The 71,876-nt window shown below is 49.4% G+C and overlaps 1 protein-coding gene across 1 annotated transcript; it reads right to left on the reverse strand.

Annotated features, from left to right (window-relative positions):
* Positions 1–14,906: 14,906 nt before the first annotated feature.
* On the reverse strand, positions 14,907–54,442 carry LOC132817712 (desmin-like). The gene is made up of 9 exons (XM_060828242.1): positions 53,815–54,442; positions 38,478–38,538; positions 35,047–35,142; positions 33,381–33,542; positions 31,330–31,455; positions 24,715–24,935; positions 21,752–21,795; positions 21,542–21,627; positions 14,907–15,575 (listed from the first exon to the last, which is right to left on the reverse strand). The coding sequence occupies exons 1-9, from the start codon at positions 54,339–54,341 to the stop codon at positions 15,534–15,536; spliced, it is 1,365 nt and encodes a 454-aa protein (XP_060684225.1). The 5' UTR covers positions 54,342–54,442; the 3' UTR covers positions 14,907–15,533.
* Positions 54,443–71,876: the final 17,434 nt, after the last annotated feature.

Here is a 71,876-nt window from a genome sequence, read left to right on the forward strand (position 1 = left end):
CTACATATACTTGGGTATCAGCAAAGATTTTAAGAATAGGGATCAATCCAGATCACATGAAATCATTACTAAGCATGGTTTTGTATTGTGTAGGTACAAAACCCAGCTTAGCTCAAAATAATTTACCCCAATCTTGGACAAAGAATCTCAGGATGTGTGTTTTTAAAGAAAAATTCATCTGTGGGTATGGGCATCGCTGGCTGGGCCCAGTGATTTATTACCCCGTCCCTAGTTGCCCCTTGAGAAGGTGGTGCTGAGCTGCCTTCTTGAACCGCTGCTGCCCATGTGCTGTAGGTTGACCCACAATGTCCCTTAGGGAGGGAATTCCAGGATTCTGACCCAGTGACACTGAAGGAACAGTGATATATTTCCAAGTCAGGATGGTGAGTGGCTTGTAGGGGAACTTGCAGGGGGTGGTGTTCCCATGGATTTGCTGACCTGCTGAATGACAGCAACCAGCAGTAAGACCACCAGGGTCAGCAATCACAACACAGATCAAAGTAGACCCACTTCAGGTAGGAATATAATCAAGAGACCAGGCTGTGTCAACAAACCCTCCGGAGCATTGGGACGATCTGAAGGACTGTCATACATCGAACTTGAAACATTGACTCCATTTCTCTCATTCCCAGATGCTCCCAAACCTGCTGAATTTCTCCTGCATTGTCTGGATTTCAGATTTCCAGTATCCTCATGATATTTTATTTACAGTGGAAACTGACTTCCTTCGTACATTAACCTTGGACACAAGAATACAAGAAATTGCAAATGCAGGGAATTACTTCTAAGCATCACGTTGAATTTTGAAATATTAGTCTTGTCAATTATGTTTTTAACTTGTTCATATAATTATCAGGTTGATGGTATATACCTTACAGTGTCTGTTGTACATAAACTTTTATCATTAATTTAAAAAAGAGGGCTATCGTGTTGTGTTGCATCTGTAATCCTCACTTTCTCCTCTGCTGTTGTGATGTATCACGGGTTAGTTCAGTTGGCTGGTCAGCTGATTTCTCTTGGCAGGGTGATGCTAAAGCATGGATTCACTTCCTGTATTGGATGAGCTACAATGAAGGACTCTCCTTCTCAAACTCTGCCTTTCCCTGAGGAGCAGTAAACCCCAGCACCTCGTCATCTGTCTCTAAAGAGAGAGCAGTCGCTGTGGTCTGGTGGGACCATGCAGATATTACCTTGCAGGTTGGCATATCATTAAGAGACATGTTCATGATACTCTCCCTGATTCTGAGCAATGTGACCTGAGGGTATAAAGGCACAGACTCCATCTTACTCGAAGATCTCTTGAAGCTTGACATGCTCCAGGAAGCAGGTACTCTTTGTAATCAATGTTAGCCCAGGTCAAAAGTCACATGACACCAGGTTACAGTCTAAAAGGTTTATTAAAGTCACAAGCTTTCCAGTCAAACACCTTCACATCAACGTTAGCCCAGACACTGATGTGCCTGTGAATGTAATATTTGAATTCTAATAGCTGCAATAAATATCTGTTTGATTGTTCAGTTCCACAAAGACAATGTCTAGTTTACTTGGTTTCGAGTGATAACGTATAATTTGCCACATCAGGTAAAACACCCATCTTCAGGCAAAGCATAACAGGGCGGCACGGTGGCACAGTGGTTAGCACTGCTGCCTCACAGCACCAGGGACCCGGGTTCAATTCCAGTCTCAGGCAGCTGTCTGTGTGGAGTCTGCACATTCTCCCCGTGTCTGGGTGGGTTTCCTCCCACAGTCCAAAGATTTGCGGGTAAGGGGGTTTAGCTCTGGGAAATGTGGGGGTGGGTTACTCTTTGGAGGGTCAGTGTGGACGTGTTGGGCCAAATGGCCTGTTTCCACACTGTCAGGATTCTACGGTTCACACCCTGAGTTAGGAATTGGATCAGGGACTGAGAGTCAGAACCAAGCATGTGGCAGATGGAGTTTAATTTGGATAAAAGTGAAGGTATCGTGGTTTGGGAAAACCAGGGCTGGGCTTAGACAGAGCAGTTAAAAAGGTGTTTGGCAGCTTGCTTTCATTACTCAGCCCTTTGAGGACAGGAGTTGGGACGTCATGTTGAAGTTGGACATGATGTTGGTAAGGCCACTACTCGAGTACTATGTGCAATTCTGGTCACCCTGTTACAGGAAGGATATTATTAGTCTGGGGAGAGTTCAGAGAAGACTTAGCAGGATATTGCCAGGGCTGGAGAGTTTGAGATATAAAAATAGACTGGAGAGGCTGGGTCCTTTTCACTGTGACCTTATTGACCTTTATAAAAGCATGGAGGCCATATATAAGGTGACTGACAGTCGCCTTTTCTCAAGAGTGGGGGAGTTAATAACTAAGGAACATATTTTTAAGGTGAGAGGAGAAAGATTTAAAAATACTTTTACGCAGAGTGTGGTTTGTGTGTGGAATGAACTGCCAGAGGAAGTGATGGATGCAGGTACAGTTACAACGTTTCGAAGACCTTTGGATAAGTTCATCAGTAGGAAAGGTTTAGAGGGAGATAGGCCAGGAGCAGGCAGGTGGGACGAGTTTGGTTTGGGATTATGGTGGGCATAGACTGGGTGGGCTGAAGAGTCTGTTTCTGTATCTGTATGGCTCTATGATGTACCACTTGCCAACACATACCTGCGGCTCACTGTTCCCTGCTGTAAGGCTGAGCCACCATTGTTGAGTCTGTTCCAGCTCTCATAGAGGCAGAGAGTCATAGAGATGTACAGCACAGAAACAGACCCTTCCATCTAACTCGTCCATACCGACCAGATATCCCAACCCAATCTAGTCCCATTTGTCAGCACTTGGCCCATATCCCTCCAAACCCTTCCTATTCATATACCCATCCAAATGCCTTTTGAATGTTGTAATTGTACCAGCCTCCACCACTTCCTCTGGCAGCTCATTCCATACCCGTACCACCCTCTGTGTGAATAAGTTGCCAGTTAGGTACCCTTTATATTAGATTAGACTCCCTAAAGTGTGGAAACAGGCCCTTCGGCCAACAAGTCCACACCGACCCTCCGAAGAGTAACTCACCCAGTCCCATTTCCCTCTGACTAATACACCTAACACTACGGGCAATTTGGCACAGCCAATTCACCTTAACATGCACATCTTTGGACTGTGGGAGGAAACCCACACAGACATGGGGAGAATGTGCAAAGTCCACACAGACAGTCACCCAAGGCTGGAATCGAACCTGGGACCCTGGTGCTGTGAGGCAACAATGCTAACCATGGAGCCACCATGCCACCCCCATATCTTTCCCCGCTCACGCTAAACTCTCTAGTTCTGGACTCCTCCACCCCAGTGAAAAGACCTTGGCTATTTACCCTAACCATGCCCCTCATGATTGTATCATTGAATCCCTACAGTGTGGAAACAGGCCCTTCGGCCCAACATGTTCACACCAACCCTCCAAAGAGTAACCCACCCTGACCCATTCTCCCTCCCCTATTACTCCACATTTACCCCTGACTAGAGTACCGAGCCTACACTGTGAGCAATTTAGCATGGCCAATTCACCTGAACGGCACAACTTTGGATTGCGGGACGAAACCAGGGCAAACACCAGAGCACCATCGAGAGCATTCTGTCTGGATGGATCACTGCCTAGTATGGCTACTGTACCATCCAAGATCAGGGACAGTTACAGAGAATGTGCAAACTCCACTCAGACAGTCACCAGAGGCTGGAATCAAACCCGGGTCCCTGGTGTTGTGAGGCAGCGGTGCTAACCACTGAGCCACCATACCACCCTAAAAGTCTCTATAAGCTTCCATAAGGTGTCAGCCTCTGACGCTCGAGGGAAAACAGCCCCAGCCTGTTCAACCTCTCCCTGTAGGTCAAACCCTCCAACCCTGGCAACATCCTCGTAAATCTTTTCTGAACCCTTTCAAGTTGCGAGTTTAAACTCAAACTGGAGAGAAACATGAGCGAGCAGCAGTGAGCTGGGGTGGAGGCAGGAGGGGATTGACAAATTGGAGAGCACTTTCAGATAGCAGGCAAAAGGGGCTGAATGGCCTCTTATAGATTCATACAACACAGAAAAGGCCCTTCAGCCCATTGATATAACTACCACTAAAGGCATGCTGATCCCAATCTCCTACACTTGGCTGTTATAATGTTTGAAGTGCTCATCCACATTTCTTTCAAAGGTTTTAAGGTTTCCAGCCTTCTCTGCCTTCCCAGACAGGGCATCCCAGATTCACACCACCCGCTGAGTGAAAATATCTTTTCCCAAATCCTCTCTGAATCTCCTGCCCCTTCCCCTCTCTCGGGACAGACCAAGGGAAACAACTGCTCTCGATTCACCCTGTCCATACCCCTCACAGTCTGATACACCTCAATTATATCCCCCCCTCAGTCTACTCTGCTCTGGAGAAAATGATTCAACCTTATCTAGTCTCTCCTTGTAGCTCAATTTCTCCAGCTGAAAATGTGTTGCTGGTTAAAGCGCAGCAGGTCAGGCAGCATCCAAGGAACAGGAAATTCGACGTTTCGGGCATAAGCCCTTCATCAGGAATGAGGAGAGTGTGCCAAGCAGGCTAAGGTAAAAGGTAGGGAGGAGGGACTTGGGTTAGGGGCGATGGAGATGTGATAGGTGGAAGGAGGTCAAGGTGAGGGTGATAGGCCGGAGTGGGGTGGGGGCGGAGAGGTCAGGAAGAGGATTGCAGGTTAGGAGGGCGGTGCTGAGTTCGAGGGAACCGACTGAGACAAGGTGGGGGGAGGGGAAATGAGGAAACTGGAGAAATCTGAGTTCATTCCTTGTGGTTGGAGGGTTCCCAGGCGGAAGATGAGGCGCTCCTCCTCCAGCCGTCGTGTTGTTATGTTCTGCCGGTGGAGGAGTCCAAGGACCTGCATGTCCTCGGTGGAGTGGGAGGGAGAGTTAAAGTGTTGAGTCACGGGGTGGTTGGGTTGGTTGGTCTGGGCGTCCCTGAGGTGTTCTCTGAAGCGTTCTGCAAGTAAGCGGCCCGTCTCCCCAATATAGAGGAGGCCACATCGGGTGCAGCGGATGCAATAGATGATGTGTGTGGAGGTACAGGTGAACTTGTGTCGGATATGGAAGGATCCCTTGGGGTCTTGGAGGGAATTTCTCCATCCCAGTGGAGAGTGTCAAGCTCCTGGGAGTGGTCATCCACAACAAGCCTTCTTGGACTCTCCATGTGGACGCACAGGTTACAAAGGCCCAACAACAGCTCTTCCTCCTCAGGCAGCTGAGGAAATTTGCCATGACGGTGAATACCCTTACCAACTTTTATAGGTGCGCCATTGAGAGCATTCTGTCTGGATGTATCACTACCTGGTATGGCAATGGTACAATTCAAGATCAGAGATGGTTACAGAGAGTGGTGAACTCAGCCCAGACAATCACAAAGGCCAACCTCCCATCTATTGACAGGATGCAGAGCTGGGCTGAGAAATAGCAGATGGAGTTCAACCTGGATAAATGCGAAGTGATGTATTTTGGAAGGTCGAACTCGAATGCTGAATATCGGATTAAAGACAGGATTCTTGGCAGTGTGGAGGAACAGAGGGATCTGGGTGTGCAAGTACATAGGTCCCTCAAAGTTGCCACCCAAGTGGATAGGGTTGTTAAGAAAGCATGTGGTGTTTTGGCTTTCATTTACAGGGGGATCGAGTTTAAGAGCCGCGAGGTTTTGCTGCAGCTCTACAAGTTCCTGGTGAGACCACACTTGGAATATTGTGTCCAGTTCTGGTCGCCCTACTATAGGAAAGATACAGAGGCTTTGGAGAGGGTGTAAAGAAGGTTTACCAGGATGCTGCCTGGACTGGAGGGCTTGCCTTATGAAGAAAGGTTGAAAAAGCTCAGACGTTTCTCTCTGGAGGGAAGGAGGAAGAGAGGAGACCTCATCGAGGTTTACAAGATATTGAGAGGAATAGATAGAGTCAATAGCCAGAGACTTTTCCCCAGGGCAGAATTGATGGGTATGAGGGGGGTATAGTTTTAAGATATTAGGGGAAAGGTATAGAAGAGACGTCAGAGGTAGGTTCTTTACACAGAGAGTTGTGAATGTATGGAATGCGTTGCCAGCGGTGGTGGTGGAAGCAGAGTCATTGGGGACATTTAAGCAACTGCTGGACATGCACATGGATAGCAATGAGTTGAGGGGTGCGTAGGTTAAATTATTATATTTTACATTAGGATTAAATCTTGGCACAACATAGTGGGCCAAAGGGCCTGTTCTGTGCTGTACTTTTCTATGTTCCATGTTCTATGTTCCATAGAATCCATCGACCAGGCCCGCTGTCAAGGAAAGGCCGCCAGCATTCTCAAAGATCCATCCCACCCTGGCAATGTTTTTCTACTCCCTCTATCATCGGGGAGAAGCCTGAACACACACACCAGCCGGTTTCGTAACAGTTTCTACCCTACTGTTGTTAGAATACCGAATGGACTCACAAACTCTTCAAATCCACCTGTACCTGGGTTTTTGTTTTTGCTGCTGTTTACCTGTTATTTACTATCTATGCTGCTTAACTCTGGGATCTGTCTGTATTGCTCGCAAGACAAAGTTTTTCACTGTGCCTTGGTACACCTGACAATAAGTTCAATTCAATTCAGTTCTACATCCTGGTGAATTTCCTGTGTACCCCCTCCAGTGCTATCACATCCTTCCCATAACGAGGGGTCTAGAACTGCACACAGTATTGCAGCTGGGGTCTGACTAACTCTCTGTACAACTCCAACATTACCTCCTTGTTCTTCTACTCTATGTCACACTGATGGAAGCAAGTATCCCACACGCCTTCTGTTCACATGCTCTGCTGACTTCAGAGATCCATGAATAATTACCCCAAGATCCTCTCTGTTCCTCTAAACGATACAGTGTCCTGACATTCATTAAATATCTCTCATTTCCTCTCCCTTGTACTTATCAAGGTTAAAGACCATCTGCCATTGCTCTGCCCCTCTGACTAACCCATCTATATCTTCCTATAACCTACAGCCATCTTCTTTGCTATTAATCATTCTTGACATCACCTACAAATTTGCTTAACATTCCCACACCTTTTCATCGATATAATAAACAATAAAGGTCCCAGTCCTGACCCTTGTGGTGTACATCGGCCTCCAGTCACTCAAGCAGCCTCCTACTACCCCTTGTGTCCTATTCCTAAGTCAGTTTCTGATCTATCTCACCACGTTTCCCTCAATTCTATGAGCTTTAATCCTCTCGATCAATCTCCCATTTGGGACTCTTGTCGAAAGATTTGCTAAAATCCACATAAACTACACCAAGTGAACTCCCCTCACCCACATACTTTTCAAAAAATTTCCATAAAGTTTGTTGGACATGACCTCCCTCTGACAAAGCCATGCTGATTATCCTTAATTAACGCCATGCCTTTCCAAATTCACTCCTTCAGAATTTTCTCCAATGGGTTCCCTCCCGCTGATTTGTGACTCACCATCTGTAATTTCCTGGTTCATCGCTACCACCTTTCTTGAAAATTGGAGCCACGTTAGCCATCCTCCAGTCCTCTGGCACCTTCCCTCTGTGGCCAGAGAGGAATGACACATTTCTGTCAGAGCCCTTGTAATTTCCTGCCTCACCTCCCATCGCAGCCTCGGGTACAACTCATCTGGGCCAGGGGATTTGTCCCGACAGAGCCTCCAATAACTCCCCATTCCCTATGGAAAACTGTGTAAGCTCCTCACTGTCCCCTTTCCTGGATTTGGTCCCTACGTTCTCTTTTTCCAGAGTGAAGATCGAACAGAAATATTCATTCAACACCCTTCCAAATTCCTGCAGCCTCACACACAGAGTGCCCCCTTGGTCCCAAAGACCTCTACTCTTTCCCTGGTTAACCTTTTTCCCTTTAATGCATGTATAAAATATTTGAGGGTTCTCCCTTATCCTGCAAATCCTTGTGCTGTTAGATTCTATAAAATAGGTGTCAGAAATACTGGAGAGGTATGGCAGCATTCCTAAATGCCAATTAATGATAAAATATTCATTGCAAATAAGAAGCTCCAAGAAAAGTAGTGAACTGAAAAAGCTGCTACATCCTCTTTAAAGCTTGGAAGTAAAGTTTTTTGATGGAGTATGTTTTCCTGTCTGTTATTCCTGACACATAAATCAGGAGCAGTAGACAGTTTTAGGCCGATTGCCTGAACATATTTTATTGTCAGCCTCATACAGTCACAGCTCGTGGGATAGCATGGGATGGAGGGGCAGGATGGTCTCAGGCTACCCGTCTGATATTGACCAGCTGGTAAGTTCGGCAGAACAATGACAGATGGAATTTAATTCTGATAAGAGTGAGTTGATGCACTTTGGGAGTTCTATTGAGGGAAACAATGAATACTAGGTCCCAAGGGAGGGAGTAGTGAGGAGTAAAGGTACATTGATGGACAAGTCTATAGATCCCTAAAGGTGTCATGACAGGGAGACTGGGTGGTGAGCAAGGCATAAGGCGTCCTTGTCTTCATTAGACAGGGCATAGAATCCTGGAACAAGGAAATCCTGCTGCAATTTGATGGGATGATGTTGAGACCACCGATGGAATACTGTGTGCATTCCTGGACACCACGCTATCGGAAGGATGTGATTGCACTGGAGAAGATGTCGAAGAGGTTCACCAGGATGTTGCCTGGGGATGGGAAGTCTCAGTAATGAGGAGAGACTGGGTAGGCTGGGTTTGTTTTCCCTGGAGCAGAGGAGGCTGGAGGGGTGATCTTATTGAGGTGTACAAAATCGAGAGGCTTGGACAGAGGAGATCGTGAGAACCTTTGCCCCATGTCAGATGTGTCTGAGGCCAAGGGGCATAGGTGTAAGGTGAGGAGTAGGCAAGGGATTGGAGTAAAGAGAACTTTGATCAGCCAGAGGGTGGAACGTGCTGCCTGAGAGAGTGGGGACAACAGGTCCTCTTACAACTTTTGAGAAATACCTGGATAAATACTTAAAATGCCAGGACATGGTAGTCTATAGACCGAGTACAGGTAAATAGGATTAATGTAGTTTAGTGTTTACTGGTTGGCATAGACATGGCGGGCCGAAGGGCCTGTTTCAATGCTGGAGGACTCTATGACATGATAATAGAAGGACTGACAATTCAGCAGAGACTAGATCATTTCGGTTCAAACTCACTGGAGTTCAGACAAATGAGGGGTGTTTCATAGAAACCTACAACATTCTAACAGGATAAACCCAGGAAGGATGTTCCCGGTGATCAGAAAGTTCAGAACCAGGGGGTCACAGTCTAAAGGTACAGAGTAGGCCATTTGGGACAGAGCTGAGGAGAAATGTCTTCCCCCAGAGAGTGGGAATCCTGGAGAATTCTCTGTCACAGGAAGTATTTGAGGATAAACCATTTCTTACCTGTAGTCCAGACTGAATAGGGTAAAGAAATGTTTCAAAAGCTAAAAATTGTTGATGGATTCCTGTACTTTATAAAAACTAGAGACCTGACGCTCATTGTAAGTGTTATTTACACAGCTGCTGGTGTGAGCAGCATGAGGAGGTAACTACAAATGAACCAGGGGCTATGTACAATGGACAATTCGGCCAGTAACAAGTAGCTGATTGGTCTGTGGAATGGTGACCAGTTGTCGATGACAATGGCATTCTGCCCGCCAACGGTAATGTGATTGATTCTCAGCTAGCTGACTTGTTTGGAGGGGGTGGTGGTGGTGTTAGGGGTAGGGGAGTGAGTACCTGGTCAGATCTCTGTAAAGGGAAGGATTGTCTATTCCTCTGCAGTAAAATCACCCTGGAGGAAGGCAGGGTACCTTTCCCTCATCGGTTAATCAATAAGTCCGAGATTCTCAAGTTGGGGACCAATCACTCTGCGCCTCATGCGAGGTCTTGGAGGTGGGAGATCAGGACAAGCCAAAAGGAGCTGTCTCAGTAAACCCATGTGGACAGTGACCAATGAACACCCTTCCCAGTCTTTCCCTCCGTCAACATCACCCACCTGGAGTTTAATACAGGATTAGAGTTCAGTTATACACTGACGGGTTTTTTTAATGTGCAGATGTTGGACACAGTGAAGGACAACAAATCTGTAAATCTTTATTGATATTCCACCACCAGGAAGAAGGGGAACACCCGAGTGGTCAGTGACAAGCAGCGTCCTTCCCAGAGGGCAATGCTGTGTGATCAAACAGTGAAGGGGAGGGCAGAGGTTAAATCAAAAGAGTTGGAGGGGGAAATAATACACTCCCTGCGGTGCCCATCTCTCCCTGAAAATCTACACTGATGCTTCTTGATTGTTTATCCCCAGCTGCATTCTGTTTATTGGTAACACATGGTTATTCTTGCTCAGTACGAATCCATGTTCTCTCGGGGAACTCTGTGCACGTTTATAAAATCCTCAGTGTTTGTAACAGCTCCGAGAATTTCCCGAGCCCTACCCCAGTGAGGGGGGATTAGTGTTATGCTGTGGATTTGAGGATGTAATGACATTTAGCACAGACACCTCCCCTCCCCAGCCTCTCACTTGCCCAATCTGTCAGGTCCATGACCCGCTCAGATTGGTCAGTCCCTGCTGACCCACAAAGACGGGCTGGAGACGGGGTCGAGAAACGTGGTGCTGGAAAGGCACAGCAGGTTAGGCAGCAGCCGAGGAGCAGGAGAATCGGCGTTTCCGCCGAGGGAGACAGGATGGGGTCGAATGGCCTTCGTTCATATTGCAGCAATTTTGTGATTCAAGGAGCCTCAGTCTCACCAGTTTGAATCTGTGCTTCCTCGCTCTGCTTTCAAAATATTGTGAAATTATTAGGCCCAAATCTTCCAGTCAATGTCATAACCCTCTTTCCCAAGTTTCTTGAATTGTGGACAGACATAAAGCTATGTAAACTGTGAGCGAGCAGAGATAAACCTGTGCATAATCCTCCCCAAACATGTTCCCTATCGATTATGGGGTGGTACAGTCCTGGGGACACTGCCCGACCCAGCTCATCACCTTCTGGTGCCCACTTTAATCCATGAGGTCATTGGGTACATTTAAGATGGAGGTAGATAGGTTCATGATTGTAGAGGGGATCAAGGGTTACAGGGAGGAAGGGGTTGTGAAACGTATCAGCCATGATTGAATGGTGGAGCAGACTGGATGGGCCTAACTTCTGCTCCTTTGCCTTATGGTCTCATGAGTCTTGTCTCAACTGTGGTTATGGTACAAGGAGAGGCAATCACTGTTGAACAGCCTCCAACATTTACTCAGTGATGGAGCACTGCGTTGTGGACTAGATTGACTGAACGTGGTCTCTTCAGAAACACAGAGCTGTCTTCCATCGGAATCACAGTGTAGAACCATCCCGAGTAATGACCTCGTGGTCTTAGCGCTAGACTATTAGATTAGATCACTTACAGTGTGGAAACAGGCCCTTTGGCCCAACAAGTCCACACCGACCTTCCAAAGAGCAACCCACCCAGACCCATTCCCCTACATTTACCCCTTCACCTAACACGATGGACAATTTAGCATGGCCAATTCACCCTAACCTGTACCTCTTTGGATTGTGGGAGGAAACCCACGCATACACGGGGAGAACATGCAAACTCCACACAGACAGTCGCCTGAGGCGGGAATTGAACCTGGGTCTCTGGCGCTGTGAGGCAGCAGCGCTAACCACTGTGCCACCGTAGTCTTAAGGGGTTACATACTGCATGGCACAATTGGTTTCTGATGTTCCTGAAGCTCCCACCTTCTTGAACCTCCGGGACTTTTTCTGGATTGTCCCGATCGCCCGAATACGTTAATTCTGGGAGGTCCTTCCTTGCCCGAGTCGGGAATTGAACCCGGGTCCCTGGTGCTGTGAGACAGCAGTGCTAACCACTGTGCCACCGGACCACCCTATTAATCCAGTGACTCAGCTGATATTCAGGGGAGTCAAAAAGTGTGGCGCTGGAAAAGCACAGCCGGTCAGGCAGCATCCAAGGAGCATCTAAGGAATGAAACGTTGACTTTCCTGTTCCTCGGATACTGTCTGACCTGCTGCGCTGTTCCAAGATTGAGCTGAGGTAAACAGGTCAAAGGTAATGCCAGGAAGAGGAGTTAAGGTCAGTCATGACCTTATCGAATGGAACAGCAGGTTCCGGGGGCTGAATGGCCTGCTCTCACACCTCTTCCTTACACAATCATTTTAAAAATTGATTCACGGGACAACAGCATTTACTGCCCAACCTTTAATTAGGGGTCAATCACGTTGCTGTGTGTCTGGAGTCACATGTAGGCCGGACCTTACAGAATGGAATATAGAACGTTGAACCCAACAGCACTGGAACAGGCCATTCGGCCCACCATGTCTGTGCCGACCATGATTTCATTCTGATTCCCGTCTGCCTGCACATAGTCCCTATCCCTGTAACCTCTGCCTGTTCACATGCCTGTCTAAACCCCGCTTAAATGGATGTGTCTCTACCATCTTTCCCTGACAGTGCATTCCAGGCACCTACCACCCTCTGGGTAAAACACCCTGCCTCACATATCTCCCTTAAACTTTCCCCTCTGACTTTAAACCTTTGACCCCTCGTATTTGACATTTCTGCCCTGGGGAAAAGGCTCCAACTATCCACCCTGTCCACGCCTCTCATAATGTTATAGACTTCCATAGAACATAGAACATAGATAGGGTGGACAGGGAGAGCCTTTTTCCAAGTATGGGGATGGCAAACACGAGGGGACACCACTTTAAATTGAGGGGAGATAGGTATAAGACAGATGTCAGAGGTAGTTTCTTTACTCAGAGTAGTAAGGGTATGGAATGCTTTGTCTGCAACAGTAGTAGATTCGCCAAGTTTAAGTGCATTTAAGTCGTCATTGGACAGGCACATGGACATACATGGAATAGTGTAGGTGGGATGGGCTTCAGATTAGTATGACAGGGCGGCGCAACATCGAGGGCCGAAGGGCCTGTACTGCGCTGTAATGTTCCATGTTCTAAAACATATCAGATAGTTCAGGGGCTGGACAGGGTCAATGCTGAGAGGATGTTCCCCCTCATGGGAGAGTCTAGGACCAGAGGGTACAGTCTCAGAATAAAGAGGCATCAATTTAAGACTGAGATGACTAGGAATGCCTTCGCTCGGGGGGGGTTGAGAATCTTTGGAACCCCTTGCCTCGGGGGCAGAGTCCTTGTGTACATTTAAGACTGAGAGAGATTCTTGATCAGTCAGGGAATCGGGGGTTGCTGGGAAAGGACAGGAAAGTGGATGTGAGGAATGTTGGATCAGCCGTGATCCTATTGAAGGGGGGAGCAGGCTCAAGGGGCTGAATGGTCTACTCCTGTTCCAATTTCTTATGGGTCTCACCAAGTAAGGAGGTCAGTTTCCTTCCCTAACCAGCGTTACTGAACCAGAGGCAAAAGTCAGGCCCACCCATTTTTGCTGCTGTGCCCATCCTGTAGGATTGTGTTGTGGGAATGGTGTTGAGCTGGACAGCAGGAGATGTTCATCTTGTTCATGAACCTAGAGCCTTGGGACTTCCCTTCATTCTGTCTCCCAGACTCAAGTTGGTCCCATCATCAGTTTGCTGGGTATTGTCTCCCTCTCCTGGTAAAGATCTGAACTGCACTTCCATCAATCCCAGGAACTCCCAAAACTTTCTCAATAATTCAACCCAGTTCAAACTAGAAACATTGCCTCCTGTATTTGTTTTTGTTTGACAGCCGTTAGGAATTTTTTTAAAAATTCATTCGTAGAATGTGGGCACTGCTAAGCCAGGGCAATATTTATTACCCAACACTAACTGAGTCCATGTAAGAATAGATGGGTATATGAATAGGAAGGGTTTGGAGGGATAAGGGCCGGGTGCTGGCAGGTGGGACTAGATTGGGTTGGGATATCTGGTCGGCATGGACGGGTTGGACCGAAGGGTCTGTTTCCGTGCTGTACATCTCTATGACTCTATGATCCTATAATCCCATTGGGTCTGGAGTCACATGTAGGCCACACCAGGTAAGGATGGTGGATTTCTGAATAATTTATAATTCTCTGCCTCAGAGAAGCTGCGTCCACCACAACTGAGCTTCTTTTGAGATAAAGAGCAGGAGAGTTTTGGGGTCAGGGACGTGGGAAAGTGGCGATGAGGTGAAAGGTCAGCCATGGTTTTTGCTGATTTGCAGGATGCATTCAATGGGCTGAATAGTCTAATCCTAATGGTGTGTCCCAAGGGGCGTGTCAGCCCTGAATAAAACCATAGGTCAGCAGGTATTGGAAATCTGAAACAAACACAGAAAACACTGGAGAAACTCAGCAGGTCTGGCAGTGTCTGTGTTGAGAGAAACACACAGTTAGCATTTGGATTCCCATGTGACTGCTCTTCAGAACCGAAAACCGAAGGAGTTCTGAAGAAGGGCACCACATCCCGAAATGTTTCCCTCTTCATAGACACTGAGTTTCTCCAAGTATTTGGTTTACTTCAGCAGGTTCCACATTTCATCTGAGGCTTCTCTGTCTCCCACGTGATAAATTGTAGTTTGGAATGTCTCACCTGAAACAGCAGAGGAAGCAAACTCAAACATTTGAGGAGATGCGGCTTTCAAAGATTCCTGCTGGTGGTGTAGATGGTGTGGGGATGAACATATCGACACAGCAATGGCCCAGAGATCAGCATCTGGGTCCCAATTACTTTGTCGATATCAATGGTGTCACTGAAGCCATTGATGCCTGAAGTTTAATTTGCCAGTTACACCAAGATAAAGAGGAAGGTGAGTTGTCAGGGGGAGGTAGAGAGTCTGCACAGGGTTAGGAGGGTGGGTAAACAAGTGTAACTCTGCAGGAGGTCTGAGTCCCTCGACCCGAAACGTTAACCGATTTCTCTCCAAGGACGCTGCCAAGCCTGTTCCAGCAATTTCTGGTTTTGTTTCTGACTTACAGCATCCGCAGCTCTTTCGGTTTTTATTTGAACTCAGCAAATTAGCTTTCCAGAAAAGACATCAGTGAATTAAAATGCGTTTTTAATGCCATCAATGAGACCTTCATGGTACAACTACTGAGACAAGCTGTTCCCATTAATTCATTCACTCAATTTAATTCAAGGTTTCAAATGGAATTTGAACTCATGCCTTCCAGGGGATTAGAGTCAGCCTCTGGATTCCTACGCCAGTTGGAGAATGGCGTTGCCTCTATACCCTGGATGATTAATTTGTCATCTTGCACACAATCACTCCCACCATACAGATGAGAAACAGCAATAACTTGGACTTGAATATGGAGGTTACATTTGCTAATCTATCCACGTGCACATTCTGATTCTATGTGTAAAGTGAGAGAGTAACACATGCCAAAAACAATCCCAAATAACGAGACAGTACAATCTGTAATGGTGCAAAGGAGCAATCCCAAGAGGATGCAAGTTCTCTTTGGAGATCCGGCTGTCTTCCTCCTTCAGATTTTTTGCGTGGAATCTCCTGGTTGCTGGGTTCCGAAGGCACTTTGTTCCGGGTGCACATGTTGTCTCAGTTAATCCGGTCACTGGGCAGTTGTAGAGCAGAGGGAGAGCTGATCGAATCTCACTATCAGGTCAAGGGTGAAGGTGTTGCCCTCTACTTGTCTCCCCCGAAGTCCTAAGCGATCTCCTGTTGGTGCTGTGATGATTCACTGATGACCTGGCAGGAAAAGCAGAGAGATGTTTTTGACTTACCCACGAACACGGCCAATTCAGCCTCCAATATCACTCCTTCTGCATCGGTGGTCGCAAGGCACATTGGGTAGTGTTGTCCCTATCTCTGTCTCACAGGCTCTAGGTTCAAGCTACACTCCAGAAATGGATTGGAAAGGAAGGTGTGTTCATCACAAGCGAAATCCTTCCAAAACTCATTAATGACAGGTAGAGGTGAGGGATAGGGTTTGATAGTAAGACATGGGAATACCACAGTGTGTGTAGCTCTAGGCTACAACATGCAGGTAAAAGCCACATTCCCAGAGCAACACAGTGGCATTGCGGCACAGTGGTTAGCACTGCTGCCTCACGGCGCCAGAGACCCGGGTTCAATTCCCACCTCAGGCGACTGACTGTGTGGAGTTTGCACATTCTCCCCGTGTCTGCGTGGGTTTTCTCCGGGTGCAGGTCAAGTGAATTGACCATGCTAAATTGCCCGTAGTGTTAGGTGAAGGAGTAAATGTAGGGAAATGGGTCTGGGTGGGTTACGCTTCGGCGGGTCGGTGTGGACTTGCTGGGCCGAAGGGCCTGTTTCCATGCTGTAAGTAATCTGATCTAAACACAGCCTCCCTGAGTCAGCCCGGACACATTGCTATGACATGGAGATGCTGGTGTTGGACTGGGGTGATCAAAGTTAAAAATCACACAACACCAGGTTATAGTCCAACGGGTTTAATTGGAAGCACTAGCTTTCGGAGCGACGCCCCTTCATCAGGTGATTGAGGAGCAGGATCACAGGGCACAGAATTTATAGCTAAAGATTAGAGTCATGCAACTGAAATGATCTATGGAACAAACGTAGACTGTTGTTAAGGAGGAGAAAGTGAGGACTGCAGATGCTGGAGATCAGAGCTGAGAATGTGTTGCTGGAAAAGTGCAGCAGGTCAGGCAGCATCCAAGGAGCAGGAGAATCGACGTTTCGGGCATAAATCCTTCTTCAGGAATGAGGAGGGTGTGCCAAGCAGGCTAAGATAAAAGTTAGGGAGGAGGGACTTGGGGGAGGGGCGTTGGGAATGCAATAGGTGGAAGGAGGTCAAGGTGAGGGTGATAGGCCGGAGTGGGGTGGGGCCGGAGAGGTCAGGAAGAAGATTGCAGGTTAGGAGGGCGGTGCTGAGTCTGAGGGTTGGGACTGAGACAAGGTGGGGGGAGGGGAAATGAGGAAACTGGAGAAATCTGAGTTCATCCCTTGTGGTTGGAGGGTTCCCAGGCGGAAGATGAGGCGCTCTTCCTCCAGCCGTCGTGTTGTTATGGTCTGGCGATGGAGGAGTCCAAGGACCTGCATGTCCTTGGTGGAGTGGGAGGGGGAGTTAAAGTGTTGAGCCACGGGGTGGTTGCGTTGGTTGGTCCGGGCGTCCCAGAGGTGTTCCCTGAGACATTCCATAAGTAGGCGGCCTGTCTCCCCAATGTAGAGGAGGCCACATCGGGTGCAGCGGATGCAGTAAATGATGTGTGTGGAGGTGCAGGTGAATTTGTGGCGGATATGGAAGGATTCCTTGGAGCCTTGGAGAGAAGTGAGGGAGGAGGTGTGGGCGCAAGTCTTGCATTTCTTGCGGGTGCAGGGGAAGGTGCCGGGAGTGGAGGTTGGGTTGGTGGGGGGTGTGGACCTGACGAGGGAGTCACGAAGGGAGTGGTCTTTCCGGAACGCTGATAGAGGAGGGGAGGGAAATATATCCCTGGTGGTGGGGTCCGTTTGGAGGTGGCGGAAATGACGGCGGATGATACGCTGTATACGGAGGTTGGTGGGGTGGTAGGTGAGAACCAGTGGGGTTCTGTCTTGGTGGCGGTTGGAGGGGCGGGGCTCAAGGGCGGAGGAGCGGGAAGTGGAGGAGATGCGGTGGAGGGCATCGTCGATCACGTCTGGGGGGAATCTGCGGTCCTTGAAGAAGGAGGCCATCTGGGCTGTATGGTGTTGGAAATGATCCTCCTGGGAGCAAATGCGGCGGAGGCGAAGGAATTGGGAATAGGCAGCTGTGGGAGACGGTCGGTTTATAGTAAATGTCCATGTTGAGTCGACCGATGTAGCGGAGGAAAAGGTGGGGGGTGGTGCCAGTGTAGTTGCGGAAGATGGACTGTTCCACATATCCTACGAAGAGACGGGCATAGCTGGGGCCCATGCGGGTGCCCATGGCAACTCCTTTGGTTTTGAGGGAGTGGGAGGATTGGAAAAAGAAGTTATTCAGGGTGAGGACCAGTTCAGTCAGTCGAAGGAGGGTGTCAGTGGAAGGGTACTGGTTGGTGCGGCGGGAAAGGAAGAAGCGGAGGGCTTTGTGTCCTTCGTGATGGGGGATGGAGGTGTACAGGGACTGGATGTCCATAGTGAAAATAAGGCGTTGGGGACCGGGGAAGCGAAAATTATGGAGGAGGTGGAGGGCGTGGGTGGTGTCCCGAACGTAGGTGGGGAGTTCTTGGACTAAGGGGGACAGGACCTTTTCAAGGTACGCGGAGATGAGTTCGGTGGGGCAGGAGCAGGCTGAGACAATGGGTCGGCCGGGGCAGGCAGGTTTGTGGATTTTGGGCAGGAGGTAGAAATGGGCGGTGCGGGGTTGTGGGACTATGAGGTTGGAGGCGGTGGATGGGAGATCCCCTGAGGTGATGAGGTTATGGATGGTCTGGGAGATGATGGTTTGGTGGTGGGAGGTGGGGCCATGGTCAAGGGGGCAGTAGGAGGAGTTGTCCGCGAGCTGGCGTTTACCCTCAGCGGTGTAAAGGTCGGTGCGCCAAACTACTACCGCGCCTCCCTTGTCTGCCGGTTTGATGGTGAGGTTGGGGTTGGAGTGGAGGGCTGCACGTTCTGAGGGTGAGAGGTTGGAGTGGGTGAGAGGGGTGGACAGGTTGAGGTGGTTAATGTCGCGGCGGCAGTTGGCTATGAAGAGATCGAGGGCGGGTAAGAGGCCAGCACGGGGTGTCCAGGTGGATGGGGTGTGTTGGAGGCGGGAGAAGGGGTCGTCAGAGGGTGGGCAGGAGTCTTAGTTGAAGAAGTAGGCACGGAGGTGAAGGCGGCGGAAGAATTGTTCAATATCTCGCCGCGTGTTGAACTCGTTAATCCGGGAGATTGCTGTTAAATCTTACATCTTTTAGAATGGGTTACAGGTTTTGGTTCATTAATACGTTAACTCGAGAATATGACTTTAAAGAAGTTCTGGGATTTACATATTAATGAACTGAAACCTGTAACCCATTCTAAAAGATGAAAGACTGAACAACAATCCAGATTTGTTCAATATATCATTTTAGTTGCATGCAACTGTGATCTTTCGCTGTATGTTCTGTGTCCTATGATCTTAACCTCCACAACCACCTGATGAAGGAGCGTCGCTCCGAAAGCTAGTGCTTCCAATTAAACCTGTTGGACTATAACCTGGTGTTGTGTGATTTTTAACTTTGATCACCCCAGTCCAACACCAGCATCTCCAGGTCATAGCAATGTGTCCTGGGTGACTCAGGGGGGCCGTGTTTAGATTAGATTAGATTTTTAATTTAGGACATATTCCAATAGTGACCACACCTCCACATTTTACTGACTCAGCATCGGATCTCAGGCTGTGACAGGCGCTATCTAAAGGCACGCCTCTCACTCCAAATAGCAGCCAGCGCTCAGTGGGACCCTGCTCCTCACTCGGACCCCAGCCTGCCACCTCTCCCCCTAACAAACACTGACCGTGTGATGCCCTCCCTCTCCCTGGTGCGCTGACCCTCACTCGCAGTCTCCCTCCACTCAGGGTGATCTTCCAGTGAGGAAGACCCTCACCCCTCATTCACGGCAAAGACGTTAATCTCAACACCACACCGCAATCTCCCCCCCCCCCACCTCATCCTATCTGAGCTTCTGGGTGGGGGGAGGGCTATAGCCCATTATCCCAAAGTGCTCTCCCCTCTAACTCTTCTACATTTGTGTATCCCTCTATCAACCACCTCATCCATGGGATCTTCTGTGTACAAATTGGCTCCAGGATTTCCTCTGTTCCTGACAGTGAGCCCCAGGTCCAGGGGAAACCTTACATTGGTTATAAAGCACTCAGAGACCATCTGAACCTGGCGCTAGAGAAATGCAGGGCCCTTTCTCTCATTCAGGTTCTTATTAAAGTGTTCTTTCACCAAATGTGGGCATTGCTGACTGGGTCAGCATTTATTGTCCATCTCTAACTGCCCCTGAACTGGGTCAGAGGGCAGTGAGAGTCACCCACAATGCTGTGGGTCTGGAGTCACATGTAGGCCAGACCAGGGAAGGATGGCACTTCCCTCCCAAGGGAAACAGGTGGGTTTATTTACAACAATGAAAGTCCTTTAGACTCATTTTTAATTCCAGATTTATGAATTAATATCAAATTTCACTCTCAATGGAGGGATTTGAACCATTGGCCTGTGGCTCAGGATTACTGACCCAGGACATTAACACTATCCCACCACCTGCCCACGTGCGACAGAATTGGCCCCACCCTACCTCACGTCTCCCCTCACACCCCCGCACACATTCCACTCTGTCCTCCCGCCCTCTCTCTTTCTTCCCTCACTTTCCCTCTCTCTCTCTCTATCCTCTGTCCCTCTCTCTCTATCTGTCTGGTCTTTCTCCTTCTCCCTCTCGCTTTCTCTGAATCCTCTGTTCACATTTCCTGCTTTCTGTGTCCGTCTCTGCCCCCCTCCCTCAATCCCTCGCTATCTATCTCTCCCATTTCTCTTTTCTTCTCTCTCTCTCCCCACTCTTGTGATTCCTTCTCTGTCCCACTCTCCCCTCCCTGACTTTCTTGTCCTTATCTTTCCTGCTCCTTATTCCTCTCTCTCTCTGACCCTCCATTGTTCCCTGTCCTTGCTCCTCTCCTTTTCCCCTGCTCTTTCTTTCTCTTCCCCACTCTCTCCTCCCCCTCCTTCTCTCCTTTTTTCTGGCTCTCCCTTTCCCCTCTTTCATCCCCCTCTCTCTTTTCCCTAACCTCTCTCTCCCCCCTTCCCTCCCTCCCTCTCTCTCTAGTATCCACTCTCTCTCTCCCCCCTTCCCTCCCTCCCTCTCTCTCTAGTATCCACTCTCTCTATCCCACTTCCCTCCCTCCCTCTCTCTCTAGTATCCACTCTCTCTCCCCCCTTCCCTCCCTCCCTCTCTCTCTATCCCACTTCTCTTCCTCTCTCTTCCTTCAACATCCCTTTCCGTCCCTCTCTCTTATATCCTCCCGTCTCTCTCTCTCCTTTCCTTCCCAGCTCACTCTGTCTTCCACACCCCTCCCCCTCCCCCTCCCTTTCTCTGTCTCTGTCTCCCCCCTCCCCCTCCCTTTCTCTCTCTGTCTCTCCCCTCCCCCTCCCTTTCTCTGTCTCCCCCCTCCCCCTCCCTTTCTCTCTCTGTCTCCTCCCTCCCCCTCCCTTTCTCTCTCTCTGTCTCCCCCTCCCCCTCCCTTTCTCTCTCTGTCTCTCCCCTCCCCCTCCCTTTCTCTGTCTCCCCCCTCCCCCTCCCTTTCTCTGTCTCTGTCTCCCCCCTCCCCCTCCCTTTCTCTCTCTGTCTCCCCCCTCCCCCTCCCTTTCTCTCTCTCTGTCTCTCTCCCCTCTCCCCCCTTTCTCTCTCTCTCTGTCTCCCCCCTCTCCCCCCCATTCTCTCTCTCTGTCTCCCCCCTCTCCCCCCTTCTCTCTCTCTGTCTCCCCCCTCTCCCCCCCATTCTCTCTCTCTGTCTCCCCCCTCCACCTCCCTTTCTCTCTCTCTCTGTCTCCCCCCTCCCCCTCCTTTTCTCTCTCTCTGTCTTCCCCCCCTCCCATTCTCTCTCTGTCTCCCCCCCTCCCTTTTTCTCTCTCTCCCCTTCCCCTCCCCCTCTCTCTCTCTCCCCCTCCCCCTCTCCCTCTCTCTCTCTCTCTCTCTCCCCTCCCCCTCCCCCTCTCTCCCTCCCCTCCCCCTCCCCTCCCCCTCTCCCCCTCTCTCTCTCTCCCTCTGTCTCTCACCTCTCCATCCCTGGTTTCGTACGTCTTGATGGTGACGGATTTTTTGGTGTGAACCTCTGCGTGCCGACCTTGATCCGGGCTGGTCTCTGGAAGGAAGACAGCGGATAGTTCAGTAACTCCCACCTTCCGATTGCGGGGGCTGGGGTGGAGGTGGGAGTATTGGGAACGGAATCTCCGCGGCTGGGGTGGGGGGGGAGACGAATCACCTACCTCTCAAACTCAGAGTCGAGAACGTCTGGACTGGCAAAACAATCCTGGGCAAAAAAATAAATCAGAAACCATCATTACTTCTTGTCAACACTGAGACAGTCCTGTCAACTTCAGCAAGTTTAAAAACTCTTTTCATCTCACTTTAGCCTGAGCCCCTTCAATTTACAAGGATGTTGCCAGGGTTGGAGGATCTGAGCTACAGGGAGAGGCTGAACAGACTGGGGCTATTTTCCCTGGAGCGTTGGAGGCTGAGGGGTGACATTATAGAGGTTTACAAAATTATGAGGGGCATGGATAGGGTAAATAGACAAAGTCTTTTCCCTGGGGTGTGGGAGTCCAGAACTAGAGGGCACAGGTTTAGTGTGAGAGGGGAAAGATATAAAAGAGACCTAAGGGGCAACATTTTCACGCAGAGGGTGGTACGTGTATGGAATGAGCTGCCAGAGGAATTGGAGGCTGGTACAATTGCAACATTTAAGAGGCATTTGGATGGGTATATGAATAGCTAAAAATGTGTCGCTGGAAAAGCGCAGCAGGTCAGGCAGCATCCAAGGAACAGGAGATTCGACATTTCGGGCATAAGCCCTTCTTCAGGATTCCTTCTTATGCCCGAAACGTCGAATCTCCTGTTCCTTGGATGCTGCCTGACCTGCTGCGCTTTTCCAGCAACACATTTTCAGCTCTGATCTCCAGCATCTGCAGTCCTCACTTTCTCCTGGGTATATGTATAGGAAGGGTTTGGAGGGTTATGGGCCCGGTGCTGGCAGGTGGGACAAGATTGGGTTGGGATATCTGTTTGGCGTGGACGGGTTGGACCGAAGGGTCTGTCTCTATGCTGTACATCTCTATGACTCTGACTCCTGTTGAGACGAAACCGTTACAGCAGGGACCAGGTCACTTTGTACAATGTGATCACTGTTGATCAACGATCTCTCCACAGCCACGTGGAATCCATTACAGCCCAGCCCAGACCCTGCCGGACCTGCCAGGAGGAATATAGAGATCCCATGGCCAATATGGTGAAATTCCATTTAGTATTTACTCCCCAGTGTCTCAGAGATGATATTCAATTAACAGCACTGATAATATTTTTACACTCAGTCCCAGCTTGTGGGATCATGCTGTGCCGCAGCATTTCCAATTTTAGAAACATGAGATCGATTGGCTGTCAGTGCTTCAGGACGTCCCAATATCATGAAATGGTGCTATATAAATGTAACTGTTTTGTCTCACATGAATATTGGGAACCGTGTGGAATGCAGTGGGCTCAAGTCAAACCAGAGAACCTCAACAAAAAAATAAATACTAACTCAGTGCTGAGGGAGTGCTGCACTGTCAGACGGTCAGTGCTGAGGGAGTGCCACACTGTCAGACGGTCAGTGCTGACAGAGTGCCACACTGTCAGAGGGTCAGTACTGAGGGAGTGCCAAACTGTCAGAGGGTCAGTGCAGAGGGAGTGCCACACTGTCAGAGGGTCAGTGCTGAGGGAGTGTCACCCTGTCTGAGGGTCAGTGCCGAGAGGGTGCCACACTGTGAGACGGTCAGTGCTGAGGGAGTGCTGCACTGTCAGAGGGTCAGTGCTGAGAGGATGCCACACTGTCAGAGGGTCAGTGCTGAGAGGATGCCGCACTGTCAGAGGGTCAGTACTGAGGGAGTGCCGCACTGTCAGAGGGTCAGTGCCGAGTGAGTGCCGCACTGTCAGTGGATCAGTGCTGAGGGGGTGCTGTACTGTGAGAGGGTCAGTACTGAATGAGTGCTGCACTGTCAGAGGGTCAGTACTGTGGCAGTGCCGCACTGTCGGAGGGTCAGTACTGAATGAGTGCTGCACTGTCAGAGGGACAGTACTGAGGGAGTGCCACACTGTCAGAGGGTCAGTGCCGAGCGAGTGCCGCACTGTCAGTGGATCAGTGCTGAGGGGGTGCTGTACTGTGAGAGGGTCAGTACTGAATGAGTGCTGCACTGTCAGAGGGTCAGTACTGTGGCAGTGCCGCACTGTCGGAGGGTCAGTACTGAATGAGTGCTGCACTGTCAGAGGGACAGTACTGAGGGAGTGCCACACTGTCGGAGGGTCAGTGCTGAGGGAGTGCTGCACTGTCAGAGGGTCAGTACTGAGGGAGTGCCGCATTATTGGAGGTTCTGTGCTGAGGGAGTGCCGCATTCTCTGAAGACAGAGTAATGAAACTGTTCCAATTGGCGCGAGCATTTGAGGTTATTGGCCATCTTTGTGAGGGACTGAGAGGGTCATATATAAACTGACAGCTCTCTCCATCTGTGCTGATGGTAATGGGGTCAGCCAGGTGGACCTCATAGAATGTGAGTTCCCTGATTGGGGCCGTTAACCTGGTCCAATCAGGGAGCCCTGGCTGAGAGATAGAAACAGGAGGGTCAGAGGTTCTGCTCACTCTGAGAGCTGGCCCTGAGGAAAAAGGAACAGTGTCAGGGACTCTCCCCATGTAAATTAAGGGTGACTTGGTGACGGGATACTGGCCACTGGGGAGTTATTTCATACCTCCCACCCTCCAGGCCAGGGCAACAGTGAGGACAGACAGAGATGGGGAGCAGCACAGTGGCTCAGTAGCTAGCATTGTTGCCTCACAGCACCAGGGTCCCAGGTTCGATGCTGAAAATGTGTTGCTGGTTAAAGCACAGCAGGTTAGGCAGCATCTCAGGAATAGGGAATTCGACGTTTCGAGCATAAGCCCTTCATCAGGCAGGTCCGATTCCAACTTCAGGCGACTGTCTGTGTGGAGTTTGGACATTTTTTCCGTATCTGTGCAGGTTAGGGTGGATAGGCCATGTTATATTGCCCTTAGTGTTAGGTGCATTAGTCAGGGGTAAACATAGGGCAATGGGTCTGGGTGGATTACTCTTCGGAGGGTCGGTATGGACCTGCTGGGCCAAATGGCCTGTTTCCACACTGTGGGGATTCGATTCTATGGGGTGAAGACGGGAGGGGGACATACCTGCTCTCTTCACCTTCCAGCAGCTTCCTGTAGGTGGCGATCTCCACGTCCAAGGCCATCTTGACGTTGAGCAGCTCCTGATATTCCCGCAGGTGCCGCGCCATCTCGTCCTTCAGATGGCGGATCTCGTCCTCCAAGCGGGCGATGCTGTCGGTGTAACCGGCTGCCTCACTAGCAAACCTCTCCTCCATCTCCCGCATCTGCCGCATCAGGGACTCGTTCTGCCGAGAGAGCTCCGGGTGAGAGCTCGGCGATACCCGAGGCGAGGTCTGCCCTCCCTCCTCCCAGGTCACCCTGCAGTGAATCGGGCTTGAGCCACAGCCCAACCAATGGGCTCTAACACCAAACCCCACCCCCTGCCTACCCCACCGGCATTACTAAAGTCAACCACCTCAACAATGGGAGCAGGAGTAGGCCATTCGGCCCTTCGAGACCGTTTAGTTCAGTACAATCATCCATGGGTTATAGAGAGTGAATGGGTAATGATCTGGCAAATGACGTGCAATCTGGGAAATTGTCCATCTTGGCAAAAAGACCAAAAAGAAAGCACTATGTCTTTTAGTGGGTGGTACGGTGGCACAGTGGTTAGCACTGCTGCCTCACAGCGCCTGAGACCCGAGTTCAATTCCCGACTCAAGCGACTGCCTGTGTGGAGTTTGCACGTTCTCCCTGTGTCTGCGTGGGTTTCCTCCCACAGTCCAAAGATGTGCGGGTCAGGTGAATTGGCCATGCTAAATTGCCCATAGTGTTAGGTAAGGGGTAAATGTAGGGGTATGGGTGGGTTGCGCTTCGGCGGGTCGGTGTGGACTTGTTGGGCCGAAGGGCCTGTTTCCACACTGTAAGTAATCTAATCTAATCTAAATGGTGCACAAATGCAGAGGGATCTGGGCTTCCTGGTGGGACAAAAGGGGAGTCTGCAGGTACAGCAAGGAATCAGGAAAGCTCATCCAAAGTTGTGTTTTATTGTGAGGGGAACTGAATTCATGAGTAGGGAGGTTATGCTTCAGCTGTACGGGGTATGGGTGAGAGTGAACCCAGAATACAGTCATTCCTTCTGTAGTGGCCTTTAGCCTGTTCCTGTGCCGTCCCACGCTATACACATAACACTGGAAATGTGGCGATCTAATCACGTTGTAGCGAACGCACATTTTACAAGTTCATGTTTTGGAAACGATGTTCCCTGTTCACTGATCGCGTTACGGCCAATTTGTGTTCACAAAGGACATGAGGTGAGATTTCCCACACGTGAGAGCAGAGCTGACTGTGCTATGTGACTTCGCTGCTCCTTGGATGCTGCCTGAACTGCTGTGCTCTTCCAGCCCCACTGACCCGGAACTATGTATAGAGCTGTTTGGTGTACTGACAAAGGGATTATAATACATTGAAAACAATCCAGGGAAGTTTTAGTGGACTAATCCCTGGAATGAGGGGATTGTCTTTTGAGGAAAGGCTACACAGGCTGGGCCTGTATCCACTGGAGCTTAGATTAGGGTGGTGCTAGAAAAGCACAGCAGGTCATTCCTGATGAAGGGCTTTTGCTCGAACGTTGATTTTTCTGCTCCTCGGATACTGCCTGACCTGCTGTGCTTTTCCAGCACCACTCTGACCTTGACTCTAATCTCCAGCATCTGCAGTACCCACTCCCTCCTCTGAAGTTTAGCAGAGTCCGTGGTGACTTAGTTGAAACGGATCAGCTCCTGAGGGGATGTGGAAAGGAGGTTTCCTTTTGTGGGAGAGTCTAGAACTAGGATCACGGTTTAAAAATAAGGAGTCGCTCATTTAAGACAGAGATGAGGAAACACTTTTCCCTCTCAGTGGGATTTGGGTCTTTGGAGTTCCCACCCTCAAAAGTAGATGCAGAGTCTTTATATATTATTAAGGCAGGTGAAGATAGATAATGGATGACTGAGGGGGATGGAAGATTATCGGGAGTGTGTAGGAATGTCGAGTCGAGGTTAAAATCTCATCAGCCATGGTCATATTGAATGGGGAGGAGGGAGACAGGCACGAAGGGCCGAATGGCCTACTATTGCTCCTTATTCATGTGATCAGATCAAAATCAGTTCCCTCATCCTCCCTGTAACCTTTGACCCCTTTAGCTCTAAGAACCACATCTAACTCCTTCTTGAAAACCTTCAATGTTTTGGCCTTGACCACTTTCTGTGACAGAGAATTCCCCAGGCTCCCCACGCTCTGGGGGGAAGACAACTCTCCCCAGCTCAGTCCGAAAGGGCCTACCCCGTTTCCTCACACTGTGACCCCCTGATTCGGGACTCCCTGGTCATCAGGAACATCCTTCCTGTGTTTATCCCCGTGGAGTCCTGTTAGAGTTTTATAGGTTCCTATGAGATCCCTCATTTTTTCTAAACTCCAGTGAATATAGTCCGAACTGATCCAGGCCCTCACACAATTCACCAGCCCAATGTCTCTGAAGTGACCACAGTCAGTGAGCTATGTCGTGTCCCAATTTATTCAGTAATTCGGAGAGTTTTATGAAGATGTAGCCCTGGGAATTTTATGAAGCTGCTGCATTCCTCGTTGATTTTGCTCATTACGTTGGACTCAGGAACTTGTTTAATAACTGACACTGCAAGTCGCCTTATAACCATCCTAAAATTGTTAACTGTTCATCAATCTCTCTAGCCCAGAAAGTGAACAATTAATAAAGTAGAATGTCATTCCTTCAGGTTGTCAATTGTTTGAGGAGATTTTAGAAAAAAAATCATAACCATGAATTCTTCATGTTACAATTTGTCTCTTTAATCTCACTCCTCTAATCCAGCCCATGTCTCTCTCTCTCTCCCTCTCTGTTTAACCTCCATCTGTACCTGATTAAATTCTAATCTACTTGTGTTCTTGGTTGCTATTTATTGTTCCATCCTTTATTCTCACAGACAAAGGGGCAGACTGCTCTCCCGATGGTCACTGATGTCCCGGCAGCCCTACTGCCCTCAAATTCCCAGTTTCCAACAAAGTCTGGCACAACAGTGTTACAATTGAAATGGGTCTGGTTAAAAAAACTTAGCAAATGTGTAAAGATTGGCTCCAGTACTATCCTTTAAGTCCAGAGTTCTACAATGTGTAAGGTGGTGAAAGGTGTATCATTTCATTAAGCCCTGGGATGTAACATTTATAGCGTGGAAAGAGGCCATTTGGTCCATCTAGTCTATGCTGTGTTTCGAGTAGCAATGATTCTACTCTTTCTACCTAATCTTTCCTTTCCCCTCATGAATGATGCAGCATGCATTTAACTTTCGTTTTGAAAGCTGCTTATTCCCAGCTGGCCCCATGGAGGTGAATTCCGCTTCCAACATCGAATGGTCCAGCACAGTACAGGCCCTTCGGCACGCAATGTTGTACTGAGCCTTTATCTTAATCTAAGATCAACCTAACCCACACCCCTCAATTTATCGCCATCCATGTGCTTGTACAGCAGTCGCTTAAATGTCCCTAATGTCTCTGACTCGCCTACCCCCGCTGGCAGTGCATTCCACACGCCCACCACTCTCTGCATAAAGAACTGACCTGAAAATGTGTTGCTGGTTAAAGCACAGCAGGTCAGGCAGCATCCAAGGAACAGGAAATTCGACGTTTCGGGCCAGAGCCCTTCATCAGGAATGAGGAGAGTGTGCCAGGCAGGCTAAGATAAAAGGTAGGGAGGAGGGACTTGGGGGAGGGGTGATGGAGATGTGATAGGTGGAAGGAGGTCAAGGTGAGGGTGATAGGCCGGAGTGGGGTGGGGGCGGAGAGGTCAGGAAGAAGATTGCAGGTTAGGAAGGTGGTGCTGAGTTGAGGGAACCGACTGAGACAAGGTGGGGGGAGGAGAAATGAGGAAAATGGGCACCCGCATGGGCCCCAGCTATGCCTGTCTCTTCGTAGGATATGTGGAACAGTCCATCTTCCGAAACTACACTAGCACCAACCCCCACCTTTTCCTCTGCTACATCGATGACTGTATCGGCGCTGCCTCGAGTGGCCCACCCCACTCCGGCCTATCACCCTCACCTTGACCTCCTTCCACCTATCACATCTCCATCGCCCCTCCCCCAAGTCCCTCCTCCCTACCTTTTATCTTAGCCTGCCTGGCACACTCTCCTCATTCCTGATGAAGGGCTCTGGCCCAAAACGTCGAATTTCCTGTTCCTTGGATGCTGCCTGACCTGCTGTGCTTTAACCAGCAACACATTTTCAGCTGTGATCTCCAGCATCTGCAGTCCTCACTTTTTACATAAAGAACTGACCTCTCTGATACCTTCCTCCAATTACCTTAGAATTATGACCCCCTCGTGACAGCCATTTTCTGGGGAAAAGTCTCTGGTTATCTACTCTGTCTGGGCCCCTCATTACCATGTACACCTCTAACAAGTCACCTCTCTTCCCCCTTCCACATGAAAAGCCTGAGCTCACTCAACCTCTCTTCAGAAGACATCCCTCCAGTCCAGGCAGCATCCTGGTAAATCTCCTCTGCACCCTCTCTAAAACATCTACATCCTTCCCATAATGAGGTGACCAGAACTGGACACAATATCCCAAGTGTGGTCTAACCAGGACTTTATAGAGCTGCAGCATAACCTTGCAGCTCTTCAACTCAACCTCCCTGTTAATGAAAGCCAAAACACCGTACACCTTCTTAACAACCCTACTAACTTGGGTGGCAACTTTCAGGGATCTATGTACGTGGACCTCAAGATCTTGCTGTTCCTCCACACTGCCAAGAATCCTGCCTTCAACCCTGTATCCAACATTCAAATTCCACCTCCAGTAATGAATCACTTCGCATTTATCCAGGTTGAACTCCATCTGCCACTTCTCAGCCCAGCTCTGTATCTTATCTTGTCAGTGTCTTGTTGTAGCCTGTAACAGCCCTCGACACTATCTACAACAAGCACTGACCTTTGTGTCATCGGCAATTTACTAACCCACCCTTCCACTTCTTCACCCAAGTCATTTATTAAGAACTACAAAGAGCAGAGGCCCAAGAATGCATCCCTGCGGTACACCGACCGCCAGACGGAATACTTTCCATCCACTCGCTGTCTTCTTTTGGCCAGCCAATTCTGTATCCAGATAGCCAAATCTCCCTGTATCCCATACCTCCTAACCTTCTGAATGAGTGTACCGTGGGGAAGCATACTTCGGAATATAATGGGACAGAAAGTGGAAACAAGGTCTGTACCCCTCCCCAAACAGCCCCATTTTAAATATCATTTTAAAGATGTACGTGGGGTCACCTGCCCTGTCTGTTGGACTTCCTGAGCGATGCCGTCTTCCAATCCTGCTATTATTCTTGTCAATGGTTTTGTACCTTTCCCAGGGACCGTGTGGAAATACGGGAAACAGGAAGTGATCCAAAAGCCCCAGGTGGTTTTGTGATTTCCGCTGGGAAAGTTATCCCGGGGGGGTCTTTAACCCTTTATCGGTGCCTCATTGGGTCACACTGTCACCTCAGAGTGTGGAGGCTGTGCAGACCCAGGGTTTATAATCCAGAGCGAGTACCAGTGCGGGGGTGCTACACTGCCAGTGTCATCATCATCTTTCGGATAGAACATTACGCCAGAGCCGTCTGCTGGGATGGCACAGGTTGGAACAGGAACACATGACCTCACTAACAATGGCTGCTCCTGTGATCAGGCCCACCAAAACAGGCTGCCTGGTCGATGACACATTTGTGAGGGTTTAAAGTCGCAAAGGCCTACACAGCACAGAGAACCGCCCTTTGGTCCAACGAGTCTATGATGGTCAAAAACAACTACCTGTGAGGGGTTGGCATGGTGGTTAGCCCTGCTGCCTCACAGCGCCAGGGACCTGGTTCGATTCCAGCTTCGGGCGACACGGGGAGAACGTACAAACTCCACACAGACAGTCGCCCGAGGCTGGAATCAAACCTGGGTCTCTGGCGCTGTGAGGCAGCAGGGCTAACCACCATGCCACCCCCTCACAGGTGGTTGTTTCTGACCATCATAGTCTCGTTGGACCGAAGGGCGGTTCTCTGTGCTGTGTAGACCTTTGTGACTTTAAAACATAGGAGCAGAAATTAGGCCATTCAGCCCATTGGGTCTGCTCCGCCATTCAATCATGGCTGATACATTTTTCAACTCCATTCTCCCACTTTCTCCCCATAATCCTTGATCCCCCTGACACTCAAGGACCTATCTATCTCAGTCTTAAATATACTCGATGACCTGGCCCCCCACAGTCTTCAGTTGCAATGAATTCCACAGATTCCCCACACTCTGGCTGAAGATGTTTCTCCTTACCTCTGTTCTAGAAGGTCTTCCCTTTATTCTAAGGCTGTGCCCTCAGGTCCTAGTCTCTCCCACTGAGGAGGGGTTTCTGAATGTAAAATATTAACTCTGCTTTCTCTCTATGGATGTTGCCAGACCTGCTGAGTTTTTCCAGCTATTCCTGTTTTTGTTTTGTTTCTCTTCACTGGGCATGCTGCTACATTTCCAACATTACCACAGCGACTACACGGATATAGATAAAGGGAGCTCACTGGCTCTAAACTGCTTTGTGAAGCCCTGATGTCATCAAAGACGCTATCGAAATGCAAACACTTGCTTTCCTTGACATTGTCAGGTTGGGGGTACATCGCAGAGACCCACAAACACTCACGGTTCCTTTGAGAGCATCAATCTCGCAGGTGTAGCTCTGAATCTGGTGACGGTACTCCATCACTTCCTGCTTGGCCTGTCGCAAGGCATCATTGTTTTTGGCTGCACTCTGATTCAAATCCATGACCTGGAAGAGAAGGAGGTCAGGGGTCATCCATGTGGATTAATGGGTTAACTGTACCTTTACTCTATTGAGCATGTGCGTAAGCAGTTATGCCATTGGTGTTTGTAATCATCCAGAACTCTCTGCTATAATTCTTTATTCATTCACAACGTCAATGGCAAGGTCAGCATTTATTGCCCATCCCTCATTACCCAGAGGGCAGTTACTGTGGGTCTGGAGTCACATGTAGGCCAGACCCAGGTAAGGATGGCAGTTTCCTTCCCTGGAGGACATTAATGACCCAGGTGGGCTTTTCCATCAATGGACTCATAGTCATCATTAGACTCTTAATTCCAAATTTCTCCTCTTATTGAATTCAAATGGCAAGATCTGACCCCAGGTACCTCAGGATATTACCTGGGCCTCTGGATGAACAATGCCACTCAGCCACCGCTTCCCCGTCTTCAGGGAAATGATCTGGGATAGCTCCAGTAGATCCACAGTTGCCAGTCGCTGGGATGATTTGGGTCAGGAGGAGATAGGGTCAGTTAGCTGGATGGCTTGGTTACGAGGTAGTGGTGCTAACAGCGTGGGTTCAATTCCCACACCAGCTGAGGGGACCATGAAGGGCTCCCCTTATAAACCTCTCCCCCTGGCCTGAGATGTGGTGACCCTCAGTTTAAAGTACCACCAGCCATCTCACTCGAAAAACAGAGCAGCCCGATCATCTGGTAAGGTTATGGTGACTTGATCAATCTGATTAGGGAAGGGTGCCCACTCTAAACATTAGGTTGAGCTTGATGAACAGTAAACAGGTTAATTACAGATTACTTAATGGCTAGTTCCTAGTTATGTAATAGCTGAGATTATAGAGGGAGAAAGTGGGGGCTGGAGATCAGAGTTGAGAGTGTGTTGCTGGAAAAGCACAGCTGGTCAGGCAGCATCCAAGGAGCAGGAGACATTCCTGATGAAGAGCTTATGCTCGGAACATTGATTCTGCTGCTTCTCAGATACTGCTGTGCTTTTCCAGCGCCACACTCTCAATTATACCATCTACTCTCTGCGTCTACCCTGTCAGATCTCCTGAGAATCCTCTAACAGATTATAATAAGCCTCTGGAACAGGTAGGAGTTGTTGGGAGGTCATGCTGTGGCTGTACAGGACGTTGCTTACACAGTTTTCAAATATTGCGTGCAATTCTGGTCTCTTTCCTATTGGAAGGATGTTGTGAAACTTGAAAGGGCTCAGAAAAGATTTACAAGGATGTTGCCAGGGTTAGAGGGTTTGAGCTATAGGGAGAGGCTGAACAGGCTGGGGCTGTTTTCCCTGGAGCATCAAAGGCTGAGGGGTGACCTTATAGAGGTTTACAAAATTATGAGGGGCATGGATAGGATAAATAGACAAAGGCTTTTCCCTGGGTGGGGGAATCCAGAACTAGAGGGTTTAGGGTGAGAGGGGAAAGATATAAAAGGGACCTAAGGGGCAACTTTTTCACACAGAGGGTGGTACGTGTATGGAATGAGCTGCCAGAGGAAGTGGTGGAGGCTGGTACAATTGCAACATTTAAGAGGCATTTGGATGGGTATATGAACAAGAAGGGTTTGGAGGGATATGGGCCAGGTGCTGGCAGGTGGGACTAGATTGGGTTGGACTAGATAGTCTCTATGACTATGGCTCTACTAGCTCAGAGATAGAGACATTACCACTGCACGGGAAGAACCTTGCAAAGCCTGCATCCTCAAATAAAATCTAATGCTTTGCCTGTCGAGTTAATAAACAGAAAATTGTTGGCATCCATCCCATATGCCAAGTGGGCACAGCACCCTTTGAGCTAGCATTTCCATTCCATTTGGATGTTAGGTCCACGCACGTCCCTCCCCACATGATACCCAGAGACCCCAGCACCCCAATCACTCGGTGGGTCACGGGGGCAACCGCCCCGCACCAACCTTTGACTTGTACCACTCTTCCGCCTCCTGGACATTCTTGGCTGAGATGGACTCGTACTGCGCCCTGATATCGCGCAGGGCAGCGGTGAGGTCAGGTTTCGACAGATCCATTTCGACCTGGACGTGCTGTTCCTGAAGCTGAGCCTGCAGCTCCCGCAGTTCCTGCAAAACAAAGGGAGTAAATCCTTATTGGGTCACCCCATGGCATTGCTCAGTTCAAGTGGAAACAATTTGCAGTCGCCCCAGGAGGGAGGGAGAGGGCACTGAATGTCGTGCCAAGCCCCAGTGTTCCCATTGACACAGTTAAAGGGTCATAGGGTCACACAGGTCAAAATGCACAATATCGTTATGGGCAGTGTCATCTTCAAGAGAGAGAGGAGACCCTTCCAGCGGAGCTGGAGATTAATTACCTTTCACCTTCCAACAAGAAAACACAACACAAACCCCTGACAGTAAAACTCTAAACCACTGTCCACTCCCTGGGAGTGTTTAATGGGGGACAGTGTAGAGGAGCTTTACTCTGTATCTAACCCCGTGCTGTCCCTGTCCTGGGAGTATTTGATGGGGGGCAGTGTAGAGGGATCTTTACTCTGTATCTAACCCCGTGCTGTCCCTGTCCTGGGAGTGTTTGATGGGGATAGTGTAGAGGGAGCTTTACTCTGTATCTAACCCTAAGCTGTCCCTGTCCTGGGAGTGTTTGACGGGGAACAGTGTAGCGGGAGCTTTACTCTGTAGCTAGCCCTGTGCTGTCCCTGTCCCTTGGAGTGTTTAATGGGGGATAGTGTAGAGGGAGCTTTACTCTGTATCTAATCCCATGCTGTCCCTGTCCTGAGAGTGTTTGATGGGGACAGTGTAGAGGGAGCTTTACTCTGTATGTAACCTCGTGCTGTCCCTGGCCCTGGGAGTGTTTGATGGGGGATAGTGTAGAGTGAGCTTTACTCTGTATCTAACCCCGTGCTGTTCCTGTCCTGGGAGTGTTTGATGGAGGACAGTGTAGAGTGAGCTTTACTCTGTATCTAACCCCATGCTGTCCCTGTCCTGGGAGTGTTGAATGGGGACAGTGTAGAGAGAGCTTTACTCTGTATCTAACCCCGTGCTGTCCCTGTCCTGGGAGTGTTTGATGGGGGCACAGTGTAGAGGGATCTTTACTTTGTATCTAACCCCATGCTGTCCCTGTCCTGGGAGTGTTTGATGTGGACAGTGTAGAGTGAGCTTTACTCTGTATCTAACCCCGTGCTGTCCCTGTCCTGGGAGTGTTTGATGGGGACTGTGTAGAGGGAGCTTTACTCTGTATCTAACCCCGTGCTGTCCCTGTCCCTGTCCCTGTCCCTGGGAGTGTTTAATGAGGACAGTGTAGAGAGAGCTTTACTCTGTATCTAACCCCATGCTGTCCCTGTCCTGCGATTGTTTGATAGGGACAGTGTAGAGGGAGCTTTACTCTGTATCTAACCCCGTGCTGTCCCTGTCCTGGGAGTGTTTGATGGGGGACAGTGTAGAGGGAGCTTTACTCTGTATCTAACCCCGTGCTGTCCCTGTCCTGGGGAGTGTTTGATGGGGGGCAGTGTAGAGGGAGCTTTACTCTGTATCTAACTGTGTTTTGTATATGGGAAGCCGGTTGGAGAATGGGGGAGATTTGTTTGAGGAAGGGGCGTTGCCGTTGACTCACCTCCTCATGTACTTTCTTGAGGAATGCAATCTCCTCCTGGAGGGCTTCAATCCTTCGCTCGAGGTCCAGGCGAGCCAGGGTGGCTGCATCCACGTCCTAGAGGCAGAAAGGAAAGCTGCTGTGGCCGTGAGGTTTTCCCACTGCTCCCTTACACGGTGAGATTATTCCGACTGCCCTGATGGAGTCATAGAGATGTGCAGCACAGAAACAGACCCTTCGGTCCAACCTGTCCATGCTGACCAGATATCCCAACCCAATCTAGTTCCACCTGCCAACAACCGGCCCATATCCCTCCAAACCCTTCCTATTCATATACCCATCCAAATGCCTCTTAAATGTTGCAATTGTACCAGCCTCCACCACTTCCTCTGGCAGCTCATTCCATACACGTACCACCCTCTGTGTGAAAACGGTGCCCCTTAGGTCTCTTTTATATCTTTCCCCTCTCACCCTAAACCTATACCCTCTACTTCTGGACTCCCCGACCCCAGGGAAAAGACTTTGCTTATTTACCCTATCCATGCCCCTCATAATTTTATAAACCTCTATAAGGTCACCCCTCAGCCTCTGACGCTCCTGGGAAAACAGCCCCAGCCTTTTCAGCCTCTCCCTGTAGCTCAAATCCTCCAACCCTGACCACAACCTTACAAATGTTTTCTGAACCCTTTCAAGTTTCACAATATCCTTCCTATAAGAGGGAGACCAGTAATGCACACAGTATTCCATAACCAATGTCCTGTACAGCCGCAACATGACCTCCCAACTCCTGTACTCAATACTCTGACCAATAAAGGAAAGCATACCAAAAGCCTTCAGATGCTGCCTGATCTGCTGTGCTCTTCCAGCACCAGTAATCCATAGCCTTCTTCATTATCCTACCTATAGTCAACATGGCTTTGTGCATGGAAAATCATGTCTCGTTAACCTGACAAAAATTTTTGAAGAAGTCATGAAGAGGACTGATGAGGGCAGAGTGGTGGATTTGTCCTATATGGACCTCTGTAAAGCATTTGACAAGGTTCCTTGTGGTAAACTGGTTAGCAAGGTTAGATCTCATGGAATACAGGGAGAACTAGCCATTTGGATACAGAACTGACTCAAAGGTAGAAGACAGAGGGTGGTGGTGGAGGTTGTTTTACAGACTGGAGGCCTGTGACCAGTGGAGTGCCACAAGGATCGGTGCTGGGTCCTCTACTTTTTGTCATTTACGTAAATGATTTGGATGTGAGCATAAGAGGTACAGTTAGTAAGTTTGCAGATGACACCAAAATTGGAGGTGTAGTGGATAGCGAAGAGGTTGCTTCATATTACAACAGGATCTGGACCAGATGGGCCAAGGAGTGGCAGATGGAGTTTAATTTAGAATGTCAACTTCTAAATATAACACAGGAGAGTGGGAGGCTCCTTAAATCAGGATGCTCTGTGCCGGGAGTTAGAGGAGGATGCAGACGGCTCAGAGAGGTCTGCCTCGCTTTATCCTCACCTGACTGAGTGTTATACAACAAAATCCATCTTCCAAAACCTCTCTTGGCTACATTTTGTCAAGAATGCAGCTCCCCCACTGCAACAGAGCCCAGGGTTTAGATTAGATTCTCTACAGTGTGGAAACAGGCCCTTCGGCCCAACAAGTCCACACTAGCACTCCAAAGAGTAACCCACCCAGACCCATTCCCCTACATTTACCTCTGACTAATGCACCTAACACTATGGGCAATTTCCCATGGCCAATTCACCTGACTGGCACATCTTTGGACTGTGGGAGGAATCCAGAGGAAACCCACACAGACACGGGGAGAATGTGCAAACTTCACACACAGTTGTCTGAGGCTGGAGTTGAACTGAGGATCCTGGTGCTGTGAGGCAGCAGTGCTAACCAGTGAGCCATTATGGCGTCCCTTTAGAGAAGCACTTACTTTCAATTCACACATAGAGGATAGGAGGAGGCCATTCAGCCCTTCAAGCCTGCTCTGCCATTCATAGAACTGTACAGCACAGGAACAGGCCGTGTCTGTGCAAACAATGATGCCATCCCTCTATTCCCCGCCTGTTCCTGCATCTGTATAATGTTTCTTGACCATTGCTATTGTATCTGCTTCTCCCACCTCCCCTAAGTTCCAGACACCTACCACCCTCTGTATAAAAACACTTGCCTCACACATCTCCCTTCAACCTCTCCCCTCTCACCTTAAACCTATGTCCCCAAGTATTTGACATCCTCACTCTGGGAAAAAGACTCTGACTCTCCACCTGACCCGGGCCTCTCATAATGTTAGAGACTTCTATCAGGATGCCCCTCAGTTTCCAAGCTCTAGTGAAGACAATCCATGTTTGTCCACCCTCTACTTGTAGCTTATACCCTCCAATCCAGGCAGCCATCCTGGTAAACCTCTTCTGCACCCTCTCTAAAGCCTCTACATCCTTCCCAAAACACAATATTTGAAATGTGGCCTAACAAAATATTTGTGAACTTTTATCGGTATGATCATGTCCGAACATCCAACTCCGTTCCCTGTTCCTGCTTTCTCCCGGTACTTTTTAATCCCTTTAGCCCGCAGGACTATAACAACTTCTTCCTCGTAAACAAAAATTCCAGATTAATGAACTGAATTTATTTGCCACCCGTTTGGGATTGGAATGAGAGCTTTTAGCTGGGAACTGCTGTTCCTCAGATGATGTGACTGTTCCTCAGACGATACCACAAAGGGCTGCACGGTCACTCAGTGGTTAATATTGTTGCCTTACCAGGCCAGAAACCTGGATCCGATTCCAGTCTCACACGACTGTCCGTGTGGAGTTTGCACATTCTCCCCGCGTTTGCGCGGGTTTCCTCCGGGTGCTCCGGTTTCCTCCCACAGTCCAAAGGTGTGCAGGTCAGGGTGGATTGGCCATGCTAAATTGCCCGTAGTGTTAGCTGAATTAGTGAGAGGGAAATGTAGGGAAATGGGTCTGGGTGAGTTACTCTTCGGAGGGTCAGTGTGGACTTGTTGGGCTGAAGGGCCTGTTTCCACACTGTAGGGAATGTAACCTAAAGGTGTGAACCAGATGGGCTTTTACAACAATGGTATCATGACCATTATTGACCTCTTGGCCCCAGATTTCTTTTCACTTTGAATTCAAACTTCACAGATTCCAGAACGTGGCCTGGGTCAATAGTACCACAAGGTCCCTGGAATGGCCACCCACCATGTCCCAATATTCCCTGCCATTGGTGCTTCCTTTCCCCCCCCACTGTCACCAGCAGCCAATCAGAAAAAGAGCAGTCCCTTCAGCACCTGATTGGGTGATTCTGTGACAGTCCAAATCTCTTTTCTCCCCATTGCTGAAACTATTTCACAATCAGTGAGCTGAAGAGTTGGAAGTAAGTTCTAAAAAAAATTCCTTTTTTTTAACGTCCTTCTGGGATTTTTCTGTGATCAGAATACTGGACTTACATGTCGGAAAGCAGCAAGATTGTTTTCAGCTTCCTCCTTCAGTTGGATCTCATCTTGTAACCTGTGAGGAAAGGGTAACGCTTCAGTGATCTCCATCTCAATCATATATTGACTTTACACATTGTTTCTTTCGAATGGCTTCCCTTCTGTCTTTGATGTTAATCTGGGTGAGTGGCCAACTCAACCAAGTCCCCCACACTGTCCTGAGCACGATAATCTGACCAAGTGCAGTGATTGTAATGAGGTCAGCCAAGTGGGCAGTTTAAAAATAAGGGGTAGTCCTTTTAGAACAGAGTTGAGGAGAAGCCTTTTCACCCAGAGAGTGGTGGGTGTGTGGAATGCTCTGCCCCAGAGGGCAGTGGAGGCCCAGTCTCTGGATACTTTCAAGAAAGGGTTGGATAGAGCTCTTAAGGATAGTGGAATCAAGGGTTATGGGGATAAGGCAGGAACAGGATAATGATTGAGGATGATCAGCCATGATCATAATGAATGGTGGTGCTGGCTCAAAGGGCAGAATGGCCTACTCCTGCACCTATTGTCTATTGTCATAGAATGTGAGTTCCCTGATTGGGGCTATTAACCTGGTCCAATTAGGGAGCCCTGGCTGACAGATATAAACAGGAGGGTCAGAGGTTCTGCTCACTCTGAGGGCTGGCCCTGAGGAAAAAGGATCAGTCTCCCCGTGTAAATTAAGGGTGACTTGGTGACGGGAACTGACCTCTTGGAGTTACTTCGCAAAGAATTGCTCCTTTTTCATCTTGTTCGAGATCTAGCTTATCTGCTTGTCTTAAATCTCACTCTATTTTTTTCCTGATCCTTGACCTATCCCTTGGGCATCACTCTATAAGTCTCATTTTCTTCTCCCACTGGCCTCACCATCCAAAACTCAACCCTATCCCTTGCCCCCACTATACCTCTTGATTGTCCATAGCATCACCATCTCCCTTGCCCTAGGCCTCAACCTCCCAGGCCTCAAATCCTGCCCCTTATCCCAGGCCTCACTCCACTGCCAAGTGGCCTCTAGGCCTCAGCATACCCCTTACCCTTGGGGTCACTCGATCCCTCATGTACTACAGGCCTTTCCATACTGGGTCTCACCCTATCCTTTGCATTAGGCCTTACCTTAACAGACGGCCTCAACTTATGAGTAAAAAGTGAGGTCTGCAGATGCTGGAGATCAGAGTTGAAAATGTGTTGCTGGTTAAAGCACAGCAGGTCAGGCAGCATCCAAGGAACAGGAAATTCGACATTTCGGGCCAGAGCCCTTCATCGTCGAATTTCCTGTTCCTTGGATGCTGCCTGACCTGCTGTGCTTTAACCAGCAACACATTTTCAGGCCTCAACTTATGCCTTTGTTTCAGTTTTTCCTTCCTTTATGCCAGGCCTCACTTGACCTGCTTGACCCAGGCCTCGCCCTCTACCTTAACCTCCTCTAGTCATCTGCCTTTGTCCTGGGCCTCATTCTTCCTTATTATCCTAGGCCTCACTTTATCCTTTTACAGGGTCACCCTACTAGGCCCCATCCTACTCTTTGCTGGAGGTCCTACCCAACCCCTGACCCTCGAGGCGGCCATGTGCAGTTATTTTTGGTGAGTATCCATTTGCTAACCTCCTCTTGCAATTGGAATTTGTTATTTTAAGTCCTGCATGCCCTTGACGTTGCTGCTATTTTTACGTTTGTTCTCAGCTGTTCTCGCATTAAATTTGCTCTCGCCCCAGCTGCTTGAGGTCTCTGGCACAGAGTCGTCTTTCTAACTATAGGCCCAGTTGGTGGAACCCTCCATTTTTCCAGTCACCTCAGCTAGTCAGCCCTGGATCAATGGGCAGCATTCTCTCCTATCTCAGTCGTAAATGATGGGTTCTAATCTGATTCCCGAGACTGGGATACGTCGAACTGAATCATTCCTGAGCAGTACTGAAGGAGTGCTGGTCAGTCAGAGATTTCCCTCCCCCACTCCCTCACCCCCTGCCATAAGGGTCAGATGCTTTCTCCAGTTTTAAAAGCTCCTGTGGCACGTTTGTAAACAAAGGGAAGGGGAGCTTTCCCTGGGTCCTTCTCATCCTTTCATTAAAATCTCTGAACCAAATTAGTCGGATATTCCTCTTACTATCTGTGAGAGCCTCTGTGTTCAACTTAATACTGCGAGAGATAATAATTCAAAGAGCAAAGAACATTACAGCACAGGAACAGGCCCTCCAAGCCTGCGCCGATCCAGATCCTCAATCTAAACCTGGTTCCTATTTTCCAAGGATCTGTGTCCCTCTGCTCCCTGCCCATTCATGTATCTGTCTTGAAGAAGGGCTTATGCCCAAAACGTCAAATCTCCCGTTCCTTGGATGCTGCCTGACCTGCTGCGCTTTTCCAGCAACACATTTTCAGCCTGCATCTTCAATGACGCCATCATGCCCACCTCTACCATCTCCGCTGGCAACGTGTTCCAGGCACCTACTACCCTCTGCATAAAGAACTTTACACACATATTTCCCTTAAACTTTTCCTCTCTCTCCTTGAACTAATGATCCCTCGTAACTGAGTCCCCCACTCTGGGAAAAAGCTTCTTGCTATCCACCATGTCTATACCTCTCATGATTTTGTAGACCTCAATCAGGTTCCCCCTCATGGCTTTTCCATTTACTGTATAGTTTGCTCTTGAATTCCAAAATGATCACCTCGCATTTGCCTGGAGTGAACTCATCTGCCATTTCTCTGTCCATCTCTCCAGACTATCCATATGCTGCTACATTCTCTGACAGTCCCTTTCACTATCTGCTACTCCATCAATTTTAGTGTCATCTGCAAAATTGCTAATCAGACCACCTACACCTTCCTCCAGATTTATTTATGTATATCACCAACAACAGTGTCCCCAACACAGATCCCTGGGGGACATCACTGTCACAGGTCTCCATTTTGAGAAACTCCCTTCCACGACTACTCTCTGTCTCCTGTTGCCCAGCCAGTTCACTATCCACCTAGCTAGTACACCCTGGACCCCATGTGACTTCACTTTCTCCATCAGCCTACCATGGGGAACCTTATCAAATGCCTTACTGATATCCATGTATATGACATCTACAGCCCTTCCCTCATCAATCAACTTTGTCATTTCCTCAAAGATTTCTATTAAGTTGGTAAGACACGACCTTCCCTGCACAAAACCATGTTGCTTATCACTAAGAGGCCCATTTTCTTCCAAATGGGAATAGATATTATCCTTTAGTATCGTCTCCAGCAGCTTCCCTACCTCTGACACCAGGCTGACCGGTCTATAATTACCTGGATTATCCCTGCTACCCATCTACAAGACACAAGTCAGGAGTGTGATGGAATACTCCCCACTTTCATGGATGGGTACAGCTCCAACAACACTCAAGAAGCTCAACACCATCCAGGACAAAGCAGCCACATCCACAAACACCCCCTCCCTCCACCATTAATGCTCAGTGGCATCAGTGTGCGCTATCTACAAGACACACTGCAAAAGGATACTCAGACAGCACCTTCCAAACCCACGGCCACTTCCACCCTGAAGGACAGGGGCAGCAGATACATGGGAACATGGGAACACCAACCCCAGCAAGACCCCACCCCCACCCCCAACCCCCCCACCCCCACCACCCCCCCTCACCCCCAAGCCAGTCACCATCCTGACTTGGAAATATATCGCCGTTCCTTCACTGTCGCTGGGTCAGAATCCCGGAATTCCCTCCCTCAGGGACATTGTGGGTCTACCCACAGCACATGGACTGCAGCGGTTCAAGAAGGCAGCTCACCCCCACCTTCTCAAGGGGCAACTAGGGACAGGCAATAAATACTGGGCCCAGCCAACGATGCCCACAAATGAATAAAAAAGACATTGAAAAGTTCCTGCAAACAGTGAATGAGCTGTCACATGGTGCAGTGAAGTGATAATGGGATAAATATTGTTCGGACATGAGGAAAATTTCCCTGCTTTTCCTCATATCTGCAGTCAGGGAACTATATCTGGTCGGTATGGGCGGGCTGGACCGAAGGGTCTGTTTCCATGCTGTACATCTCTGACCCTATGACAGACAGGCCGCTGAATTCTGCGTGTGTCTAATCCCGAGGTGAGATTTTGATCCCACAGTCAACCCTGGCTCCTAAACGGAAGGGGAACTGAGCAAAGCAGGAGGGGAGTAAGAGGCATCGGTTTTACACAATCATTGTGTGTAAGAGAGTCCCACTCCCCTGCTCATTCCCAAACACGGTTTCTGCAAAATCTTCTCCTTCATCTATTTATCCAAATCCCTTTGGAACTTTCCTGTTGAATATGCTTCCACCGCCCTTTCTCAGCAGCGCGTTCCAATTTCTGTTCATCTTCTTCCCTCATGGAATCCACTTCCTCCATCCATCAAAACCCCTTTGCTTAATCTCCCCTTCACCTTCCCTGCTCCATGAAAAACAGCGTCACCTTCCCCATCCGTAAGAAATAGGAGTAGGCCATTCAGCTCTTCCGGCCTGCTCCATCCTTCGATCGGATCATGTCTGACCTGACATTCCTGCCCTTTCCCTGTAACCCTCGATTCCCCGATTGACTGAGAATCTATCGATCTCAGCCTTAAATATACACACAAGGACTCTGCCCCCACAGAGCTCTGTGTCAGAGACTCCCAATCCTCTGGGAGAAGATATTCCTCCTTAAATAAATTGTAAATGGTCGCCCCTTTACTCTGAAACACTCTGCACACCTGAGCTCCCTCAGCACGGTTCCCATTTTAGCATTCTGGAGACAGTGAGCACCGCAGATGCTGGAAGCCAGAGTCAGTGGATGTGGCGCTGGAAAAGCACAGCAGGTCAGGCAGCATCCGTGTGGCAGGAAAGTCAACGTTTCGGGACAGAGCCTTTGGTTCTGACCCTCCTGCTCCTCGGCTGCTGTCTGACCTGCTGTAGAACATAGAACATAGAAAAATACAGCGCAGTACAGGCCCTTCAGCCCTCGATGTTGCGCCGACCGAAGCCCACCTAACCTACACTAGCCCAATAACCTCCATATGCCTATCCAATGCCCGTTTAAATGACCATAAAGAGGGAGAGTCCACCACTGCTACTGGCAGGGCATTCCATGAACTCACGACTCGCTGAGTAAAGAATCTACCCCTAACATCTGTCCTATACCAACCCCCCTTAATTTAAAGCTATGACCCCTTGTAATAGCTGACTCCATACGTGGAAAAAGGTTCTCATGGTCAACCCTTTCTAAACCCCTAATCAGCTTGTACCCCTCTATCAAGTCACCCCTAAACCTTCTTTTCTCCAATGAAAACAGCCCCAAGTGTCTCAGCCTTTCCCCATACGATCTTCCTACCATACCAGGACTTTCCCAGCTCCACATCTACTGACCTCCCTCTCCATTTTCGTACCTCCCAATCATCTCCTCTGTTCCCTCACCGAGATCTGGACATCCTGCCTGAGGTTTGGCATCCAGGTTTAACAATAATCCCATCAGCAGGCACTTGTAAATGTTTCGAAACAACTTGTTTATTTTTGTACTCGGCGATGCTAATAATAAACCGATGGCTCCTGTCTGCTTCTGACTCAACTCAGTCACCTTCAGACATGTGGCAGGACAATCTGACAGTCTATATGCAACCCAGCAGCTGTGATTGTAATGCATAAGCTCACTGGTAATCGATTCCCACTGTCCAGGACTACGGCTGTGTAACAGGGACTAGGCCCCAGTGTAATCAGTGAACACAAGAGTTGAAGGGTGTCGAGGACTGCTTGTGAGTTAGGATGTGTGAGATCAGAGGCTAGGATTCAGAATCACAGAATCATTCCGATACTGGAGGAGGCCATTTGGCCCATCATTCCGACACTGCTTCATTATTGAGTGCCTATCTCCTGCCTTTTTGTCATACTCTTGCACATTGTTAAATATGCACAAGGACTCCGCCCCCCCCTCCTCTCTGGAACAAGGAGTTCCGGAGACTCACGACCCTCCCAGAGAGAGCGTGAAACAGACCCTCTTTGACCTCCCTCATGGAAGCTACCTCCCCCACACTCCAAGTCGAGCATTCCAGACCCTAACTACTCACTGGGTGAGAATCACTTTCTCTGATTGCCCATGCCTCATTAGTGCATCACTTTAAAGAAAATGTGGAAACAGGGGGCCAGGGAGCAGAGGTGACAGAAGAATTGAACTGAGATCTCCTCCCTATCTGGCCCTGTGTCCATTCCTGATGTTAATAACTCCACCATTGGCTGCTGAGTCTCTCGCTGGTTGGTGACTGATCTCTGGGACTCGGTGCTCCCACCTCTTCCCATCTCTATCGTTCTTACACCTCCACAGGACATTGATTAGGCCACTGTTGGAATATTGTGTGCAATTCTGGTCTCGTTCCTATCGGAAGGATGTTGTGAAACTTGAAAGGGATCACAAAAGATTTACAAGGATGTTGCCAGGGTTGGAGGGTTTGAGCTACAGGGAGAGGCTGAACAGGCTGGGGCTGTTTTCCCTGGAGTGTCGGAGGCTGAGGGGTGACCTTATAGAGGTTTACAAAATCATGAGGGGCATGGATAGGATAGACAAAGTCTTTCCCTGGGGTCGGGGAATCCTGAACTAGAGGGCATAGGTTTAGATGAGAGGGGAAAGATATAAAAGAGACCTAAGGGGCAATGTTTTCACACAGAGGGTGGTGCGTGTATGGAATGAGCTATCAGAGGATGTGGTGGAGGCTGGTACAATTACAACATTTAAGAGGCACCTGGATGGGTATATGAATAGGAAGGGTTTAGAGGGATATGGGCCGGGTGCTGGCAGGTGGGACTAGATTGGGTTGGGATATCTGGTCGGTATGGATGAGTTTGACCGAAGGGTCTGTTTCTGTGCTGTCCATCTCAAGGACTCTGACTGCTTTGACCCAGTTTTAGCTCACCTGTCCTAATGTCTCTTAATCTGACCCAGAGTCAAAATTCAACCATTCACATTGTCCCAGCCTGTCCGTTTGGAATTGTGTGGTCGAGAGGTTTTTGTTACCTGAGAGAACCGAAGGGAATGAGACAAGGTGGGAAAAGGGGAGGCGATGGAGGGGGTGGGAAAAGGAGGAATGGAGAGGATGGGAAAAGTGAGGGGTGGAGGTGGAGAGGTTGGCGATGATCTGAATGGGTGATAGAGGAGGCTTCTGGGGTCGCAAGGCCCAACCCAGCTCTCGTTTCTCCAGAACTGTAAGCTGTTGTAATTGTATCTGTTGCTAAGGAAGTAGATGAGGCAGTAATGCAGACAGACCTGATATTGTTTTACAGAGCTGCTCTCCAGGAACCACTTCCTGGGCCATTCTGGGTCATGGAGTCATCAGCGTGATATACTGTCGGTGCGGTCACTCCCAGACCGGGACCAGACCCGACTCTTCCAAACATCTGAGCACCAGAGAAAGCAACCTCAGCCTCAACTCATCTCACAAGAAACAGAGAAGCTACCAGTAGGCCCTTTGGCCCTTCAAGCCTGTTCTACCATTCAAGTGAAGGAAGCCTGGTCGACCCACACTCACCCTGATCCAGTTGGGAATTCCTGCCTGATTTTTTTTGGACAAACAGTCGAATTATACATATCCCCCGCCAACCCCTGCACCCACTGCCCCCAACTCCTGCACCCACCCAGCCTCCCACTCCCAATCCCCAAAGCAAGATGGCGGAATCCTCTGGTCTTTGTAACCCACCCACCCATCACGCTCACCTCCAGACCCTCCCCAATGGGGTGAAGGTGGGTTAGGGGCTGACGCAACATTGGGAATTACTATTGAGACCACCACGAGCGGCCCTACTCCCACCTCAAGTGTCGGGGGAGGGGGGGAGGAGAAAGTGTATCAACTTCCTGTGATACAACTTGCATTTCCATAGCATCCTGCATAGAGTGAGGAGGATATCCCCGGAACCACATTACAGTTAATGAGCTCCTACCCTGTGTGTGCTCCCACTCTCTTCAAGTTCCTCAATGGAGGGAACGCAGCAACCATTTTTCACACATCAAGATCCCACAGTGTGGAGCTGTTTGTATTTGTTGGTGTTGATCGGGGGACCGTACTGTTCTGGTCTAGAGTGAAATCCTCGATTCTCCCCCAAAATGGTGTCAATGGGAAACTTACAGCAGAGGGACAAGGGGCCTTGGTTTAATATCTCGCTGCCAGGACAGCACTTCCTCAGCATTACCCCTTTCAGGTCTCTAAAGTGTGACTCAAACACACAGTTTTCTGGTTCCACCTCTCGCTGAGATACATCCAACACAATTGCGGTGTTGACTAAATATTGGCAAAATTGTCATTCCACCCCCTGTGCCCCTGACCTCCAATCTCTGGATGACCCCAGACTGATACTGGACAATGATCTCAAGAGGGAAGGGAAATATTATTACACTACAGTCACGCATCTGCTGAAGGTTTCCAAGGTTGGTCAGTGGTTGGCACTGCTGCCTCACAGCACCAGGGAACTGTGTTCGATTCCAGCCTCGGGCGACTGTCTGTGTGGAGTTTGCACGTTCTCCCCGTGTCTGGGTGGGTTTCTTTTGGGTGCTCTGGGTTCCTCCCACAGTGCAGAGATGGCCATGCTAAACTGCCCACAGTGTTCAGGGATGTATGGGTTGGCTGTGGGGAGTGGAGGGTTACAAAGATAGGGAGTGAAGCCCCTTGGATGGATAGTATGGAATCAATGGGCCAAATGGCCTACTTTCACATTTAGGTATCCTACAAATTAACTGAAATATAAACTCCAGATCTGTTCCCCTTCCAGCTTTGTTTCTTAGTCAGTCACCCTGTTGGATTGTTTGCAAGTTACTTGACGCAATCATTTAACACTCATTTCCCTCCCTCCCCCCTCCTTTACTCCATCCATTTCTCCATTTATGGTCAGCAACATGGTATAGAAAGCTTTAAATGACCTGACTTAAAATAATCACACATTTTCTCCCAAGGACAAGTGCTGCAGAGGGGGGAGGAAGATCTGTTTGTGGACAGATATCAGGCAAAATACTTTCCCTTTCATCGCTGAGCTGCCAGCTCAGAATAGTGCTTTATCTCGCTCAGATACAGTTACAGGAGTCACATCTGATACACGGACTGTCACCAGCAGTAAAGCTCTCTCTACTCGGTTAAACTGAAAGTAAAGTTCGTTCACTACAGTCCCCAACAAACTGTCCCAGGACAGGGACAGCACGGGGTTAGATACAGAGTAAAGCTCCCTCTACACTCTCCCCATCAAACTGTCCCAGGACAGGGACAGCACGGGGTTAGATACAGAGTAAAGCTCCCTCTACACTCTCCCCATCAAACTGTCCCAGGGACAGGGACAGCACGGGGTTAGATACAGAGTAAAGCTCCCTCTACACTCTCCCCATCAAACTGTCCCAGGGACAGGGACAGCACGGGGTTAGATACAGAGTAAAGCTCTCTCTACACTGTTGAAAATGTGTTGCTGGTCAAAGCACAGCAGGCCAGGCAGCATCTCTCTGCACTGTCCCCATCAAACACTCCCAGACAGGGACAGCACAGGGTTAAATACAGAGTAAAGCTCCCTCTACACTGTCCCCATCAAACACTCCCAGGACAGGGACAGCACGGGGTTAGTTACAGAGTAAAGCTCCCTCTACACTGTCCCCATCAAACACTCCCAGGACAGGGACAGCACGGGGTTAGTTACAGAGTAAAACTCCCTCTACACTCTCCCCATCAAACACTCGCAGGATAGGGTAAAAAGTGAGGTCTGCAGATGCTGGAGATCAGAGCTGAAAATGTGTTGCTGGTTAAAGCACAGCAGGTCAGGCAGCATCCAAGGAACAGGAAATCCTGATGAAGGGCTCTGGCCCGAAACGTCGAATTTCCTGTTCCTTGGACACTCCCAGCATAGGGACAGCACTGAGTAAAGTCCCTCTCTTCCCCCACAGCCCTGCCAGCGTCTCCACTGGAGGCAATGCTCCCATTCCAGTTTTGGAAGCCACAGGTGAGTCACCACACCCTCAGCGCATCAGTGAAACTATAAACAAACCGCCCCAAGGTATAGGGGTGAGTCAGACCAGCATGAGTCAATCTCAACTGCTACTGGTTTTCCCATCTAGGAGGCTATTTCAGAGGCAGCTTGACCAGTGGGTCTGGAGTCACGTGTAGGCCAGACCGGGTTGGGATGGGAGATTTCCTTCCCTCAGGGACAATAAAGACCCAGATGGGGCTTTTCACAACAATCGCTGATGGTTGCCATGGTCACCGTTATTGAAGCCAGCTCCATATTCCTGGTTTGGTGAGTTTGTCTCAGAGTGATCCAGCTGCCACAGTGGGATTCGAATCCGTGACCCTGGAGCTTAGCCTCCAGATTATTAACGCAATGACGCTCCCACAGCTGTCACCGTCCTGCCTTTGGGAAGTGGGGGGGGGTGGGGGTGGTGCGGGGACAGAGTGAGGATCTCGGGGAGATGAGACAATCCCAACAGTGAGCCAGGATCCCTGGATACATGGGGTAGGAGTTCCAGTCCAACTCTGGGAATTGTATCGCCGTGGCTGTTTCAGAATCACAAGATATTGGTTTTTAAACTCTCCTTTGGGACTTGGCTGGGCCCAGTATTTATCACCCGTCCCTAGTTGCCCCTTGCGAAGGTGGGGGTGAGCTGCCTTCTTGCTGTAGGTGGACCCACAATGCCCTTAGGGAGCAATCTCCAGGAAGAACTTTTTACAGGATCATGACAACATTATGCATTTCGCTAGCTTCCAGAGGCAGTAAAATATCTCGAGGTGTTTTTTTAAGCAGCGATTGATTGTCAGACAAAATTTAATACCAAGCTACAGGAGAAGACCTTCAGACAAATTGATAGTTACAGAGCGAGGTTTATAGGAACACATTGAAGGACAAGAAAGGGAAGAAAAGAGAGAGAAAGAGAGAGAGCGAGAGGGATAATTGAGGTCGAGAGAGAGAAATGAAGAGGCAGAGAGGTTAAAAAAGGAAATTCGAGAGCTCAAGGGTGCAGGCAACTGGGGGTCTGGCTCACAATGGAGCGGATTAAATTCAGAGGATCAGTCCTATCTGTCGGAGCCAGTGAGTGTGTGTGTGCGAGAGAGAGAGACTGAGAGTGAGTTAGGGAGGGTGTGTGTGTGTGTGTGTGTGTGTGTGCGTGTGAGAGAGACTGAGAGTGAGTTAGGGAGTGTGTGTGTGTGAGAGAGAGAGAGTGAGTTAGGGAGTGTGTGTGTGTGTGAGAGAGAGAGTGAGTTAGGAAGTTTGTGTGTGTGTGAGAGACTGAGAGTGAGTTAGGGAGTGTGTTTGATTGGAGATTTATCCTTTATCCACCTTTATCCTCACCTTCACCGACCTATCACATTCCCAGTTACCTTCCCCCCCCAGCCGCACCCCCCTCCTATTTATCTCTCAGCCCCCTTGGGCCATCCCCCACCTTCCTGATGAAGAGCTCCTGCCCAAAACGCTGGCCCTCCTGCTCCTCAGATGCTGCCTGACCGACTGTGCTTTTCCAGCCCCACACTTTCGCTCTCTGATCTGCAGTCCTCACTTTCTCCCCCTTTAACTTCAGGGATTCCGTCGAGAGTTGGATTGGAAGGAGTTCAGCTCAGTCGCCGCTTGGAGTAAAACCTGTGAATCCCACAGCAGAGATTCTCCTGACCAACTTGCTCAGAGATGTTATTACACACCTCTGGGCTGGTGGGCTTGTACCCAGGCCTCCAGACTCAGAGGTAGGGATCCTACCACTGAACCCCAAGACCTCTCTCGCCTTCCACGGTAGAGCCCATTTCAGGTCCTTCCCAGTGTTTCGGAGAGACCCCATTGTGTCTAACGTTCACACAGCCAAGGTCAGACCTGCCACACGGTGCCCAGTGGGAACGAGCTGAAAGTTAATTAACCAGTTGCTACATCAAAGGCTGATTAAATTACAGAGTGCGACTTACTGCCAAGTGTTTGACTCGGTTACAGTGACAGCAACATCTTTCACATTTACTCTGGTAATTTTTAACTAATGGTCAGTGGCGAAAAGGGGCTGCAGTCAGAAATTGGATCTGATCGCAATCTCCAATCACACACACTCACACTCACTGGCTCACTCTCAGTCTCTCACACACTCACACTCACTGGCTCACTCTCAGTCTCGCTCTCTCTCACACACACATACACACTCACTGGCTCACTCTCAGTCTCTCACACACTCACACTCATACACACTCACTGGCTCACTCAGTCTCTCATACACACTCACACTCACTGGCTCACTCTCAGTCTCTCTCTCTCACACACAGACTCACACTCAGGCTCACTCAGTCTCTCACACACACTCACACTCACAGGCTCACTCTCAGTCTCTCACACACTCACACTCATACACACTCACTGGCTCACTCAGTCTCTCTCACACACACTCACACTCACTGGCTCACTCTCAGTCTCTCTCTCTCACACACACTCACACTCACTGGCTTATGCTCAGTCTCTCTCACTCATATGCACACACACACTCACACTCACAGGCTCACTCTCAGTCTCTCTCACACTCACACTCACAGGCTCACTCTCAGTCTCTCTCTCTCTCACACACATACACACACACACAGGCTCACTCTCAGTCTCTCTCACACACACACATACACACACTCACAGGCTCACTCAGTCTCTCTCACACACTCACATTCACTGGCTCACTCTCAGTCTCTCTCTCTCACACACACATACTCACTGGTTCACTCTCAGTCTCTCTCTCTCACACACACACACTCACACTCACTGGCTCACTCTCAGTCTCTCTCTCACTAGCCCACTGTTTCCCTCTCTCTCCCTCTCAATAGCCCAATCTCTCTCTTTCTCTCTCACATTAGTCCAGTCTCTCCCTCTCTCTTACTAGCCCAGTCTTTCTCTCTCTCTCTCTCACTCTAGCCCAGTCTCTCTCTCTGTCTCTTACTCGCCCTGTCTCTCTCTCTCTCTCTCTCTCTCCCTCTCTCTCTCTCACTAGCCCAGTCTCTCCCTCTCTCTCTCACTCTAGTCCAGTCTCCCCCTCTCTTTCTAACTCTCACTAGCCCAGTCTTTCCCTCTCTCTCTCTCTCATTAGCCCAGTCTCTCCCTCTGTCTTTCTCTCACTAGCCCAGTCTCTCCCCTCTCTCTCTCATTAGCCCAGTCTCTCCCTCTCTCTCTTTCTCACTAGCCCAGTCTTTCCCTCTCTCTCTCTCTCATTAGCCCAGTCTCTCCCTCTCTCTCTCTCTCACTAGCCCAGTCTCTCCCTCTCTCTCTCTATCACTAGCCCAATCTCTCCCTCTCTCTCTCTCTCACTAGCCCAGTCTCTCCCTCTCTCTCACTAGCCCAATCTCTCCCACTCTCTCTCTCACTAGCCCAGTCTCTCTCTCTCTCTCTCACTAGCCCAGTCTCTCCCTCTCTCTATCACTAGCCCAGGCTCTCCCTCTCTCTCACTAGCCCAATCTCTCCCTCTCTCTCTCACTAGCCCAGTCTCTCTCTCTCTCACTAGCCCAGTCTCTCTCTCTCTCTCTCCCTCTCTCTCTCAATAACCCAGTCTCTCTCTCTCTCACTAGCCCAGGCTCTCCCTCTCTCTCACTAGCCCAATCTCTCCCTCTCTCCCTCACTAGCCCAGTGTCTCTCTCTCTCACTAGCCCAGTCTCTCTCTCTCTCTCTCTCTCTCAATAACCCAGTCTCTCCCTCTCTCTCTGACTAGACCAGTCTCTCTCTCTCTTGCCTTTTAGCTCAGTTTCTCACTCATTATTCCAGTCTCTCGCTCTATTTCACCCAATCTCTTTCTCTTGCCATTCGGTGATCCCTGTGCTTTCCCATCCTTTCCCAGCCCAAAGAAATTAATTCCCACTTTCCCATTCCCCCCCCACCCTCCACACTCAGAATCAGAGTTCCTGTTCCTAACGGTACATAGTCCTCACACACTGGACTCTCACGCTATCCCAGAGCAGCTCACTGGGATCTGAGGCTTCAGTTATGTCCATTCTCCACATCAAGGGCCAGACATTTTCCAATAAATATGGACGTGTTTCCCTCCCACCATGTGGATCATGCCATGCATGTCAAACCCCGGTCTGAGTGACTGATTCCCATTCCCTGACGGAATCGGTGGGTGCTCCTGGAGAGATTAATGATGCATTTTCAGGTGTAGTTTCAGCTCGTGACCTGACACAATCATACCACAGCAGCTCAGGGTTCGTTGGGAAGAAATATCATAAAACCTCATCGATCGATCGTCTAAAGACACTGTGGCTCATCAAAGCCTCAGTATACAGGGGTCAGCACAATTCCAGAAACCCCTGTATTTTAACGGAACTCCAATCCAGTGCACAGTAACAGCAGTGTCTACCATCGATCAGAGACTCAGCAGCGATGCATCAAGGCTCCTCAGACAGCACTTTCCACACCCATGACCTCTACCCTCTTGAAGGACAAGGACAGCAGATCCATGGGAACCCCACCCCCTGCAAGTTCCCCTCCAAGCCACTCACCATCCTGACTTGGAAATATATCGCCGTTCCTTCAGTGTCGCTGAATTCCCTGGGGTTCCCTCCCTGATGGCATTGTGAGTCTACCCACACTCCCAGGACTACAGCAATACAAGACGACAGCTCCCCTCAACCCCCCCACCCCCCATTTTACAGGTTGTGGACACTGCTGGCTCGCTCAGTATTTATTTCCTATCCTTAATTACCCTTGAGAAGGTAGTGGTAATCTGTTGGAGGGCAATTAGGGATGGGGAATTAATGTTGCTCACACCTTCTCATCTCACCAGTGAAAGTTCTCAAATGACTCTCAAGATGAGGACGTCCCAAGTTAGTACACAGCCCCCAAAGTGTAGCCACTGCTCTAAAGTAGGAAAGACAGCAGGCAATTTGTGCACAGCAAGATCCCACAAATTGCAAAATGACGGTGAGACAATAACCAAATGGTCTGTTTTTGTGCTTCTGACTGAAGGGTAAACATTGCCCTGGACAATGGAGAGAGAGAGAGAGAGCTCTCTTCAAAGTCATGCCCATCCATGCTCATTTCTGTGTCTATTTGAGAGGGTAGCCTGGGTGGAATAACAACAGCCTCTGATAGCACAGCTCTGACAGTGCCAGCCTGGACAGGACACTCCCCTTTCTGGTGTGAAGCTAACAATCTTCAAACTTGGAGTGCCTGCCACTGTGTTGTCACATGGGGTACGGGGAAGGGGTGATTGGCACTCGATGTGGCTGGAAAATGGATTTAGGACAAAAGGTGAGGTGCCTGGCTATGAATAAAGCTCGGCGCAGCTACTCAAGGGGGATGGGGTGGGGTGGGGTGTTCTCGCAGTGTGGTGGGAGTGTCCCTACCTCTGGACTGGGTCCACGTCCTACCTGCCCCGTAACTTCACGGTCCTACCTCTGTTTGAGCTTCTGCAGGTCGTCAGCCAGGTTATCCCTCTCCACCTCCACTCGGACCTTCTCGTTGGTCAGTGCGTCGATCTGGCGCCGGAGCTCCCTCATCTCCTGCTCGTAGAGATCGTTGATCCTGCCTGGTTCCTGGCCCTTCAGCCTGTTCACCTCGGCCACCAGCACCTTGTTCTGCTGCTCCAGGAAGCGCACCTTCTCGATGTAGCTGGCGAAGCGGTCGTTCAGGTGCTGCATCTCGGCCTTCTCGTTGGTGCGCGTCTGGACAAACTCCTGGTTCAGGGCATCGGCCAGGCTGAAGTCCACCACCTCGTAGCCCCGGGATGGCGCCTTGACCCGATAGCTGGAGTAAGAGGGCAGCATGGTGGACTTGGAAATGTGAACGCTGGAGGAGAGGTTAGATGCCCCTCCGCCCAGCCTCCCACTGGTGTAGGAAGCCCTGGAGAGATGGGGAGAGCCCAAGACACTGCCCCCGAAAGTTCTCCTGTAGGAGCTGGTGCTGGTGGTACTGAAGGCCATGACGTCTGTCTCAAATCTTCTTCACTTCTTTGTGTTCTTATCCCTCTCGCTCTCGCCCTGCTCACCTCCCTGCCTGCGGTGGATCTGACAACTCGACAGCTCCGACCAGCCCACTATAAATATGTTCCTCTGAGTGGCACTGACTCCAGTTCCTGGGTCCTAGTGCCCAGTGAGACACACAGGCATTCCTGAACATCAGTATTTAAGCCCTCCCTCCTTCCTCCAACATCACTAACATTAGATGATTCACTCATTGTCACATTGCGGATCGTGGGAGCCTGGTGCACATAAATCAGCTGTTGTGTTTTCGACATGACAACAGTGATAAACACTTCTGTTATTCGATATATAAACCATCTAAAGCTATTCAAATAGATTCCAGTCTGTAACTCACTCCCAGGTATCTGTTATTCCACATATAAACCACTCTGAACCCCTCGATTAGATTCCAGTCTGTAACTCACTCAATTATAGATGTAAACCATGCCACATATGACGGAGTGCTCCACTGTCAGAGGGTCAGTGCTGAGGGAGTGCTGCATTGTCAGAGGGTCAGTACTGAGGGAGTGCCGCACTGTCAGAGGGTCAGTACTGAGGCAGTGCCGCACTGTCAGAGGGTCAGTACTGAAGCAGTGCCGCACTGTCAGAGGGTCAGTACTGAGGGAGTGCCGCACTGTCAGAGGATCAGTACTGAGGTAGTGCCGCACTGTCAGAGGGTCAGTACTGAAGGAGTGCCGCACTGTCAGATGGTCAGTGCTGAGGGAGTGCCGTACTGTCACAGGGTCAGTACTGAGGGAGTGCCGCACTGTCAGAGAGTCAGTACTGAGGGAGTGCCGCACTGTCAGAGGGTCAGTACTGAAGCAGTGCCGCACTGTCAGAGGGTCAGTACTGAGGGAGTGCCGCACTGTCAGAGGGTCAGTGCTGAGGGAGTGCCACAGTGTCAGAGGGTCAGTGCTGAGGGAGTGCCACACTGTCAGAGGGTCAGTACTGAGGGAGCGCCACACTGTCGGAAGGTCAGTACTGAGGGAGCGCCACACTGTCAGAGGTTCAGTGCTGAGGGAGTGCCACACTGTCAGAGGTTCAATCTTCCCACGTGGTTAAGGATGCCCTCCAACGCATCTCGTCCACATCCCGCACCTCCGTCCTCAGACCCCACCCCTCCAACTGTAACAAGGACAGAAGCCCCTGGTGCTCACCGTCCACCCTACAAACCTTCCCATAAACCAAATCATCTGCCGACTTTTCCGCCACCTCCAAACGGGTCCCACCACCAGGGATATATTTCCCTCCCCACCCCTTTCCAACTTCCGCAAAGACCGTTCCCTCCGTGACTACCTGGTCAGGTGCATGCCTTCCTACAACCCACCCTCCCGTCCTGGCACCTTCCCCTGCCACCGCAGGAACTGTAAAACCTGTGTCCACACCTCCTCCCTCACCTCTATCCAAGGCCCTAAAGGAGCCTTCCACATCCATCAAAGTTTTACCTGCACATCCACCAATATCATTTATTGTACCCGTTGCCCCCGATGCAGTCTCCTCTTCATTGGGGAGACTGGGCGCCTCCTAGCAGAATGCTTTAGGGAACATCTCTGGGACACCCCCACCAATCAACCACACCGCCCCGTGGCCCAACATTTCAACTCCCCCTCCCACTCTGCCGAGGACATGGAGGTCCTGGGCCTCCTTCACCGCCGCTCCCTCACCACCAGACGCCTGGAGGAAGAACGCCTCATCTTCCGCCTCGGAATACTTCAACCCCAGGGCATCAATGTGGACTTCAACAGTTTCCTCATTTCCCCTTCCCCCACCTCACCCTGGTTCCAAACTTCCAGCTCAGCACTGTCCCCATGACCTGTCCGGACTTGTCCGACCTGCCTAGCTCCTTTTCCACCTATCCACTCTCCCCTCTCCTCCCTGACCTATTACCTTCATCCCCTCCCCCACTCACCCATTGTACTCTATGCTACTTTCTCCCTACCCCCACCCTCTCGAGCTTATCTCTCCACGCTTCAGGCTCTCTGCCTTTATTCCTGATGAAGGGCTTTTGCCTGAAATGTCAATTTTGCTGCTCCTTGGATGCTGCTTCCAGCACTAATCCAGAATCTGGTTTCCAGCATCTGCAGTCATTGTTTTTACCTCCCTGAGGGAGTGCCACACTGTCAGACGGTCAGTGCTGAGGGAGTGCCGCACTGTCAGAGGGTCAGTGCTGAGGGAGTGCCGCACTGTCAGAGGGTCAGTGCTGAGGGAGTGCCACACTCTCGGAGGGTCAGTGCTGAGGGAGTGCCGCACTGTCAGAGGGTCAGTGCTGAGGGAGTGCCGCACTGTCAGAGGGTCAGTGCTGAGGGAGTGCCGCACTGTCAGAGGGTCAGTGCTGAGGGAGTGCCACACTCTCGGAGGGTCAGTGCTGAGGGAGTGCCGCACTGTCAGAGGGTCAGTGCTGAGGGAGTGCCGCACTGTCAGGGGGTCAGTGCTGAGGGAGTGCCGCACTGTCAGGGGGTCAGTGCTGAGGGACTGCCACACTGTCAGGGGGTCAGTGCTGAGGGAGTGCCACACTGTCAGAGGGTCAGTACTGAGGGAGTGCCGCACTGTCAGGGGGTCAGTGCTGAGGGAGTGCCGCACTGTCAGGGGGTCAGTGCTGAGGGAGTGCCACACTGTCAGAGGGTCAGTGCTGAGGGAGTGCCGCACTGTCAGGGGGTCAGTGCTGAGGGACTGCCACACTGTCAGAGGATCAGTACTGAGGGAGAGCCGCACTGTTCACAGGGTCAGTACTGAGGGACTGCCACACTGTCAGACGGTCAGTGCTGAGGGAGTGCCACACTGTCAGAGGGTCAGTACTAAGGAAGTGCTGCACTGTCAGGGGGAGGCGAGTTGACATCTGGAAGCCTCTCCTTCCCTGCCTTCACCGTTGAGATTGGGGGCATGTTGGAAGGTTCCCAGTTGAGTTTGATTGTTCTGGGAGGGGGCCTCGGGATGACAGAAAACCCTGGACATGAATAAATGGAGTTCAGGGACAGGCGTGCTCTGATGGAACGGGACAGTGGAAAGGATTGGTGAATTTGAATCTTCTCCTGACCCCGTGGTCAATCTTCAGGATTAAACCGATTCCTGTCTGAAGGACATCCCTCACCAGAACTCATTTCTTCAGAGTCAGCACTGCGTGTTCTGCAGGGATTATCCTGTGCCAAAAGTAATGCACTCCCTTTTAAAGATTAATGAGATTGATTAATTACTCAATTCATCTTGGCTACAGAGCCAATCCTTGTGGAGAACTGAGACAATCCTCAAATCTATCGACATCTTTATTCCTAAGAGGGCCAGGATCTCCTGACGTTCCTGCATTGTAACAATCAGCATGCACCCTCACCGTTGTCTATGATCCCTGCCCCCATTTCTCCTCCATCCCTTTGCCCTCTTCCTCTCTGTCTTTCTCTCTCTCTCTGTGCGAGGATCGTTAGTGATTGTTAGTCAAACCGTACTTGATGTGACACCAAGCTGTCCAGACTAGGCCTTTATTGTGAGGCCTCATGGGAGAACCGGGACAGCCCAATGAGCAGGTTCCCTCCCTCTCTGATTCCCTCTCAACCTCTCACCCCTCTCTCGAACGGTATCAGTGTTCCTTTCATCATCTCTGGGATCAAAGCCTTAGAAGATCACCCCCACCATCCCTCCCACCCCTCTCCCCACCTCCCCACGGCCGAACAGCACCCTCACCACACGGACTGCAAAAGTTCAACAACGTCGGGGCTCCCAGCCATCTCCTCGAGGCTGGGAAAAGGTGACAAGTAAAATTCGGCCATTTTCACAAACCCGCCACAGAGATGGGACAGAGGTGGACATATTGGGGACGGGGCTGGGAATTAGGGGCAAAATTGACCCCCGATCGTGCCCTCATCCAACATCAAGACCCAAGCACTTTGTAAACAATGCCAGTCTGGACCCCCATCGTACTCTGGGTACGTTGGCTTGGCTTATTCCAGGGTTCACTCAGAAGAACATCAGAACCGAGGAGCAGGAGTAGGCCATTCGGCCCATCGAGCCTGCTTCACCATTCGATACGATCATGGCTGATCTTTTCATGGCCTCATACACTTAAACACAAAGACAAGCAACTGCATGGGACACTGCACTGGTCTATATATCGTCCAAATCCACCTTGTGGTTCACATGTATATGAAGGACAAAAGGGTAACTAGGGAGAGAATAGGGCCCCTCAAAGATCAGCAAGGCGGCCTTTGTGTGGAGCCGTAGAAAATGGGGGAGATACTAAATGAATATTTTGCATCAGTATTTACTGTGGAAAAGGATACGGAAGATATAGACTGTAGGGAAATAGATGGTGACATCTTGCAAAATGTCCAGATTACAGAGGAGGAAGTGCTGGATGTCTTGAAACGGTTAAAGGTGGATAAATCCCCAGCACCTGCTCAGGTGTACCTGAGAACTCTGTGGGAAGCTAGAGAAGTGATTGCTGGGCCTCTTGCTGAGATATTTGTATCATCGATAGTCACAGGTGAGGTGCCGGAAGATTGGAGGTTGGCTAATGTGGTGCCACTTTAAGAAGGGTGATGACAAGTCAGGGAACTATAGACCAGTGAGCCTGACCTCAGCGGTGGGCAAGTTGATGGAGGGAATCCTGAGGGACAGGATGTACATGTATTTGGAAAGGCAAGGACTGATTCGGGATAGTCAACATGGCTTTGTGCGTGGGAAATCATGTCTCACAAACTTGATTGGGTTTTTTTGGTGAAGTAAGAAAGAAGATTGATGAGGGCAGAGCAGTAGATGTGATCTATATGGACTTCAGTAAGGCGTTCAACAAGGTTCCCCATAGGAGACTGGTTCACAAGGTTAGATCTCATGGAATACAGGGAGAACTAGCCATTTGGATGCAGAACTGGCTCAAGGTAGAAGACAGAGGGTGGTGGTGGAGGGTTGTTTTTCAGACTGGAGGCCTGTGACCAGTGGAGTACCACAAGGATCGGTACTGGGCCCTCTACTTTTTGTCATTTACATAAATGATTTGGATGTGGCATAAGAGATACAGTTAGTTAGTTTGCAGATGACACCAAAATTGGAGGTGTAGTGGACAGCGAAGAGGGTTACCTCAGATTACAACAGGATCTTGACCAGATGGGCTAATGGGCTGAGAAGTGGCAGATGCAGTTTAATGCATATAAATGCGAGGTGCTGCATTTTGGGAAAGCAAATCTTAACAGGACTTATACACTTAATGGTAAGGTCCTGGGGAGTGTTGCTGAACAAAGAGACCTTGGAGTGCAGGTTCATAGCTCCTTGAAAGTGGAGTCGCAGGTAGATAGGATAGTGAAGAAGGCGTTTGGTATGTTTTCCTTGATTGGTCAGAGCATTGAGTACAGGAGTTGGGAGGTCATGTTGCGGCTGTACAGGACATTGGTTAGGCCATTGTTGCAATATTGCATGCAATTCTGGTCTCCTTCCTTTCGGAAAGATGTTGTGAAACTTGAAAGAGTTCATAAAAGATTTACAAGGATGTTGCCAGGGTTGGAGGATTTGAGCTACAGGGAGAGGCTGTACATGCTGGGGCTGTTTTCCCTGGAGCATCGGAAGCTGAGGGGTGACCGTATTGAGGTTTACAAAACTATGAGGGGCATAGATAGGGTAAATAGACAAAGTCTTTTCCCTGGGGTGTGGGAGTCCAGGACTAGAGGGCATAGGTTTAGGGTGAGAGGGGAAAGATATAAAAGAGACCTAAGGGGCAACTTTTCCATGCAGAGAGTGGTGTGTGTATGGAATGAGCTGCCAGAGGAAGTGGTGGAGGCTGGTACAATTACAACATTTAAGAGGCATTTGGATGGGTATATGAATAGGAAGGGTTTGGAGGGATATGGGCCAGGTGCTGGCAGGTGGGACTAGATTGGGTTGGGATATCTGGTCAGCATGGATGGGTTGGACTGAAGGGTCTGTTTCCATGCTGTACATCTCTGTGACTCTATGACTCTAAGTAACCAAACTGTCGAGGGGTTTCCCCTCACCAATTCCAGTTTGGAACATAAGAACTTCGGAAATTGGAGTCGAAGGAGTCCATTTACTCACATGTGCCTGTTAGTTAGAGATCATTAAGTTAGATCTTGGTCACCATCAACATTATTTCCCTGCGCTCTCTGCATAGGCCCCGAGATCATTATTATACAGAAGTCTATCAATCTCCCAACATCCTGAACATACCAATGGCTTGCAGGGCCAGAGAATTTCAGAGGTTGAACACTGCCTGAGTGACGAGGTTCCTCCTCATCTCACAGCGGAATGGCCTACACCAGAGCCTGGGTCTATGCATTCTGAGGCTGCTTCTAGAACATTCCCTCGCTTCCCGCCAAACCCAAGGGTGAACCTTCCTGCAAGAATGTGGTGTGCTTAAATGAGATCACCTCATTCATCAAAACCCCAGGGAAGACAGGGCCCATCTTCTTCAATCTTTCCTCAGAGGACGATTCCTCCATCCCAGGATTCAGTCTGGTGAATGCCTGATGGCCTCTCTCCATGGTAAGTTTATCCTTCCTTTGATGAGGGACATTAAACTGCACCCAATACTCCTGGTGCAGTCTTACCAAAGCCCCATACGACTGCAGAAAGACATGTTGATTCCCCTAGAATAACGGCCAAAGTATTGTCTGCCTTTGTGACCTCAATACCAACCTTCAGCGACTCATGACCAAAAGCACCCAGGTCCTTTGGTACCTCAGCAGTTTCCAATTGGTTTTTATCTGTTGCTGACTGCCCAGCATTTATTGCCCAAAGGGCATTTAAGAATCAAAGACATTGCTGTGGGTCTGGAATCACATGTAGGCTAGACCAGGGAAGGATGACAGTCCCCTTCCCTGAAGGACATTAGTGACCCAGATGATTCATGGTCATTATTACACTCGCAATTCCAGATATCTATGGGATTCAAATTCCACCATCTGCTGTCGCGGGATTCAATCCTGGGTCCCCAGAGCATTCTCTGGATGAACAGTCCAATGCCTCAGCCATTGCCTCCATCCATCATAATCTCTCACCAGTTAAGAAATACTCTGCGTTATCTTCCCTTCTCTACGAAAGTTCCTAACCTGACACTTATCACCGTTATATTCCCTCTGCCATACTCTTGCTCACTCACCCGGTCTGTCTAAATCACCTTGAAATCTCACTGCATCTTCCTTCACGACTCATTCTGACCAATTTGGTGCCACCTGCAAACTTGACCTTTGATCCCCATGTCCAAATCGAGTGTGAGTACTTAATTCTTGTGATAGGTCACCAGTTTGCCAACCTGAAAATAAGTTGCTTATTCCCATTGATTATTATCAATCCACATACCTGCTGTCAGTGTATATCTCCCTGTCCCTCTGCTCTCCTTTTGATGGCTAACCTTCTGTGAGGGACCTTTCTGAAAACCTTCTGAAAACCCACATCCCTGTTTATCTAGTCGACAAGTTTGTCAAACATGATTTCTCTTTTAGAAGGCTGAGAGGGGATCTGATTGTGACATATAAGATTATGAAAGGATTGGACACTCTGGAGGCAGGAAACATGTTTCCGCTGATGGGTGAGTCCGGAACCAGAGGACACAGCTTAAAAATAAGGGGTAGGCCACTTAGAACAGAGTTGAGGAGAAACTTCTTCACCCAGAGAGTGGTGTGTGTGTGGAATGCTCTGCTCCCGAAGGCAGTGAAGGCCAAGTCTCTGGATACTTTCAAGAAAGGGTTGGATAGAGCTCTTAAGGATAGTGGAATCAAGGGTTATGGGGATAAGGCAGGAACAGGATACTGATTGTGGATGATCAGCCATGATCATAATGAATGGTGGTGCTGGCCCCAAGGGTTGAATGGCCTACTCCTGCATCTATTGTCTATTATTGAAATCCTTGTTGACATTCTTTATGAGAGATTCCAGCATTTTCCTTATCGCTGACACTGGGACAACTGGTCTGCAATCCTTTTTCTCCCAATCTTCATCAAGGGCTTCCATTTCTTCCTGTCCAATCTGCAGGAAACGTTCTGGAATCAATGGGATTTGGAAGATGACGCACAACACATCCATTATCTCTCCCTCCACTGCTTTCAACACTTGAGGGTGTAGATTGTGGAGTGGCTCAACATGAAATCCCAGTCACTCCTCCAGTATTCATGCTTTTCCTCACACTCAGATGCCTCTCAGTTCTCCAGTATTCCTGAGAGGCTTTTACATGTCCCTCCGGGAAGGCCGATGTCAAGGTGAATGTTGTATTAAACAGCCCGAGCAACACTGGAGTTGATGGGTGTCAGGGGCAAACTCTCCGATGGTTGGAAACGTACCTGACGCAGAGGAAGATGGTTGTGGTTGTTGGAGATCAGTCATCTCAGCTCCAGGACGTCCCTGCAGAAGTTTTCTTTCAGCACAGAGACAGGTCCTTAGCCCCAACTAGTCCATGCCGACCAAAATGTCCATTCAGGCTAAACCTGCACTTGGCCCATATCAGTCTAATCAGCCATGATCATATTGAATGGCGGTGCAGGCTCGAAGGGCTGAATGGCCTACTCCTGCACCTATTGTCTATTGTCTATAATCCTTTCCTATCCATGTATTTGTCCAAATGCCTTTTAAATGTTGATAATGTACCCGCCTCAACCTCTTCCGCTGGCAGTTCATTCCATATGCGTCCCACCCTCTGGGTAAAAAAAAGCTATCCCCAGGGTCCCTTTTATTCTTTCCCCTCTAACCTTAACCTGATGCCCTCTAGTCCTCGATCCCCCAACCCTGGGAAAAAGACTGAGTGTATTCACTGTGTCCATGCCTCTCACAATCTTATACACTTCTATAAAATCCCCCTCAGTCTCCAAAGAAAGAAGTCCCAGCTTGTCCAACCTCTCCCTATAACTCAGACCCTTGAGTCCTGGCAATATCCTTGTAACTTTCTTCCACACTCTTTCCAGTTTAATAACATCCTTCCTGTAGCAGGGTGACTGAAACTGAACACAATACTCCAAGTGCAGCCTCACCAACATCCTGTACAACTGCAATATAACTTCCCAATTTCGATACTCACTGCCCTGCCTGATGAAGGCCAGTGCGCCAAAAGCCCCCTTCACTGCCCTGTCTACCTGGGACTCCACTTTCGGAGCACCGTGCACCTGAACTCCAAGGTCCCTCTGTTCCACTACACTCCTTAAGGCCCTACCATTCACCATGAAACTACTGCCTTGATTTGACTTTCCAAAATGCAAGACCTCACACTTATCTATATTAAACTCCATTTGCCATTTCTCAGCCCACTTCGCCAGCTGATAAAGGTCCTGCTGCAAATTCTGACAACCTTCCTCCCTGTCTACAATACAGTCTATTTTAGTGTCATCAGCAAATGTACTAATCATGCCTTGTACATTCTCATCCAAATCATTGATATAGATAGCAAACAGCAATGGGCCCAGCACCGACCCCTGAGGCACTCCACTAGTCACAGGCCTCCAGTCCGACAAACATCCTTCCTCTATTACCCTCTACTTCCTACCATCAAACCAGTTGTGTATCCAGTTTGCCAGCTCCCCCTGGGTTCCATTTGATCTAACCTTCCAGACCAGCCAATCACAGAGTCACAGAATCATAAAGATGTACAGCACAGAAACAAACTCTTAATCTAGTCCCATTTGCCAGCTCGGCCAGTGTATCCAGCTCAGCCCATATCCCTCCAAACCCTTCCTATTCATATACCAATTCAAATGCCTCTTAAATGTTGTAATTGTACCAGCCTCCACCACTTCCTCTGGCAGCTCATTCCATACCCATACCACCCTCAGTGTGAAAACGTTGCCTCATAGGTCTCTTTAATATAGAACATAGAACATAGAAAAATACAGCGCAGTACAGGCCCTTCGGCCCTCGATGTTGCACCGACCAAAGTCTACCTAACCTACACTAGCCCAATAACCTCCATATGCTTATCCAATGCCCGCTTAAATGACCATAAAGAGGGAGAGTCCACCACTGTTACTGGCAGGGCATTCCATGAACTCACAACCCCCTGAGTAAAGAATCTACCCCTAACATCTGTCCTATACCTACTACCCCTTAATTTAAAGCTGTGTCCCCTAGTAACAGCTGACTCCATTAACAGAAAAAGGTTCTCAGTGTCTACCCTGTCTAAACCCCTAATCATCTTATACACCTCTATCAAATCTCCCCTAAACCTTCTTTTCTCCAATGAGAACAGCCCCAAGTGCCTCAGCCTTTCCTCATACGATCTTCCTACCATGCCAGGCAACATCCTGGTAAACCTCCTCTGCACTCGTTCCAATGCCTCCACATCCTTCCTCTAGTATGGCGACCAAAACTGCACACAATACTCCAGGTGAGGCCGCACCAGAGTCTAATACCCCTTATATCTTTCCCCTCTCACCCTAAACCTATGTCCTCTAGTTCTGGACCTTGTGGAACCTTATCACAGGCCTTATTGAAACCCATATAGACTATGTCTCCTGCCCTGCCCTCGTCAACCTTCCTGATCACATCATCAAAAAACTCGAACAAGTTTGTGAGGCATGATCTCTCACTCACAAAGCCATGCTGACTGCTCTTAATCGAATCCTGTTTCCCAATCATCTCAAGTAACTTACCTACCACAGGTGTCCTCGTCCCAACCATTCCCAACTGCTTCATCAATGACTTTCCCTCCACGATAAGGTCAGAAGTGGGGATGTTCACTGATGATTGCACAATCTTCAACTCCTCAGATACTGAAACAGTCTGTGTTCAAATGCAACAAGATCTGGGCAACATCCAGGCCTGTGCTGACAGGAGGCAATGACCTTTGTGAATCACAAGTGCCAGGCTATGACCCATCTCCAACAAGAGAGAATCTAACCATCAACCCTCCATGTTTAATGCGCTCACCATCACTGTCACAGTGAGGCACCATCTGTTCCCTCAGGTAGATATAAAATACCCCATTGAAAAGGTCTCCCCACTGTCCTGATGCTGATGTTTATGCCTCCAACAACATTATGAAAAGCAGGTTAATTGGCCCTTATTGCACAGCCTATTTTTGGGATCTTGCTTTGTTAAAAAAATGGCTGCTTGTTTTTCTACCTGATGGCACCTCAAAGCTGATTCACTGGGTGTGAAGCCATGTGGGATACGTGGGGAATGTGCCCAGGCTTTCAATTCAAAGTCAGTCTGTTATAAGAATGCTCCATGTTCCACATTGCTATGTTTCAGTATAGAAACAGGCCATTCAGTCCATCAAGTTTACTGATTCTTTCCACAACTGCCAGTTATTTCCAAATCTCCAACTCTCCACAGGCACCTTTTAATATACTATACCTGCTTCTGCTCCCATGCCTTTCTGTCTTATTCAAGATGTGGAGGTGTTGGACTGGGGTGGACAAAGTTAAAAATCACACAACACCAGGTTATAGTCCAACAGGTTTAATTGGAAGCACTAGCTTTCAGAGCGCTGCTCCTTCATGATGTAACAGGATCTTTTGCTATAAATTCTGTGTCCTGTGATCCTGCTCCACAGTCACCTGATGAAGGAGCAGCGCTCCGAAAGCTAGTGCTTCCAAATAAACCTGTTGGAATCGAACCTGGTGTTGTGTGATCTTATTCAAGGCTGAGATAGATGTCTAACCAGGAAATGGAATCGAGGGTTATGGGGAAAAGGCAGGAACATGGACCTGAGGATGATCATAGAGTCATAGAGATGTACAGCACGGAAACAGACCCTTCGGTCCAACCTGTCCATGCCGACCAGATATCCCAACCCAATCTAGTCCCACCTGCCAGCACCCGGCCCATATCCCTCCAAACCCTTCCTATTCATATACCCATCCAAATGCCTCTTAAACGTTACAATTGTACCAGCCTCCACCACATCCTCTGGCAGCTCATTCCATACACGTACCACCCTCTGCGTGAAAATATTGCCCCTCAGGTCTCTTTTATATCTTTCCCCTCTCACCTTAAACCTATGCCCTCTAGTTCTTAACTCCCCCACCCCAGGGAAAAGACTTTGTCTATTTATCCTATCTATGCCCCTCATAATTTTGTAAACCTCTATAAGGTCACCCCTCAGCCTCCGATGCTCCAGAGAAAACAGCCCCAGCCTGTTCAGCCTCTCCCTATTGCTCAGATCCTCCAACCCTGGCAATATCCTCGTAAATCTTTTCTGAACCCTTTCAAGTTTCACAACATCTTTCTGATAGGAAGGAGACCAGAATTGCACGCAATATTCCAACTGTGGCCTAACCAATGTCCTGTACAGCCGCAACATGACCTCCCAACTCCTGTACTGAATACTCTGACCAATAAAGGAAAGTGTACCAAACGCATTCTTCACTATCCTATCTACCTGTGACTCCACTTTCAAGGAGCTATGAACCTGCACTCCAACTCATTGAACAACACAGCAGACTTGATGGTCCGAATAACCTCAGGAACCGCGGACATTGCAAATCGAAAACAAAAACAGAAATTGCTGGAGAAGCTCAGCAGGTGTCGCAGCATCTGTGGAGAGAAATCAGAGAGAATGTGTCAGGTTCGAGTGACACTTCTTCCGAAGGTCAAAAGGACATTTTACAGAGATGTTGAAAATCATGAAGGGTACTGACCGCGTAAACAAAATGGAGATGACTTTCAGTCACAGAAAAACAAAATTAAGTTGAGCAGCCTAAGAGCCAGAGAGAGCGCGGCGTGTTGGCACTGCGGTTAACATTCTGCCTCGCTGTTCCTGGGTTCGATTCCAGCCGTGGGTAATCATCTGTGGGGATTTTGTACGTTTCCCTGTGTCTGGAAGGGATTTCCTCCTGCAGTCCAAACCACTGCAGGTTAGGTCGATTGGCTGTGCTAAATTGCCCAGCGATGTGCTGGCGAGGTGGACGAGCCATGGGAAATGCTGGTTGGGGGGCTACCCTTTGTGGATTTGATGGGCCAAATGGCCTCTTTCCACACTGCAGGGATTCTATGTTAAGCGTTTTTATTTAACACAGCGCGTTATTGTGATCAGGAATGTGCTGCCTGAAGTGGCAGTGGAAGCAGATTCAACCGGAACTTTCCGAAGGGAATTAGAGAAACACTTGAGGGAGATAAAAGTTAGGAGACAGTGAGGACGGCAGATGCTGGAGATCAGGGTCGAGAGTGTGGTGCTGGAAAAGCACAGCAGGTCAGGCGGCATCCGAGGAGCAGGAGAATCGACGTTTCGGGCATAAGCCCTTCATCAGGAATGAGGCTAGTGGGTCGGGGCTGTGAGATAAATGGGAGTGGGTGAGGTTGGGGGGAGGTAGCTAGGAAAGCGATAGGTAAATAAAGGTGAGAGAGAAGGTGATAGGTCAGAGGGGGCAGTGATGGACGGGTCCAGAGGGCAGTGTCGAGCTGGAGGCTTAGTAATTGGATACTTCAAAGAGCTAGCACTCACCCAGATGGGTCAAATGGTACCTTTGGGGTAAAATTGTATGATATCAGCCAGACAACAGGAACAGAGCATGGCCACTGGAAGTCTGTGGCCTATTAATGGGTCAGTTATTAGGGTGTCTGACTATAACTGTGGAAGCCAACTTCTCCCTTCCCCCCACACACCTGACCCGCTATGTAATGAGTAGTCAGGACATTCCAACACCATGAGCCAAAATAAAGCTTCCCAACTTAGTGTCTGAGGCAGGGCCAGACTCTGGAATCTTCTATCAGGGCTCTATTTCCAGGCAGTTGCTGTCAGCAGGTCCTGATAGATCTTTTCCCCAGCCCTCAGCCCCTCCTTTACCAGAGTCTTGAAGATACCTTCTGTATGGGCATATATATAAAAAACTGAGTCAAAAGTTGCCCTAAACTTATCCTTGCCGAAGTGTGGATCTCAAAGAATCAGGTTCCAAATGAGCAATCAAATAAAACAGGGTCCTTCGCTGATTCATAGATACCGAGAAACCCTAAAAATAGTGGGAGTGCTCTGGATGGGGTCCAGAGCAGAATTGTTCCTATTCATGAAAGGACTGAGAGTGAGAGGACATCAATCTAAAATGTAAAGAAAACAGAGGGTAAAAGGTTGGCAGAGGCAGGAACCCTCGGAAGGAAGCGTTAGCCTCACTAAGGAAGGATTTAGTTGCGCACCTACAATGCCAAGGTACACAAGGCTATGGGCCAAGCCCTGGGAAGTGGGATTAGAATGACCAACGATGGGCCAAAGGGCCCTTTTCTGTGCTGTAGACCTCTGTGACTATGAAAGCAACATGAGAAAAAAACCTCTTCCACGCAGTGAGTGAGGGTCCGGAATGAATTGTAAGAGATTATGGTGGAGCCAGGGTCAATGGAGGCTTTCCAAACGGACTTTGATTTGTTTTTGTTTCGCTCACAGGCTGAAAAGCCAACTCTCGCTCATACTTTGTATGCTTGTTATTTCATTTCACTGTAGGAAGATGGGCTGACATCCATCTTGGACCTAAAATGATAGCACAGGTTACTGGTGAAAAGCAGGGAACTGTGGAGGTCCAAAGAGACTTGGGGACCCAGGGACACATAGCGTTAAATTGCTAAGAGCAGTTATAGAAAATAACCTTTCTTTCTCTCTTTGAAGTAAGCCCATGGAGGTCAGTATCCATCATCAACTCACCCTTTATTTACATTGGGCAGTCCTTGACACTGATCCAGCTCCCTCTGAGGGTGAACAGGATAACTGACACTCCGGTTCGGATCTTGATTGTTCTCTGATAAGGAACAACATTGAAGTTGCAGGGAGGGATGGGTGGATGGGCGCAGATCCAAAAACACTCAATAAGCTTGGCACGATCCATTTTGTTTCATACATTCGAAGCATATGGGCATCGCTGGCTGGGCCCAGCATTTATTCCCCGTCCCTAGTTGCCCCTTGAGAAGGTGCCTTCTTGAATCGCTGCAGTCCATGTGCTGTGGGTTGACCCACAATGCCCTTAGGGAGGGAATTCCAGGATTCTGACCCAGCGACAGTGAAGGAACAGCGATATATTTCCAAGTCAGGATGGTAAGGGACTCGGAGGGGAACTTGCATGGAGTGGGGTCCCCATGTATCTGCTGCCCTTGTCCTTCTAGATGGAAGTGGCCGTGGGTTTGGAAGGTGCTGTCTGAGGATCTTTGGTGAATTTCTGCAGGGCATCTTGTAGATGGTCCACACTGCTGCTACTGAATGTCGATGGTGGAGGGTGTGGATGTTTGTGGATGTGGTGACAATCAAGTGGCTGCTTTGTCCTGGATGGTGTCGAGCTTCTTGATTAGATTAGATTAGATTACTTACAGTGTGGAAACAGGCCCTTCGGCCCAACAAGTCCACACCAACCCGCCGAAGCGCAACCCACCCATACCCCCACATTTACCCACTACCTAACACTACGGGCAATTTAGCATGGCCAATTCACCTGACCCGCACATCTTTGGACTGTGGGAGAAACCGGAGCACCCGGAGGAAACCCACACAGACACGGGGAGAACGTGCAAACTCCACACAGTCAGTCGCCTGAGTCGGGAATTGAACCCGGGTCTCAGGCGCTGTGAGGCAGCAGTTGTTGGAGCTGCCCCCACCCAGGCAGGTGGGGAGTATTCCATCACACTCCTGACTTGGACAGGCTTTAGGGAGTCAGGAGTGGAGTTACTCACAGCAGTATTCCCAGCCTCTGACCTGCCCTTGTAGCCACGGTGTTGATGTGGTGAGTCCAGTTGTGTTTCTGGTCAATGATATCCCCCAGGATGGTGATAGTAGGGGGATACAGTGATGGTAACACCATTGAATGATTAGATTCACGGTGGCTCAGTGGTCAGCACTGCTGCCTCACAGTGCCAGAGACCAGAGTTCAATTCCCAACTCAGGCAACTGTCTGTGTGGAGTTTGCACATTCTCCCCGTGTCTGCGTGAGTTTGCTCCGGTTTCCTCCCACAGTCCAAAAACGTGCAGGTCAGGTGAATTGGCCATGCTAAATTGTCCGTAGTGTTAGGTAAGGGGTAAATGTAGGGGTATGGGTGGGTTGCACTTCGGTGGGTCGGTGTGGACTTGGTGGGCCGAAGGGCCTGTTTCCACACTGTAAGTAACCTAATCTAATCTAAAGATTGGCTCTTATTGATGATGGTCATAGCCTGGCATTTGTGTGAGACAAATGTTACTCATCATCAGCCCAAGCCTGGATATTGTCCAGATCTTGTTGCATTTGGACATGGACTGCTTCAGTATCTGAGGAATCACGAATGGTGCTGAACATTGTACAATCATCAGTGAACATCCCCACATCTGACCTTACGAGAGAGGGAAGCTGAATTCAGGACAAAGCAACACATCCACAAACATCCCCTCCCTCCACCGCCGACATTCAGTAGCAGCAGTGTGTACCACATACAAGATGCACTGCAGGAATTCACCAAAGATCCTCAGACAGAACCTTCCAAACCCACAACCATGCCCATCGAGAAGGACAAGGGCAGAAGATGTCAGTAACTGGGGTCACAACTTCAAGGCTGTCAGCAAGAGAGCTCGGAGTGAGATGAGGAGAAATCACTTGCCTCAGAGAGTGGTTCAGGTTTGGAATGTACTGCCTGGGAGAGTGGGGGAGACCGATTCCATAGGAGATTTGAAAAGAGAGCAGGAGAGATATTTGAAAGGGATGAGGTTCGAGGAGATAGGGCTGGAGAGTGGGACTAGCTGGGTAGCTCCTTCGGGAGCTGGTACAGACACGATGGCTCGAATGGCCTGTTTGTATTGTGTAAAATTCGGATTCTGTGATTCTAGATACATGGGAACACCACCCCCTGCAAGTTCCCCTTCAGGCCACTCACCACTCTGACTTGGAAACATAGCTCCCTTCCTTCAGAGTCTCCAGGTCAAAATCCTGGAATTCCCTCCCCGACAATATTGTGGGTCTAAATAGACCACCTGCGAACCTCCCCCCAAGCATCCACCCACACCGAACCGCCAGTTCCATAAGTCACTGCTGCACACAGACATTGAAGCAGCTGGAATAATGTGTGGGAGTCTCTCCCCCTGGTGCTCCCAGGGTCACTCGGGTTCACAATCAATTTACAGTGTCTCTCAGTCTACCCAAGGCACTATCCCTCCATCAACAAGGAACTAAATCAGCTAATACTCTGATTCCAGTGATATTGCTTGAGAGCTAACTATAGGTCAGGACACCAGGGGGATGCTTAGAAAGCCTACAGTGCAGGTAGAGGCCCTTTGGCCCATTGAGTCTGTAGTGACCTTCCAAAGAGCATCCCGCACTATCTCAGTCATCCTGCATTTATTAGCACGGCCTATCCACCTAACCTGCACATTGTTAGACTGGGGGAGGAAACCCAGGCTGACACAGGGAGAATAGAGTCATAGAGTCATAGAGATGTACAGCACGGAAATAGACCCTTCGGTCCAACTCGTCCATACTGACCAGATGTCATAAGCTAATCTAGTCCCACCTGCCAGCACCTGGCCCATTTCCCTCTAAACCCTATATACCCATCCAGATGCCTTTTAAATGTTGCAATTGTACCAGCCTCCACGACTTCCTCAGGCAGCTCATTCCATACACGTACCACCCCTTGTGTGAA

This window comes from Hemiscyllium ocellatum, chromosome 7 (assembly GCF_020745735.1).
Source record: "Hemiscyllium ocellatum isolate sHemOce1 chromosome 7, sHemOce1.pat.X.cur, whole genome shotgun sequence".
Taxonomy (NCBI): Eukaryota; Metazoa; Chordata; class Chondrichthyes; order Orectolobiformes; family Hemiscylliidae; genus Hemiscyllium; species Hemiscyllium ocellatum.

Excerpts from the sequence above, each read along its gene's own strand:
- LOC132817712 (XM_060828242.1), bottom strand. The coding sequence starts at position 54,341 with ATGGCCTTCAGTACCACCAGCACCAGCTCCTACAGGAGAACTTTCGGG. Across the intron at positions 33,543-35,046 it reads TCAAGAAAGTACATGAGGAG|GAACTGCGGGAGCTGCAGGC; the intron begins GTGAGTCAACGG and ends TTTGTTTTGCAG. Across the intron at positions 21,796-24,714 it reads CTGGAAGGTGAAGAGAGCAG|GATTGTTTTGCCAGTCCAGA; the intron begins GTATGTCCCCCT and ends TTTTTTGCCCAG.